The sequence below is a fragment of the Lactuca sativa genome, chromosome 2 (genome assembly GCF_002870075.4).
Source record: "Lactuca sativa cultivar Salinas chromosome 2, Lsat_Salinas_v11, whole genome shotgun sequence".
Lineage (NCBI taxonomy): Eukaryota > Viridiplantae > Streptophyta > Magnoliopsida > Asterales > Asteraceae > Lactuca > Lactuca sativa.
The window spans coordinates 184,763,650-184,824,597 of record NC_056624.2 but is presented as its reverse complement, the minus strand read 5'-3'; the positions used below and the strand labels follow the sequence as shown (position 1 = coordinate 184,824,597).

The window sequence follows — 60,948 nt, the reverse complement described above, 5'->3', positions numbered from 1 at the left end:
ACCCCAATATAGTTTCCAATTTCATTTCTTTAGACTCGTGCATTTTTAGGTATTTTATACTTTTAGACACTATAATATCAAATTTTAAACAAAATGACATGACAATTGATTAAACTCTGATAGAACTTATTTTATTTTGGATGTCCTGAGTTTAATACATTTTAAAGAATGTATTGTGGATGCTCTTATTGCTATAATATGTATATTTTTCAAAGTTCAGTTCGAGTAGAAAATAATTTTAAAGTTGAATTCAATAACTAGTTAAAAAAAATAGAAATACAATGCCATAATAAAAAGAAAATTAAAAAGTACATTTCAGTCTTCACAATTTCCTTAGTAGCCCACTTCAGTTGCCAACAAAATTTCAAACTCTCAGCATTATTAAACACGATATCTTCAACTTCTCAAAAAATTAGCAACATCAAATGTTGTAAATGATCACAACTCAAGTCGCTTATATAAATAAACCTATGTCCACCCACAACCAGATTCTATCTTGCATGTAATACTAATTTGTAAAAGAAAACACATGACAATAATAAGCAAGTAAAAACATGTTCAAATACACATCTAAAGAAACGAAAATATGCAATTTAAGTTGATATTTAAAGTCAAACCACAAATGTCTGCAACACAACATCTGAAAATTATATAGATACTCTCAAGTAAAGAAAGTACTACACCTCCCCTCACATGAAACTGGGGTGAACTGGTCCCTTTGAGAGCCCAACACGAACTTCCATTCCATGATGCATGTCCGGGACCCGCATTGTCTCAGTATCATGAACACCTTTAAAAAAAAATCATCAACAAAAACCTTAATACCATTTTTACAGCAAAATTACTGAAATCAGTAAATCATGTAGTTACCTTGGAGGTAATCTTCAACACCAAAATCTTCCAAAGTTCCTGTAATTGACTCTAATCCAAGCATGGAGGATGGTATAAGTCCAGGAGGCCTTTGAAATCTGGAACCACAAAACATTATATAAGGGAAAACTAATAATAATAATTCATTCATCAAAAACATATATACTTCTTGCAAACACACACTCAATCATTAACAATGACATGACATCTTATTTAACTGATAAAAAACTGTTTTTTCTAATTATATTAAAAATGATAGGCAAAATTACCCACAATCAATACAGACTAGTTTATATTAGGCTGCATACTCCAGATTACACAAAAGTCAGTCCAGCAAACATTAAGGGTTGATCTGAATTCTGAAATCTCAAGTATTTCATTTATAGAAGGAAAGAAAGTATGAAACTTAAATAAAAGAAAATAAATAAAAAAAAAATCAGAAATCTACAGACCACAACCAAAACCAGCATCAAAAAGACGAAAGCTAAACAATATAGAAGTTCAAGGTATTTAAATGACATAAAAATGAAACTCTGAGTGCTAAAACCTCTTAAGAAGAAGTTTCAGGAACCTATGCGGAACAAACCTGAAAACTTTGTTACTTTTTATGAAATTATCCTTTTTATAAAAGATTAAGTTCAATAAATCGAATTCTAAAGGCTTAGACCCTCACCAACTTGCAATTCAAAAGAATGTAATTTCAGAGTTTTTTCCATGTAAATATAAAAGTAAACTTAAAGAACTAAGGCAAGAAATTTAATGAAAAATCACCCACAAGTCGATCATGAAGTTCTGGACAAATTTGTATGAAACCCAGAAAAGAAGTCATCAAATCAAAATTGGACAGAATGATAGGTTAACCCATTGTCTGGTAAAAGATCTAGCTGCAACAAACTTTGGCATGTGCCATAGTTACCTTGAATGACCAAGATCCATCATAACATTATGAAAATCGCTATGCCACAAAATCAAGACACAAATTAACCAACTTTTTTGCTATATTGGCCATCTGAAGTTATCTTCCAGGCTAGGTATGAGCATCAGGTAGATGAAAAAGGGATGGCTAGTTTATTCTCTTCATCGTTAAAGTGCTCAAAGCACTGAGCTAAGCCTCTTATATTTATCTCGATTCATTAATTTAAGGGTCTCTAACGGACTAAAAAAACCCACAGATAAGTATAACCCTAGTTTTCTTCAAATTTCAACTGACGAGAATGCATCAGATATCACGAGCAGCATGTTGGTATAGATCGCTATAGGAAAAGAAATTTGAAAATAAACCAGTGAATACCTAGAAAGGATTTTTCGATCGAACTCCTGCTTTAACGGAAAAGCGGAGCCGTAGGTGTTTGCAAGCATTTTCCTCTTCATATCCTCTTCTCTCACGATTGCCTAAGAAATGGAAAATAAAATAAGCATTAGAGATCTTCTCCTAATAGCATTATGTACAATCTAGCAAGATGAAGACTATGTACCGATTGAAAGGCGGATTCGAGGGGATGGGATCCGACGATGTCACTCTTGACACCTTGAAGTCCAAATCGAAGTGCATCGTTCTTTAGACCTCCAATTTCGTGTTCGATTCTCTTTGATGCGTCCATGATTATTGATGTTTTCCTTTGTTCGTTCTTCGTTTCGAAGGAGAACGATGAACCCTGTAAATACCCAAAAGAAAACTTTGCACTCAAGAAACTGAGGGATGAGTATAAATACATTGGGCCTTTAACGATAAAGCCCATTAACATAATGAAATTTTATTCTTTCGGCTCGGCATAATAAATCCAAGGCCTGTAACCCAATAATGTACTATCACTTTCACACCAATTTACAATTACTTAAGCCATTAACTTATCAAGATATCATAGTTCTTAATACCAACTTTATCACAATTATATAGTTTCTAGCCTTAAAAAATGATGGATTCGTCTTTCATTACAATTAACATAAGATTCATGATTTTTAAGTTATAAGAAAATTAGATAATTAAATAATATCAGATGATAGAGCAACAAAATAATAAAATGGAGCTTCTGCAGTGGCGAATCTAGACCAAAAAATCACGTGGTTCCCAAATTAAGTGAAACTAAAAAAAAAATTTCAACAACACTTGTCTGGGATCAGGTCGTGTACCTTAAAAAACTGGACGAATCAGTTCAACTTGTTAAAACCAATCAGACACCACCAAAAATTTTAACAAAATGATTGAAATATAAATGGAAAAACAGTACGTTTTTAATAAAAAACTAGTTGATTATCAGTCTATTGATAAAGCGGTGAACGGAGAGTGAGAGTCTTTAGCATGTGGGCTTCTTTTTATTATAACAATTTATTTATTTACCGATATTTTGAGAGTGCCGATTAAGAGTGGTTAATTTTTTGTTATCAATCCCATAATTTAAAATAACAAATTGATCCTAATAACTTATTTTTTTCTTCTTTTAAAACATTTTTTTAAAAAAACAAACTCAAGGTAGGTCCCTTATTTTTTCTAAGGTAATTCCTAATTTGTCTACAATATATATTGTAAATGAAATTGAAAATTTAGATAGGTTATAGGACCTACCTTGGGCCATACTAGATCCTAAGCTTTTGCATCAATAGTTTCAAAAGCAATGGTTTGTTATAAACCATTCACCAAAGCAATGGTTTGTTATAAACCATTCACCATAAAGAGCATATTTACTTACGGATAAGTTAGATCTAATTAAGTTAAAGAATAATTAAGTCGGACTCAACCTTTTATTAGACAAGTTAGATCTAATTAAGTTAAAGAATAATTAAGTCGGACTCAACCTTTTATTAGACACGATATGATGCATGTCAAAGGTTTCTAATTGTGGTATCAAACAATATGAATCGGACCGAACGAAACCCTTACTAAACCCATTAAGAGGTGCATCAAACAGCCCCCTGCAGTTTCCAAATTGACTTTTAAAAAAGCCTATATTATGATTTTATAATAAATAAGGACCAATTACTTATAAATAAATAAAATATATATAACTTTTAGCAACCGAATCATTATTTAGTGATCAGGTCCGGCATTTGGTTAATATAGACCTTTAGAATTGATGTCAAAAATCATGAGTTAAACCATATAACTAAATTGAATCACACACACAAACAAACAAACAAAGGACCATCTAAACAATCCTTCTATTATTGATTTGATCATGTCATATGTTAATAAGTGTACAAAACAACACCAATCGTTTTCCTAAATACATTAAAAAAAACAAAAATCAAAGAGATAAAACAAAGAACCAAGCTGCTACAACACTATCATCTCTTCGACCTACAACTTCAACTATGAAACAACCCCGAATGCTTCATTTCTTGGACAATTTAAAATTGTCAAGTAACTGTCACCAAAAAATAATACCCTTGAGGGTACTTTCGTCCTTTTGTCTCGTCTCATCAAAGATCAAAGCCATAATATTATATATTTAAGTGGTAACTAAGAGGTCACTGATGAGGTCGTAAATCAAACTTATAAGCCTGGAGCTCCATGGGCGAGATAACGACCCGCCCATCTGTCGGCTGTTCACCATACCCAAGCATCTCAGTATCATCATGCAAAAGATTCAAAGAAGTACCTTTCACATTCAACACATCAAGACCCTGAAACATGTTCAACAGATTCAAATTCGCAATCTCATCATCCACTCTCGAACAATCCGACCTCCCTTTCCAACAATACGATGAATCCCAATGTCTCCTCTGCAAAATCAAAACAGTTCTAGGTTCTTCTAGAACCTGCTGCTGAGTATACTTTAACGGCCGCGGAACCTTAAAACTCACAACATGCAAATCACATGGGAACTGAGCCGTCAAAGGCGAGAAAGACCTCGGGGGCGGTTGGACCGATATTTCTTCCGCTTTCTTCGCAATGAACGCGTGCAACGGGTAGTTCAAGTGGGCCCCAACGCGATGTGAGAAAAGAGACGGACTTACGGGACCCGCGTTTGGAATAAGATCGGGTGTTACAGATACGTTGGATTCGAAAGTGAGATGGAAAATTATATTCATCGGATGGTTATCGGTGACTCCTTGACCGAGTCCACGCCCATCATCGCGTAACAACCGTCGATCTAACATGATCTCGAACCGTCCATTTTTCGGGCTTGCCACACCCAATGACTGCCTCGTGTGCACGGAGAATCGCTGCCCTTCGGATTGCATGAAAGCAAGCGATGGCATTGGGTAGTAATTTCCTTGTATAGGAATCTTGTCATATGTTTCTCTACGGCTCATTTGAAATCCGTTTAAATCTGAATAAAAGATTCTTTTGTTATCGATTTCTGTTTTGTATCTAACAACCAATTCTTTATCATTAAATTCACCCCCGAGAAGCTCCACATGGTATTCTTTTTCAATCAAATGTTCCTGAACTGACCCCTCACAGTTATAAATCCGGGTACTATGGGACACGGGCGATTTCGTCCATGATGTTTTCGGATGCGAAAAAACTTCTTGAACCAGAAACCCCTCGGAAATTACCAATTCGCCCCCAGACTCTGTAATCGGCGAGGCGTCACCGTTCGGTTTGAAAAGGTAGGCCCCACTCTCGGGGCTCGTGTACATCGCCAACTCTTCGTTAACAACATTCTGTGCGCCTTTCATTTCGGTTACTTTCTGTAACAAGCCAAAATTGGAATTAAACGTAAGAGATCGATGCCGGTTTCGAATCTGGACCGAATCGCCCTCCACCTTTGAGCAAGTATAAGGCGCAAGACAAGGGGTAGTGTCGGAAATTGAAGAAATTTTTAATTTTGCTGGTTTGGCCTTCTCGCATCCAACAAAACCATTCGCGATGTAATACGTTTGTAACCCCATGGCAGGAATCGAAGCTTTCCAAAACACTCTATGTCTTCCAGTAAACATTTTGACTTTATTATGCTGCAATTCAGGAGATATTTGACTTTTCACACAAGTCCAATTCGAGTCCAAAATAGTCACATCGGGTCTCTCAACAACAAACATAACAACCTCGTTTCTCGTTTGTTCAAGTGGATTAAAAAGGACCACGGTTTGCACGGTTCCTTGATTAGCACTAACCGGTCGGTGCACCGGTTGGGCATCAAATTTGGACCGGATCAAAGCGGGCTCGAACCGAGACGGGTTTTGATCGTTTTTATCATGATGGATCCCTAAAAGAACCTCAATAGCTTTGGACATGAAGATTTGAAGATCTTGTAAAGAAGTATGCATACGCATACCATAATCTTGAACCACATGATCTTTAGCAGTTCCAGTGACCCCATCATGATGTTGAAATAAAGCTAAGTTTCTTCTTGCAGCTGTTAACTTATGGGTAAAACCAGTAGGTAATTTTTCACATTGAGCCCTTTGACAATACCCTAGTAGAAACACCATAGTCATTTCAGTGGCACGTAAGGTTTGTTCAAGAACACGATCAACCGCTTTAAAAAAAGGGCGTGAAACATAATACCCAGACCAATAATCTTGTTGTCTATCAGCATAAGTAAAGAAATCACCCGATAAAGAAGGAAACCCGGAAATCTGACCCGACCCGATTTCACCGGTTCGTGAGTAATTTATTCTTTCGGATTCTTCACGTAAAGTCCGGAAGTAATCGTCTAAAGTTCCGAATTTAGCCTCAGTGTTTAACTCCGGGCTTGAATTTATGTAATCGAATAACATTTGATAATTACGAAACTGGGCTTCTGCTTCATCGATGCTGATGTAGCGGAAATCATCTCCAAGAGGGACAAGAAGGGTATTTGTCCGGTAGAGAGTTGACTTTTTCTTGTATTGGTCAAGAAGTGTAAGGGCTCTTTCCTTCATGTTTTCTTGGGTTGTTTCTTCCGGATGTTTCCCCCAGGGGCATCGCTCGTACATGAACCCGTGCATTCTTGCAAAGTCAAACTGGCAACATATTGCGGGCTCGGGCCCGCAAGTGTGTGGGACATCATAGGAGTAAAAGGGCATCATGTGAACAAAAATATCGGTTGTTTCATCTGTGTCCCAATTCTGTCTCCATATGTATTCAAGATTTTTATGTAAAGCCAGTTCTTTTTTGAGTTCATAATGAGTTCTTTGTATAAGCATGTTTTCAAAGCCCATTCGCCGAAGAAGATAAGCCATGGTGGATGAATAGCCGAATGGATCGATTGCCCATGCATTTTTTGGGATTATGCCAACAGTTTCATTTAACCACATGTTTCCCTCCATCATCTGATAAAATTGAAATGAAAAGATATCATGTAACATGAATGGATGCTTTAACCAGGTAACAATCTATATTGAGATGAATCAGTGATAAAAGATACCTGTTCGATGATGGCAAAATAATGTGAATTGGCCTGCAAGAGTCATTCAAAAATGGAGTTCAGTAAGGCTAAAGGCAAAATGAAAGTAGCCATGTCTTTGATGAAGGCAAAATTTAGCTACTTTATGTTTGAAGGCAAAAAACCATAGGAGCAAACTAAATGGAAGCAAGTGATAGAGTGAAGAGTTCTTTAGCTTGTTGAATCGACATTACCTCATCATTCATCACCCAACCTCCTCCAACAATTTCTAACTGCCCATTTTGCAGTAACTTGATCAAAGATTCTCTTTTAGCATCTGATGCATCCCTCCACCATCTCTCTAGGTAGGACATCTCTTCCCAGATAAACTTCCTCCGTTCATCCTAAATTTACCATAGCAAATCCATCCATTCGAAACGTTTCCATCGCATAAATAGATCAAGAATTAGCAGATCGAACATAAAAACAACAAGTTAACAATGAAATTTAGTTCGTACCTTAGAAAGAGTTTCGATAATTGTGTCGAGAATATGCCTAGACTGGCGATCATAGTACTCATCAACAGTAAGCTTCCAACCAGGATCATTATGTGAATGGGGTACAACAAATACTTTCAATTTCTCGTTGTTCCATTCGTCCCCTTTATAAGAAACCCTCCACCCCTGCGTCCAGGGTCCACCATCTTCGTCCTTGAATTCGATCTTATCATACAAATCCTTGGTGGTTAAATCAACAGAAGCAGCTCCTAAAGATAGATTAGAGTGATTCGACGATACATGCCCGGACGAAGAAGATTTAGATTTCCGATAAACTGGCTTACGTACCCTAAAGGCACGCGAATTGCCGATACGAAATTGCGAGGAGATAGGTTTTGGAACGCCGTAAAGGTAAACAACGAAAAAAAAGAAGAAGATAGATACGGCGAGTCCGATGGTAAAGAAATTGGCGAATAAGAAGTCTTTGACGGCAGCGCGTTTGCGAGATTTACGAATGTGTTTACCGGATTTGGTGGTTGATGATGTGAATGGGAGGAGAGAGCGGGTCCAACCGCCGCCAATTCCACGACGGACGTTGGAGTTGCCGGCGTGAGAAGAGGAGAAGGCCATGAGGAGGAGGATGAGATCGGCGGAGTAGCCGAAAGAGACGGTCCACTCAGTCGGGGCTTTGAGTCAATACAAGACCGTCTTAGACATCGGTTTTCGTTTAGCCATCAACTACTGGACGCAAAGGCCATGAAGTCGTCGTTTCTTCGTCAATTGCTCTTACGCAGTTTTATCATCAATTGAATCATAGGTTGTAACAAAATATCGCTACACATAATGTAATTTTGTTGTTCTAAATTGTAATTCTTAAGTACTTGTTCGGCTTCGCTTTTAAAAGCTCTTAAAGTTCTTTTTCAAAAAGTTATAAAAAATCAGGATTTCTTGACTTTTTCAAAAAGTTGTTTTTTCTTGTATTAAATATCATTCGATGCCTTGTTTTATACTAACTACAATATTCCATTTTTCACTCAAATATTCATCATATTTGTGAAAATGGTTTCCCCTCCTAATCCAAAAACTCCAAGAACTAGCAAGAAAAATACTCAAAACACTACTTCAATCTCACCTTTATCACTTACTTTCATCCAAAATCAAAGTGATCGCCCTATTTATTCACCTCCAACTTACCATTTTGCCTTGTTTTGAATCGTTTCCTAAATTGGGGCTGTCACCAAAAGATCAGTTATCATAAGGCTTTGGGCGTTTGGGAAAAGGGGGTGTAGACCCCCTCCCCCCCCCCCCCCCCTTGGATGTGGATAATGTAGATTAGGTTGTCCGAGAGTTCGGTTTGTGTTCTGGAGCCCAGGGGTATAACCATAAAGTGATGGTTCGGGCCTTTTATGAATTTTAGATTTAAGTTTAGGAAGTTTTAAGGCAAAGGAGAGTTGATAGGTTTGTAGAGCTTCTCATTACCATTTTGTGGATATAACAATCATCGTAATCGGACTTAAAACGAAGAAGTTATGGCCTACGGAAGTTTGGTGGTGTTAGGGTTAAGCCTAGTATGTTGGGCGTACAGGGAATACGTGGGGCATACTAGGATGGATGATCATGGATGGCTTTTAGAGTACGTTGGGTGTACCAGGAGTATACAGGGCGTACTCCAGTCAGGTGCAAACCCTAATTTAGGGTCTTGGACCTTATTTAAAGGCCTTAACTTATGTCCAAACCCTTTTATATTCAACCTCCATCAACCTTAACCCTAAAATCGAAACCTTAGCCTTCATTTGAGCATTGTAACACCCTGTTTATTTAAATAAATAAATAAATAAACGAATAAATAAATAATAATGGTCGTAAAACCTCGAGATGTATTTTATATTATTTTAATTTAGCTCTAAGGTGATAATAAGTTGATAGGAGTGGTTGTATCGGGACTCGAATGTATTAAAATCTAGAAATGGGGATTAAAATGTAACTTCCGGACCAATTATGAATTGAATATTAAATGCAGGGGGTTATTTTGTAATTTTTGACCTAACCTGAAATAAATCTAAGAGGGAGGGACTGGAAGTGAAAATCGGCAGAAGTTTGATTAGAAACGGGTTAAGACCCGTCACCCTCTCCATGTTTCTTCATTTAAGCCGCATCCTCTAAACCCTAACCCTAAAATGACCTTGCATCCGCCACCTTTGTTCCTCCACCCCTCTAGCCGTCACTACCACCTGCATTGAATTCGTAACCACCGAGTCAACATCACCATCGTTGTTGCTGACGTAAGCGGAGATCGACGAATCTATGTCGTGGCTGTGAGAAGTCGGTGGAGCAGAATTTGTAGCCGCTTCTTGGCCATTGGGCGTCGTCGCCACTGAGCCACTACCGGAGACGTGAGTGCAGCTTGCAAGACCACTGGAGGCCGACGAACGGAACCAGTTCGCTGCTGGGTGGTCGTAAGCGATCGGGAATCTCTGGGTAAGACTATCTACCACCGTTCTTTCTTCTCATTCGCTCTTCTCGATGAATGGAAGTTGGGAGCGTGGATTTCTACCACCGGTGGCCTTGTGGCGGTTGTTCCTGTTTGTTCCAACCTCCTCAACCACCTAGTCGGTTGTTGGGAGCTGTTGTCTCTTCTGTTGCCACCAGCCACCATGAGGAGGTGGTTGTGTGTGTGAATTGCGGTGTGTATGACTATATGTTGGAAAGTTAATGTTGTGTAAATAATTGCTTAGCCAGGAAACGAAAGAAACCCATCACCGCCACCTGTTGCCGCCGCTCCACCATTGTTAACCACCATTTCGGGTGTTTGTAGGCTTTCGGGTGCGTTTGGATGGATATTTGGAGTGCCTTGTGGGTTGTATTGACCGGAGATCATAACCGCCATCACCGTGAGGTGGTGGCTGCTGCCATTCGCCACTGTCGGCCGCCACTAGGTTGTTATGTATATGTGGTTGTGTTAGTGTGTGTGTGTGTGTGTGATTATTTGGGGTTTTAGCATTGTAAAATGTAACAAAAAGAAGAGTAATGAAAAGAAAATGGAAAACCACCACCTTAGGGTGGTGGGTGCCGCCACCGGCTGCCGTGTCGGGTGGCGGTGTGCTTGCTTTGTGAGTTTGATTCGTTTAGAGTGCTTGTAAACCCTAATAGGCCTTGTAAGCTCAAATGGGCCCAATAAAGCTTAATGGACTCTAATGGGCTTAATGAAAACCCTAATGGGCTTTAATATTATTATAGTGGGCTTGATAGGGCCAATAAAGCCCTAATTGACCTAAAAGCCCAACAAATTAATAAATGGACTAGTATTTGGGTTGGAAACCCTGATGACGATAAAACCTTGATTTTTATAATTAATCGGGACACGCACGGGAATTATTTAATAACTGGAGATATTAAATAATAACCATTGGCAAAAACTAATGTAAGCAATATTGGACTTAATGGATTAAGTCCTTAGTGGATTGAGTCCTTAATGGGTTAAGTAGGAAACTTAACCCTAATCGGCATTTTATGAGAAACCTTAACTTTACTTGGGTTTATTGTTGGGCCTTTCTTTTGGGCCTTGATGATTGGATTATTAATGGGCCATCCAAGAATAATCATGTGGACTGAAATAATTTAATGGGCCTAGGGCAAGGCCCATGTAAAAGGTTGGGCCCAATTTGGAAAATTGGGCCATAGTTAGGCCTTAATGATTATATGATATTGGGCCTTAGAATAAGACCATGTATAGGCCTGGGCCCAATTTGGAATATTGGGCCATATGTTGGGCTTTGATTCCTAGTTGACTTTAGGCCTATGGATTGGGCCTTGGGCTTGATTACGCCAAGCTTGGGGTAATGTAGTAATTATCCAAGTATGTGTTATGGTTATGTAGTGGAACCCAGTTATTAATTGGGTGTTATTTTGGTATTGACAGTTCGGGAATCTGTCATCCAGCAGCTGGGGTTGAGTCTGCGGGACTTCAGCAATGTGGGATTGTGTTTACGAGACTTCAGCAGTGTGAGGTGAGTTACCTTCCAGTAGGGGTGGGTCTAAGGCCACACTGCCTGCCCACCAACAGGGGTAGTTGGTAGATAATTGTCTTTGTGATAATTATCTTGGTATGTTTATGTGATATGCTCACGAGACATGCTTATGTGATGTGCTTATGAGATATGTTTATGTGATATGTGTATGTGATATGCTATGTGTGTTAGTGGTAGTAGCAGGGAATAGTTTTTCCCTGACTCGGTCGATAGGATCGAAGGGTAGGTCAGTACCCCAGAACTGCCTGAATGTATGATTATCTCATGATATTATATGATAGTGGTAGGGGGTTAAATAGTCCCTGGTTACCGGTTGAAAGATACCGATGGCGGATACCGGTTGAAAGATATCGATGACAAATATCAGCTGAAAGATACCAATGACAGTTACCGGTTGAAAGATACCGAAGGGGTATACAAAACCCATGTAATGCTTATCTGTATGCTTATGATATGTTAGTATGTGATCAGTATGTTTATGATATGTTAGTGTGTGATCAACATGCTTATGATGTTAGTACGTGATTAGTATGTTTATGACACATTATTATGTGATAGTGGTAGGGGTGAAATAGTCCCCGGTTACCAGTTGGAAGATACCGATGGTATATGTGGTATGTGGTATGATGGGGGAACTCACTAAGCTTCGTGCTTACGGTTTATAATTTTGGTTTCAGGTACTTTGTTTCAAAGGAAAGGAGCCGGCTTGGTCGCAGCGCATCACACTATGTTTTCCGCACACGAGATCCTTGGGATTATACTCTGATATGGTTTCATAATATTATATTTTGATTATTCACACTTTGGTTTTATGTAATAACCTAATTAAAAATGAAATTTTTGGCCTTGAATTTTGGGATGTTTCAAGCATTCTTAGGACTTTAAGTGATTTGGAGTGCTTTTGGTACACATTGAAGAGGAATGGGCTCACTGGAGAAATGTTGGTTAACTTGGAACTTGTGGATCCAGACTTTGTGCATCTTCATCTATCTTCTGGAGGTATAATGTAACGCCCATAGATCCGAGCTAGTCAATTTAGAGATAATAAGGGTCGAAAACGACTTCTCGACAAAAGATTAATTAGAATAAATAATCTTAACCAAGTTGTAGTACATGTTACAAGGGTTCCGTACATATAAAAGAACGCTGAAATCCGAGTTATAACGAAGAAGTTATGACCCATCAAAGTTTTGTGATGAAACCGGCACGATACCGCGAAGCGTAAATAGTAATTTTACGATAAAGTGAGTTTTAGCCTTAGCGATCTAAACGAAAGTAGTAGAAAACGTTAAACCGAGAGCGTCGATAAAAAGAACGTCCAAATCTGACTTCGTATGAGGATGTTATGATTTTTCAAAGTTTCGGCCTAGCAGTGTACAGCCCGGAGTTTGAATATTAGACCGAGCAGTTTTTAGCCGACACAACCTAAACGAGAATCGAAGATTTCATTATTTCTAGCATAACGATAAAAAGACAGACGAAAACGAACGTCGGACGAAGAAGTTATGAATTTTTAACGGACCGATCACGTCCCAGCCTGTTAAAAATATAACTTTTAAAATAACGTCAAAATTAGTCGACGGAGTCTAAACGAAAGTTGTAGAGTGCGTTCCCGCATACGCGTGGATATAAAGAACGTCGAAAACGAAACTCGTATGCGAAAGTTATGATTTTTAGAAGTCGGGAAAGAAAAATGCGAAACTACGAGGGGGGTGATGACGTGGCTCAATCAGGGTCGTCTCTTGCTGATCACAGTCTGGTCTTCGGATTCGGACACGTTGCCTCGCTTCGCCCTACGCCCCACGTCCAAGGTTGGTATGTCCAGCGTACCTTCGAACCTTATCCTCTTCCGAGTGCGAGCCAGTTGTACGCGAGTTGGAGCCTTATCCGAGCTACACCCAGCGTAGCTGAATCCGACGCCCAACGTAAATCCGAGATCAGACGCCTATAAAAGGCATGCGAAGGGTTCCGAGTTTTTCACACATTTTCACACCAATTCTCTTTCTCTCTCTAAGACCCCAAACCACACCTAAACCCTAGGAAAAACCCCTAGCACCCAAAGGTAGCCCCGAGGCTCCCGGAGTCCCAAGAAAAAGGGTCTTTCGGTTTCGAAACGCTGCTCCAAGCGAAGCCCGGTTTTCTTTAAAACCCGCTGTAAGTGAGCTACGCCTATGCAATTTTCAATATAGCTTTCAAATAATTATAGTAATGTTATTAGGTCCTTAAAATAATTATTTGGGCTATTATTATGAGTTATATAGAGTGTTGTTTAACGCTTATATAATAATAATAATAGCTAGACTATTAATTAGTCGCGGTTAACATTAGACTAAACCCTAGTGGTATTAATACTAGGTTTTGTCGAGGGAAATTGTTTAAAGAGTAAAGAAGTACTGTCCGAGGACCAAGTCACCACCGTATCAGGTGAGTGCATAGTTACTTTCAGCTTACACATAGATATGAAGTATTCTATATAAATTACGTGTTGTGTGTGCATATTATATGTATACTTGCTATCTATGTTGGATGAACAATTTTATACATGTTTTAAATGATTTAAACTGTATATGTACTTTATATCTACGATAATGTTGGGGAAAACATGGGTAGATGAAATATGAGTTGGATGATGAGTTGAGAGGTGTTATAGACCACGAGGTGAGGGTGAGAGGTGGACGATGTGAGAAGCCTTTCCCAAATGATGGCCCCGTCATTCAGCAGAGTATGGATGACAACCACAGACTATTCTAGACAGTCCAGTGGAACACTAGCAGGCTCGCAACCTGTAGGTGTTGTGAACGATGTGTTCACCCGGTGTACTCTAAACCCTGACGTCCATGAAGACTTGGTGCTTAAACCTTGATGATCATGCAGACTTGATGCCTAAACCTTGGTGATCATGCAGACTTTATACCTAAACCTTGGTGATCATGAAGACTTGATGCCTAAACCATGGGTTATTGTTATTTGTATGTTAGTTGTGTGTGTGACTCTTGTATGTGTTGTATGTATGTCGAGCGGGGCCTGATGAGTGTAGTGGGCGGGGCCCATCGCATGTTACTGACAGATTTGTACCGCATGGAGCCCGATGAATATCGGGCGAGGCCCGATGGATGTATGTATGTATGATATGTGGTATTTTGGGGAACTCACTAAGCTTTGTGCTTACGATTTTATGGTTATGGTTTCAGGTACTTCCGGTTCGAAAGGGAAGAGTCTAGCTTGATCGCAGTGCATCCACCCATGTTTCCACAACTTGATGATTTTGGGATTGTACTATGATGACTGTTTTATTATGATATATTTTTGAATGTTTGGAAAAAGATAATTGGTGTTTCTGGTTAAACTAAAAGTGAAATTTTTACCTTATAATTTTTGGGATGTTTCATTTATCCTAGTGCATACTACCCATATCCTATCCATATCCAACCATAATTGCAATCTCAATTTCAATCTCAATCTCAACCTCAATTTCAATTATAATATTAAGTGTAATCCCAACCGGAAAATGAGCATAACCTATTTGACATTGTTCTCGCCTAGCAATTCCAATTCCAATGCCAAACCCAATTCCAAAACTCTCTCTCAACCTGAAGTCGTACCCGAAACGGATTCTATGCTTGAACAGATTCCACGTCAATCGGAAACCAAAAAAAATAAGGAAATGCATTTCCAAGAATTGGACATCGAAGGAAGAAGCGGCGTTGGCTCGTGCGTGGGTAGATGTTTCGGAAGACCCAGAAAAAACCAAGATGCGCCAACTTTTTTCCGGAAAGTTACTAGGCGTTTTCTCTTGGAAATGAAGCTTGGAGACAACAAAAAAAAATCAAATTTACTTGAGTGTGACGTGTCAATTGCAAAGTGGTGCAAACGATTAAACAATCTTGCAAAAAGTTTTACCACTTTACCGCAGTGATAAGGGGGCACCTTTCAAATTTATTCATGTTTGGAATATTGTGAAGGAGTGGAAAAAAGTGGAAAGATATCAAAACTTTGGAATCATTTATGGGTAGTTGTTTTAAAAGAACCAAAACATATGAAACCATTCACAGTCAATTTTCGGATGCGCATGTCAAGATTGACCTCAACAAAGATGAGCCTATTAAGGTTCCAAGAGCTAGTTTTCTCATGGGAAGAGACCAAGCAAAACGAAAGGGCAAAGGGTCCGCAAGTAGTTCGAGTGACATTGAGAAAATGACAAGCAAAATGGACGAGTTGAAAGCTACTTTGGAGCAATACTCAAGTGTCGCGAAAGATAAGGAAAAATCTCATGACATTGCTATTTAACGAAAAATATCAGCCATCTTATCGGATGTGAAAGAGAATCGACATTAAAGGATAAAGACGAGATTGCAAAAAATACATATAATATTTAGGTTTATTTATGTTTCGTGGTTTTAGTTCCTATGTTTCGTATTTTTAATTTCTATGTTGTATTTTTTTAGTGTGTTGTAATTTCCTTTCAAATTAATGAAATTTAAGTTTTATAAAAAGAATTTGTTTAAACTGATTATTTTTTATATAAATTAATTTAAGTTAAAAAAAAATAGCATGACAAAAGTGGCAAGTCACGCCATCTAAATGACAAACTTGTGAAGAAGTGTGGTAAATCCTACGTGGCGCTTATGTGACAACTAAATGGATGTGGCAAAAGTGACACCAATCCTTCTAGCCTAAAAACTAGGGGTGACAATTTATGACACGACACGACAAAAATACACGACACGAAACGAAATTTGGACGCAATTGAAATTTGAATTCGTGTTCGTGTTCGTGTTAACTGTAAAAAACACGATGTCGTGTTGTGTTCGTGTTCAAAATTTGACACGAAATTGACACGGTTTAGTAGTTATTTATCGTGTTTTTCATGTTTGTTGTGTTATATTTAATAAAATATTCATTAAATAAACTAGTTTTTAGTATATATTATATTTTTCGTGTCGTGTCGTGTTGTCGTTTTTTAATTTGTCCGTTTTCGTATTAGTTAAAAAAACACGACATCGTGTCGTGTCGTGTTCGTGTTATATAAAATTTTGTCGTGTCGTGTCAGACAGAAACACGAAACGATAACACGATTTGTCACCCCTACTAAAAACCAAATTCGTAGGGTCTTTGACTCTTAGTGACCGACAAAATGCTCAAAACTACATTTTTTTAGAATAATTTTGCAGTGTGGTTTGTATGAGTCAGTACAATTCGATGTAGCTATTGGCCAAAACCATATTGCAAACCACAAATGCGTTTATTTCGTTTTCAAAACTGATTGGTAGAGGTATTTTTGCAGTGCGGTTATGCAATTATTTTTACGATGCGGTTTTTTATTTGTGGTTTGGTTATTAATCGCATGGATTTTGTACGGGTTTTTTTGTGTGGTTAATTTGTAGTGCTTTTAACCACAGTTAAATATTTCAGATTTTTCATAACTCGTTTGGATAATTGAGACTTTTTTAGCAGTTTTAAAAGTTCAAATCATTGTTTGTGATAACTAAAAAAACATAAGGTATAAGATAAATAAAAAAACACACCTATTTAATTTTCTTACAAATAACACATTAGTAATTATTTAAATAAATAATTAAATACTATATATAATAGTTGCGGTTGGGTTTAGTTTCGGTTTTCGGCGTGGTTCGGTTTTTTTTGGTTTATGAAAAACTAAAAACAACACTGCATCTAAAAAATTTAGTTTTTGAAAAACTTAAAACTGCACTATCGGTTTTCGTTGTAGTTTCGATTTATCGATTTCTATATTTGCAGCTCGGTTTTTACTAAATCTAATTTGTGAAATGCTCCCATCTTCTGTGAAATTTTTTATATTCGGAAGAATCTGCCCTCAGTGTTGAAAAATCCAACATAAATTCTACTTTTATACTATGAATGTACCAACTAGAATATTGTCTTGAACTATATAACATGGTATAAAATGTTATATAGTTAAATTTTATTAGTTGTAACAAAAAGAACGTTCTCAGAAAAATGAATTTCTTATTGCTACTTTAGAGTAGCCTAATTTGTAACAAAACATCATATCAAAAAAGAGAGTTATGGCTTTTACAAATGTATTGGTACATGGACCACAAAAAGGTAGACAAAGGCAACCAAAGCAAAGCCTCAAGGTTTTCATTGTTGTTTGCATTAAGGGTTTTCAGGTACAATAAATGATGAACCTCAATATATCCGGGAAAATACAAAGTAATGTGTTGTATATTTGACCACAAATATAAACATTGTTGGGTGCTACATTTGGTGTCAATACAGATAGGTTTGAAAGATAGTTCTATTAAGTTTTTTTTCTCCAACATCTTGATTTTGTACTATGTTATAAAGAGAGTTGATGATGGTGATTTGAAACACCTTATGAATGTTGTCTCTAATACCACAAATGTTGTTATGTATTTGGTTCACGGTGTGGGTGTCATGTATATAGATCTACTATAGTTAATCAATAAGTTGTGGAAACCCGTTTAATGGAAGAAGGTCCTATGTAAATGACATAGTTGAAGAGGGTTCGATGAAAATCTATCGATTATGGTGAGAAACAATCAAGCACACATTTTTTTTTTAATTTTGAACATATTGTAAATGAAAGGGGAATAGGAGGTGGGTGGGATATGGGTCCTTTGACTTTCCATTTAATAAAACATAAAAGAAAATATTAAAAATGATGTAAAAAGTAAATAAAAAAGATAAAATACTCTTTTTAATTTTGGCTGGGACCAAATTTAGGACTAAACTAAACCTAAACGACTAAAATGCGTAATTTTGAAACTCGTTAGATTTGGAATTGGAGTTGGAAAAGGAAAATGACTATGTCGGGAATTTGTATCCAATTACTGAATTACATATCATATATCATGTTTGGTTGACAGAAAATAGAATTATAATTAAATCTAGATTCTATTTGGTTCACAAGGAAAATAGAATTGGAATCCATATAAAATAACAAAATTATATTTTTGTCAGTTTTGGTTAATTTTATTTTATTTTCTAACTTATATGTAGGGCTGTAAACGAACCAAACAAACACGAACAAGGTCTTGTTCATGTTCGTTCGTTTAAGTTAGTCGAACAACAAATGAACACGAACGGATAAACGAATGAGATTTTCTTGTTCATGTTCGTTTGTTTAACAAATTACTTTTTTCATGTTCATTCGTTTATGTCCGTGAACATGCTAAACGAACATAAACAACAAACATAAACGAACAAAGGTAAAAAAAAAAACACAATTGAACATATATAAACATAAACAAACATATAATATAGCAATATAATAATAAAAAATTGAATATAAATGAATATAAATAAACTTAAATGAACGAACATAAGCGAACGTAAACGAACATTCACAAACATAAATGAACGAACGAGATCATTGTTCATGTGCGTTTATTTAACTAAACGAACTTCCCGCCGAACAGTTCACAAACGGTTCGCCGAACGTTCAGTTCGTTTACAACCCTACTTATATGTAAAGATACATTATAAAAATTATAAAAATAATAAAATCTCGGCAGTGGCAGTGGTTGCGGTGGTTGAGGCGGTGGTAGTTGTGTTGTGTGACGGTGGTGGTGGTGGTGGCAACGACAGTAGTGGTGGTGGTGGTGGTGGCGACGACAGTAGTGGTGGTGGTGGCGGTGGTAGTGGTGTTTGAGTGGTGGTGGTGACGGTATTGGTGACAGCAATGGCGGTGGCGGTGGTGGCAGTGATTGTAGTGGTGGTGGATGATGGTAATGGTGGTGGCGGCGATGGTAGTAGTGGTTGTAACAGTGATGGTGGTGGCGGCGATGGTGGTGTTTGTGGCGGTGGCGATGGACTTGGTGGAGGCGTTGGTAGTGGTGGTGGGTGATGTTAGTAGTGGTGGAGATGGTGGTGGTGGTTGGTGATGGTGATGGTGGTAGCGACAGTGGGTATTGATGGCGGGTGATGGTGGCGGTGGTGACGGTGGTAGTGGTGGCGACGGTAGTGATGGTCCTGGTGGTAGTAGGTGGCGGTTGGCAGTCGGTAGCAGTAGTGGTGTGTGTTGGTTTTCTTATAAGTAAGAGGATATTTTTGTAATCTATCATTTTTCTTTATGAAAATGAATGTTTTACATCCAACGTTGGAAGGAATATACTTTCATCCATATGGTGGAAATTTTATTTCATTTTGGAATCATTTTTCCCCCTTTAAGTCCCAAACGCTTGAATTCAAGAGAATTGAAATCATTTTTCTCGAATTTCATTCATTTTCTGTCAACCAAACAAGTCCTAATGGTAAAGAAATCAACAAATCATGGCAATTGGCAACCATTGTTTGCAGTTTTCTTTATTTTCGAACTATGAAATAAAAGAGATATTATTTCTTCGGAAAGAAAGCCATCATTTCAAGTCATATAAGTGGCATGTGTGAGTTTGTTTCGTTGTATAAAACCAATTCTATATAAACACACAAAATATATATTTGGTAGTTTTTCATGTACTTACAAATATATTAATTGTTTGTTTATACTTCATGATTGTATTAATTGCATTATTTTTTTAGTTTTCAGTTAAATCAATCAACATGCATTATCAATTTAAAGCAAGTACATGAAAAAAAAGATAGCAAATTAACATAGATAAGAATGTAATCCCAAACTTAAACTTTAAGTAATTTGATTGAATATACGAAAATTATATAGTTGTAACTTTGTATCCACCATACTCTGATAATATCTTGAGTTTAAAATGGTCATAGTTTGAACTTTGACCAAACCATGTTTGGTCAATATAATGATAACTTTAATATGAACATCTTCGCCATAAATCAAATAATTTAGTTTGGATTAATAAATATTTATCTATATGGAATTTTTTTAACTCGATATTATTATAACCTAAAGAAAAAGAATTAAAAAAATAAAAAAGAGAGAACATGACATTTTTATTCACACTTTGCCGTCTTTAACTTCTATTTATTTTAAAATTTTGGTATCACGGAATTTCTTGATGTCTTAAAGATCATGTAAGTTCAATTTTCGTATTGATATTTCTCAAATATGCTCAAGTTTCAAAACTTTATATGTACGATAATCCTCGAAGTACTTTTAGATTTAGACATAAAAATAAAAACAACTCTTCTAAAGAATATATGGAATGTTCAGATTCTAAGATAACAACAGAAGTGACAATTTCCAAGTAGATGTATTCATACATCAGAAATATGGATAAGATTGAAAAAAAAATAATGGTTTCTACGGTTTGAAAATAGTTTCCACAAAAACAACTGCCAAAATTGATTGGACAAATACAGACAATGTGAGATGTCCCTGGCCACTTGACCATACGCAAATCCTTCATCTTTCCCTTATTCCTCTACCCTAAATCTCTAATCATGTTTTTCCATTGTACTTCTACATGAAATTTTAAAGAGGTTTTTAGGAAGTTGTCATCAACCTTACTCATATGAGTCAGTTGGACCACTCTCAAGCCCTCTGCCCCTTGGACCCCGCAAGAGGGAATAAACCACCTTGACCCACACATTTCGTCGTGTTCATAATCAAACTTGTCTTGTATACAATTATATAGTATGAGCCTCATACCTTTTTTAGCCAACACTTTAACCATTTTGGTACTCATGTTAATTTCAATTGCACACCAAATGGCCATCATCCAAATTACCAACATTTCACCTCTTTCCCAAAACAACCATATGTTATGCTGGCTTGTGTATGATCTTACAATTAACTCGATCCTTTCTAACCCTAACACACATTATAACATTATGGTTTATGCATCGATAGTCATGTGAATTTGAATAGTTGGCTGTTGTTTATAAAGTTTACTTAAAACATTTAACAAAAAGAAAACAGTTTCTCTTGTTTGTTTATTTTGAGTAAAGAAAATAGCACCATTATTGATTTTAACCGCGGCATAACAATTGACTCATAAAAGTTAGAGAAGACCATACACGCTCACCATGACTAGCATAATATAGGCACCATTTTCACCCCTTTTAAGTCATAATTAGATAAATGGCTCAACAAATATGTCTCCACAAAATGTTAAATACATAAAGGTGTTTCCTTTCTAGTTTCTAGATTGAACAAGTCAATCTGAATGAAACAAAATGACCACTCTACCCTTAGGCTTCCACAAAACAAATTTCAAAATATTCATGAAACATAACATGAAAGCAGCTGAAATTTTTTTGTTAAAAAAAAAGGAAAAATAGGTCATATGTTGATATCTTGATACATTAAGCCATGTTTTTTATTGGCTTAATCCACTAGGTCATTCATTCCGAGTTAAGTCAAAAGAAATAGTCATGTTTCAAGCATTTAGACAGAGTTTGTATTATTTAGAGAAAAATAAATCATATCACCAATTCCATTAAGGTTCAAAACATTTTCCCTGATTATAAATCATAACAATGAATCCAAAATCAAAGACTTGCAATGCCACACACAACATTAAGTTTGCTTCATTTTGGATCTGTGAAGAAAGAATTGACAGATGGCATGATCTCAGGAGACTTGTTGCGAACAAACTTCCTCAATCTATGCTCTGCATATTTTTCACCTTCCACAAAGTTATCCAATATACCAGCAGCTCTGTTTTCCTTAGTCACTCTGTATATCCCAATAAAAAAATAATTTATATAACGAATTTATACTCAACATCCATATTTACATATACACATACAACCAAAATTTAAATTCACAAGGTCTAATAAGCAAAATAGAGTCGTGTTAATTCCCTACACAAGTAATATAAATTTTACCTTCCAACCATATTATATTGTGATTATGGATGTGTGTATTAAGTGATTATTACGACTTTAGGCCAGAAATATCAAAATTTAATTCTTTGAAAAAAAACATGATTATAGTTCTCTGGCATGAAGTCGAAATAATCATATTTGAAAAAAAATTAAAATATAAAAGTAGCGGCTATAGAAACTGATTCACCGGATAGTAAACATAAAATTTTCAAAACAATCAAACAAAGTTTACATTTTAAGTGTTTAAACCACTTAAAAGCGTTTGAGGGGCCTAGGTGGAACAAGTGTGAAACTTGGTTACTAAAATGTCAAAAACTCCAAAACAATGGAACAAAATTGTAACTTTGAGTGTTTGAAACTGTTATATAAAGTCTTCTTGACCTATATGGAACAATTATGAACTTGGTTAGTATTTAGTGACATTGTCCCTAATTAAATTATAGAAGTGGTGTATATTTTCAGAATTTGGTTTCAAAGTTTAGACCATCAAAAATAGAATTTTTTGTTTTTGGCACATACTTTGAAACTTTGGCATTCAAGATATGAATTTTAATATTTGAGTGCAACTATAGGCAATATAATTTGGATCCTTGAAGTACCGAATTAAGTGCGTTGTTTAGTAAATAAACTTTCAAGTATATATATAGCGCTTTAACATTAATGTAAGGATCATAACTATTGTTCTGCAATATTAATTTATACAAATAGATACTTTATCCACACTATGTTTCAGAACCACCTTATTTGAATTATTCAAATTTGTGAGCTTCGGATTATGAAATGGTAGATATTTTAGAGCTAATGATAAGTTGTACTGAAAATTACGATGTTATGATTAAATTATGCACAAATAAATTACTGGTATGAAGAGATTCAACTTCAATAATATCAAACCTTTCACTGTAGATATTTCAGCTTGAAAAGGGTGCAAACTTGTTCAAAAATGCTTTAAAATGCGATTATAGTTCATCAGTTGTTCAGTCACGATTAAACAGGTTTCTAGGTTATAATCCCTTAACTATCCATATTTCCTAATCAGATGAAGCTATGATTTGATTTTAGACATGGAAGCAAAAACTAGTAAACAAATCAAACATCATCTACAAACCCTTAAACGACAAAAAAAAAAAAAAAAAAAAAAAAAAAAAAAAAAAAAAAAAAAACTCACAATTGATTCGCGATTTGTTGATGTTCGTAACTTAGTATATAGATATTTGTGAGGGTAGAGAGAGAAACAAACCTGACTTCAGGGTTGCCGCTAATATTGCGAATCAATTGCATTCCGCAGATTCCGAGAGCGACTGCCATGGCTGCTGCCAGAGGATAAACCTATCAAACCCGTCAGATCTATCAGATCAGATTCACAAGTCATCGTTCACGATGAAATAGCTTATCCCTTGGATCGGCATCATATTCAAAACAAAAAAAAAATACAAAAAAGAAAAAGGAAATCCGAAAAAATAGAGAAGGGTAAAGAAATATTTAATTCTACGAACCTCGGGCCTAACCCAACGCTTGAGCGATGAAGAAGCCATTGTTGACACTCTAGCGGAGGAGAAAAAAGTGCAAAAGATGAGAAAGAGATGGTCACTGCGAATGAAATGGGGGAGAAGAGACGCTGACCTTATTCACACTTTATATAAAAGACGCTACCCTGGCTACCCAATCAAGGCAGGATTCTGTGAATACCCCCTGATGTTTGAAGTGTTGGTAAATTACACCCCTCAACGTAAAATTTAGAAGCCGTTACTGGCCGTCAAAGCTCCAAATAGGTGCACACCAACTTGTTCAACTTGGGTCATGGGTGATCATCACTCATCCCGCGGAATATTCCGTTCATGGGCTTGAGATTTGATTTGTTTTTACTTTTTTAGAAGATCGCACAATGTTTAATCCGTTTTAAAAAAATTATTTATACAATCAAGTCACTTCTCAAATAGTGGCCTGAAAATTTTCTCAAAGGTTAATGAAAAATTTTTACTAATTAAATCAAGGACTAATATTGCATAAAAAAATTGCAAGAATGGTCTCTCCGGCATGTCAAAACTAGCAACTTTGATCCAAAATGGATTTGGCTTGCAAGCATGGTCTAATAGTTTCGTTTTGTTGCGAGTTTAGTCCAATTTCCTATGAATTTCTTTATAATGATGGATTTGCCCCTTATTATTTTATTTTTCATTTTTCTTTTATTACAATAATTAAAAAAACAATTAAAAGTAAAACAAAAATAATATATATATATATATATATATCACACACACACACACACAAAGCAGTCGAACCCATATCCATCAACCTTCACCTGCAAATAGAAAGTGATTTCTTCTTGAACACCATCTGTGTCTCTATCACTTTCACACCTCCAACTCAAACACCATCAATTTTCTTCTTGTTTCAAACCTACAAATCGAGAGTTTTCTTCTTGCTTTAGACTTGCAGATGTAGAATCAAACAAAAGCCCATCACCACACGTTTATCGTTTTTCTCTATCCCCTGTTCTGTTCATGATGTTTTCCAAAACATTCCACATCGAACTCTTTCTACACAATTCATACATCTTAATCTTGTAAGACTTGACATTTGGAACAATATCTCTATTTGGAATTTGATTGAACAAGTCTTGATTTAACATTGTGTTTAGAACAAAAGGCAAGAAGAAGAACAGCCAAGGAGGCCACCGGAGCAGCCCCCTCGCTGTAACAGTCGCCCGACAGTGAATATGAAGAGTAAACCCACAGAGGGTTGTCGATCTCGACAGACCCCCTTGCACCTCATCGCGATTTCCCTGCCTCACCGGAGCTCACGTCGATCTGCCTTTCATTGAATCACAAAACAGCCACCTCAAAATCAATACAAGAAACATAGCAGGCAGTTGCAATTCAAATTGTTTCAAGAAAAAAACTAACACTAGCCAGCCTTATAACACCCAAACTGAACATCAGAAATCTAGGAGGTGAAGTAAGAAATTCATTTTAGTTTAAGAAACTTTGGGGAAGTGGAATTGCACCTGCTTCTTTTAATAATCATACTATTTTTGATGATGTTGGCCCCCTAACAATGGAATCGTCCACCACCACCACCAGTTTACCCTCCAAAAACGTTCTTACTGGTGAAAGCTTCAATTTCACCCCAAAATCACGAATCCTTTGAGAGGGTTCATTGAATGTCCGACTATCGCCGCCACCACGCCGAAATCTGGGACTACAATCACCACGTCACAATCGACCAGCAACTTTGTGGCCATGATTTCCCCAAATTGACGGCGGGATTCATAGACGGAATTCCCGAACACGGCAGAGTTGGGTAGAAAGAAATATATGTGTTCGAAGATACATGATTTGGGTTCTGGGTGTTTCATTAAACATAGGGATCGGATGATGCCTTTATCGATGATTAAAAATTCACCTAAGTTCACTTCTTTTTCGTATTTAGCTTTGATGGTTTGTCCACAAATTTAAAGGAAGACGGGATGGAATTGCTTGGTGTATTTTGGAGAGAGAGAGAGAGAGAGAGAGAGAGAGAGAGAGATTTTTGTAATAAAAAATGAAAAGGGGAAAATACCAAGAGCAAATCTGTCATTATAAAAAGTTTTAAAATTTTTCGACTAAACTCGCAACAAAACGAAACTATTGGACCATTCTTGCGAGCCAAACCCATTTTGAACCAAAGTTGCTAGTTTTGACATACCACAGGGACCATTCTTGCAATTTTTTCTTTTTCTTATTATTGTTATGGTTACAATTTTCGCGCAAAATTATCACACTACTCCACCTAACATGTTTCATAGTTAACTTTGTTACTTTTTTTGCAAAATCAGTCCTAAAATTGGGTTTAAAATTCAAATTTGGTCCTTATAGTTTGCAAAAAATTTACAACACATGATTTTTTAACTTTATTTTTTTTCATACTTTATTTATTTCGGTTATATATATATATATATATATATATATATATATATATATATATATATATATATATATATATATATATATATATATATATATATATATATATATATACACACACACACACTTTATTTATTTTTGTTTTTTTATTTACTCTAATATATTCATACATTTTACACTCTTTGTATTTTTTAAAGTTTTTTTTTCATATTTCTTTTTCGTATTATATTTTAAAATTTTCTTTGTATCTTTTTGTGTTTTTTCGTATTTGTTTTCGTTATATATATATATATATATATATATATATATATATATATATATATATATATATATATATATATATATATATAACGAAAATAAATAAAGTATACAAAAAAATAAAAAATAAAAAATAAAGTTAAAAAACCATGTGGTGTAATTTTTTTGCAAACTATAGGGACCAAATTTGAACTTTAAACCAAATTTTTGGGTTGATTTTGCAAAAACGTTAACAAAGTTAACCATGAAACTTGTTAAATGGGCTAGAGTGATAATTCTGCGAGAAAATTATGGTCATAGCAATAATAAAAAAAATGTTAGGGTATTTTCCAATTACGTGTTAAATACTTAGGACTTTTATGATATTAACCATTAAATCAATAAAAACTAGTGAAGTTTGCATAAATTGAGATGCTAAAGAATAAATATGGGTCCAATATTCAGCCTAAAAATGAAAAATAAAAAAAAAGAAATAAAATAAGATTCTCCAGTGACAGTTTGTAATTATGGTTATTTTGGGTACTAGCTAAAATTATTGGTGATTTTGGTGTTATTAGCATATTTTATATAATTATTATTACTATTAAGACATGTTGAGTTTAGTTTACTATTCGAGAATAGAGGTGCAATGTGCACACTCAGAGTGATGAATATGGATTCGGAAATACAAGTGTAGCACCTAATGTCAGGTATTTTCATTTCAGCCTTTAATATTTTAAATTGTTGCAAATAAGGCCCTTACGCTGGGCGTACAAGGTTTGGACCTTCTTATGACCCGCTTCCATTCCTCTAGGCCCTAAAATCGAAACCCTATCCCTTAAGAGTGAAACTTGAAGCTTTTGGAGTGATTTTAAGTGTTCTTGGTAGAGAAGAAAGATCATTCAAGAAGTGGTGGTGTATTCAAGCTCTTGGATCCAAAATCTACATCCCTTTGTTCATATTTTGAAGGTATAAAGTTCATACCTTGGAGCTTGTTTTGCTAGATCTTGTTTAATCTTAGATTTATGTTCATTTTGTCCCATAACTTTGATCTTTGTGAGTATGGAATACTCAAGAGCATATGAGTTGTCCTTTCGTACATTTTATGGTGCATAGTGTCATAAAAATGCAAGTTTGATCATTTCTTTTCCTCTATGCATGATTTATGGGGTTTTTGGTGATGTTAGAAGTTAGCGTTTTGGGATTTAGCTCTCTTTAGCCATGCAAAGCCATAAAGTCGGAGACTTTATGGATTAGGATACCTTTTAGAGTCAGATATAAGGATTAGGTAAAGTGACTTAATGATTTAAACCTTAAGAATTGAGTTTTGAGATAAGCCGTGTATGTTGAGCGTAATTCTGGTTACGCCTGACATAGCCAGTGTGAATTTGTTCCCTTCCTGCCTTGCGCTCTACGCCCAGAATAGAGCTGAGTACGCAACGAGTAACAGCTAGAGAGCTGACCTTCGACTTTCGTTGACTTTTTGACCAATTGTGCCTTGGATGGATATGTGACTTGGAAGGGGCAAAATGGTTTTTTTCTCTAACATGGATTAGAATTGGTTGGTACTAGTGGAGTAAGGAAAATTGCCTTTATTATTAATTAGGGCTAATTGGTGTAGTTAATAGGTAGAGTCTAGTTCCGGCAGTTCGGGTGTGAGTTCTATCAGTCATCTATGTATGTGCAAGGTGAGTCTCCTCACCATACTTACCTGTGTGGTAGAATATATATGTTGACCAACTGGGTCTATTTGTTGTTACTGTGATATGTGTGTTATTTTATATACTGCGACTTTGTGTAGTTATATAATTAACTCTAATTTAAATTATAAAATAATGACCGGTTTATTTGGGACAATGACAATAGACATAAATATTTGATGATATAGTTTTAAGAATCTCAACAATAAAGTTGTTTTTAATAAACTTGATGAAAATTATGTAATTAATGTGATCATGAAAATATAACTCAATTTTGGTGAATTTTGGGACAAGAATCTAAAACTTTTTTCGAGTGAAAATTTTCAATGTGATTATGAAATAATGTAACTAATGTGATTCATTTAGGACAAGAACTTAAGAACTGTTTTCCCACTTAAATAGATTACTTCCTAGTTTTTATCTTGCTCTAGGTTTAAAAATTAATTTGCACAAAAGCAAAGTTTATGATGTTGATGTTAATAACTTGGGAATTGATAGATTTGCTAGCATTTTAAAATGCTACCCTACCTCTTTTCCTTTCATTTATCTCGGCCTACTAGTGGGGGCCAATATGAAACTTGTGAAGCATTAGAGTATGGTGGTTGACAAATTTAATGTTAGGGTGCTAGGATTTCAAAGTGAAAAGCAAAGTCTTTATCTTTTAGGGGTTGTCTCACTCTTTTGAAGTTCGTTCTTAATAGCCTCCCTCTTTACTATTTCTCCTTGTTCCCTACTCCTAGAAAGGCTATTAGTCTTCTTGATAGTATTAGAAGGATGTTCTTATGGGGTGGTGACGATGTTTAAAAAAAATTGGGTTGCTTGGAATGTGGTTAATGTACATTAATCTTTCAACATTCCTTAATTTTCGCAAAGGGAAAGTTCCTTAATAATTCTCATTAATGTTTACTCATTAAAACATATTTTCAATTAAATATCCATTAAACCCCTAAATGGAAATTTTAACACCTTAAAGGTTAAAATGTATAACCCTAAATCGCGGACGTTACAAATATCTTCATCAGCCCCATCAAAAATAATCAAGGTAGAAGGCATACAATATTCCAAAGTTATAATAACAAAAAGATTTTATTAATATTATTTTTTTTGTGTTTTCTTCTTCACAAGTGCCTTAGACATCGTATATGTATACATTTTATGGTGTTTGATTGAAAATTTTACAATATGCGCATATGCACATTTACATGCACATGTATACAATCCAAAAAAGAACATTTTTTTTTAAATTTTTTAAGATTCGTTTAAACACTAGCATATGTAAATGCTTGTGGTGCTTTTTTTGAGATAATATTAGAAGAAAAGTTTTAAGGTTCTCAGTCATATTCGAGTTCTCATTTAAACTTGACATATGTATGTACACACCATAAAGTCGGTTCAACTATCTCTACTTAATAATCACTGCTATATGTTCAAATCAAGTGAAGCACCACAATCCTAAGGCCGCATATAACCTCAACATACAACCTCTAAATATATTATGATCATGCAATAATAAACTCAAGGAACGACTCGAAGATATAATACTATATGGTTGTCAGGATTTCTTACTCTATATCACATCTTACTTGTAAACTCATAGACAAAAACTTCATACTAGTGATACTTGTCTTCCATAAAAACCCCTTGACGCTTTAGTAGCAACCTCCATCACTCGCAAATATCATCTTATGGTGGTAACCATCGCCCTTTCATACTCTAGATTCGCTAACCCACATTAAATACAATTCAACAACTCATATGGACATATATCTAACCCGTCCATAAATATTATGTACAATACTCGATCATCAACCTCAAATAATAGTCAAAAGTCATATCCTCATAAGCTTACAATCATCATATACTTGTTCTTCAATACATCACATTATCAAGTGCCCCATTTCCCAACCACAGTGTTTTGGGTTTGGCCATTTAACCTAATTCAAAGAGTATCTGATCATTGTTCGAAATTGAAGAATTTTATGGAAATGTAGATAATAAAGATTCAAAATATTTGAAAAAAATCGAATTTTACAAATTTGAGAAGTGAAAAGCCATTGTATGAGAATGTTGACCGATTTTACATTATAGTTGTAGCATTGCATAATGCAAAAAAGTGCTATCACAATCTACCATGAGTCATCCAACATAATGTCACAATCAGCTCTAGCTCTGATTAACATAATATATTGAATATTTATTATTATTATTACATTTTTATATTTACAAAACATTATTTATTTCAATTTTTTTTCAAATGGCTAAACCTTCTTAGTCAACTTATTCTTATAAACAGAAATATTATTTTCAGTAGTGTAGTTTCATATCATATTTGAAGACATTAGTTATTGACAAGATTCAAAAATAACAAAAACTTCTGATGGGCCATGATCAAATTGTCCTTTTAAATGTAAAACAACTTTACAGATTTATAATTCTTAAGATAACTTAAAATAAAATATGTTGTGATTTTAAAATATTTTATTAATAACAATAAGAGTAATCCAAAGTTTTGACCCCTATGATAGTATGATATACAGTTTTTTTTTTGTGATGTTTGGTCTAAGACTCGGATGATTACTTTTTTTTTTTTAAGAAAAAAAAAAGGTGAGTAGTGAGATTTAGATCAAAATCAAAATAAAACCTTACAATAAGAGCCAAAACCTGCAGTGTGTCTGGCATTTGTGAGGTGAATGAAATCTAATTCCAATGTATGCTGGTTTTCATCAACAGCCTCACAACCATCAAAGCAATCTTCATTATCGTTGTCTTCATGACAACAACTACAGATTACTCTTGGAAACCAACTCTTTTGGGATCAATTTTGAGCTCTCATGAGATTTTTTTTTTTTTTTTTGACATTGTTGGTTACCATATAAGATGGATTGGAAGAGGCGAATCTTTCTATTTGCTCCACTTCATTTCATTGTTATTTGAAACAAAGTTGCTCACAATCACACATTTGAATATTTGATATCTCAATCAATACTTATCTAAACAACTTGACCTTTTTCACCGTTTCCAAATACTAAATTTTCATTAAGAAATTAGACATATTTGTACTCACATTTTCTGTCCTGTTTTGAGTTTTGTATCCTTTAAATTTTGCAGCTCATATTCTGTTCAAAAGGTTGTCTTATAATATTTCAGATTCGGGTGACGGATGAACGTGTAAATACTGTAGAAACAAGATACAACTGGCAACACGTAGCGATTTTTCAACAGATGTAACAGAAGCTACGAATCTCACATTTTATCCTAAATCGTACATATTGAAAATGAAGAGCATATCCCATGCTTCATAACTAAAATAATACAATAATAAAACCACATAAAGGATGTAAAACGTTTTTATATATAACAAAGAATATACGACCTTAATAATTGTCTTATCTATTTTGCATCTTTATAGAATAAAATATCTTTTTTTTTTCAGTTTTGTTCGATTAATAATAAGTCTAAATCATAACCAATTTTAGTTTTTTGCTTTATTTTCACTAATAATCAAACTCTCGTCAAATTTTCTTTAAAATCAATGCAACAAATCTCATTCACCTTCTATCATATTTGGCATCCTACAAAAGTAGTCTTTAAAGGTAACAATATTGTAAAGCAAGTGTAAATGGAGAGAGAAAACCATATATGTAAATCAATTGTTGAGGCCAAAGCCAAATAAATGTAAGATTACATAAATATGTATTCGAACATCAACAGTTGGTAGTAAGTAAGCTCTGTACAAAAGACCAGAAGAGCTTCCTAATTCTCAGGGAAAAAAAAACAAAAACCCTTCTTTTAATCTCTGCCTCCAAATAATAATTTTTGCATTACATAGGGGAAAAAAAGAACTACAATAAAATCCTTCTATTGGGGACATAAATGTTACAAAAAAAAAAAAGCTTACTTTGTGTAGGAAGCAAGCAGCACAACAAAAATAGAGAAGCAATTAGATGATGATGATGATGACAGAGAGACAGACCTCATGAAATCTCCAAGCCTATTTACACAAACTCATGGCTCATAACTTTAAGTCATATCCAATTGTTTGTACTTGTACTTTGTAATTGTATCAACTTCACAAGCCACTTGTTAAGTTACCTTACTTACCCCAACCCATTTCAGCTTTTACTTTTTTACCATCAAGATTCTACAACAAAGAAAAGAGAGGCAGATACGCTGGTGTTTTAAAATTGGTTGGTGGATGAAGGGTATTTTTGACATTTGGTTAATACAAATTAAGATATGTACCTGGAGTTGCTAATGCTAAGAATCTGTGAAAGCGTTGTAGTCTTGTGTGGGCAATGGCATGACGAGAAGTTGATGGGACATTTCTTCTTTTTCTTCTTTCTCGGAAGAAGAAATCTTCTGTATCGAGGACATAGGAGATCTGCCAGCACTCAACTGATTAGAAATCAGATAAACTTCATCAAATAATTATTTTTAATTGTTTTACTCAAACGCTCATCCGCATTTAATGTTTGAAACCAAAATCTGGCTAACGGACACCAATTATTTAAGGAAAAATCCTGGACTAGCAGAGGAAAATAATTACTGTCAAGATTTAAAAAAAAAAAAAATCATATGATTCACAACGAATCACATACTACAGTCCAACGAATCACCATACATTTATGAACTGAATCATACTGAACCTGAAGAATTCCATAAAATCTGTTCATGATTTGCTACCTTACTTTTTTGTGAAGGGATATTTAAAGTTCATTAATCCAAACTTATTGGAAGCCACACAAATAGAAAGGTATTTCTGTTTTGATGGTATTTATTTAAGTTGTAACAAATGAAACCAACATAAATGTGGCAAGCCGGATTAATTTGGTAGAATCTTAAGTACCTTGTCGTTTTCTTTCGTTAATTATGTTATTATTGAACAACAAATATATAACATGTAGCCAGATTTTGCGTTATTAAATGCAAAACCTAAGAGTTCATACGTGTGATACACGCACACGACACTATATTCCCATAATTACTCGGTACTCACACAGGCCACGTGGGTTCCCCTATTGATGTTCACTTCTATTTCACACTATTTTAGTATTCTACAATTTTTATTTAGGGTAGTGATCTGTACACAGCAATTTGTGCTTTATGGAGTTGTACAGTACTAACATATAAAACAAAAATTGTTGCATATGGCTAAAAACTGTTGCGAATGTCCCAACTAGGTTGAGAGAAAACACTATAGTAGTTGTGGTTGTATCTAAATTATTTACAAGAATTTGAAATGAATTAATGTTTTTTTCTTTGTTAAAGTCCCAAATTGTTGTCTTATGAGTATTTGATTGACAATTTATATCATCATTGCCACATTAAAACTTTTACATAATTTTGACACCACAGGTTAATATTTTTTTAGATAAGTTGTTTCTAATTATTTGGGATCACCGTTATGATTTAACTTTTAAAATATCGATATTCGTAGGATATGATGGTCCATTCTTTAGTTCTATTAATATCAAAAGATTACATGGCCTTAGCATGAAAGTGGATTAAGATTAAGGACTTAAAAGCAAGACACGTAACTACAAAAGCGAAAAAAGGGAATGCAATCTTATTCTCCTATTGAAACTTGGTATCAGACTATTAGTAGCAATTTTGACCAACTTAGGTAAAAAAAAAAAAAGGTCATTTTAGATTATGTATCATCTCCATTAGGTAAAACGGATAAAAGAAGACGCTTACCCAAAAATGCAACTAGTCAAATGTCACTCAAAATGTATTCAAATGATTACAAACCTCCTAAATTGTTTTACTATAAACAAAGCTTATTAGTATTATTATAATAGTATAGTTTGTGTAATCACATTAGATACAAAACTAATTATAAAATTCCAAAAATTAGAAAAGAAAGTGTCGATGGTCCAACGAAGACAATGAACCACCACTTGTGACATAGCACCACATTCACATGGCTAGAACCATGTAACCTTTAAAAGGAAAATCTAATTAACACGCATCCATCATAAGATTGATCCGGATGTGTCTTGAGATGGAAATTTGAGGCATTCTCTTTATTAGGTGAAGATTAGCACGGAAAATAGAATAGCCTACTAAATCGTCTACAAATTTAGAGCTAAAGCATTGATAGCGAGTCATCAAAAGCAACCTTACTACTATTCCACTTTCCTTTCATAGTGTAAACGTATATTCGATTTTTCAATGACCATAAAGAAGATGTGGCAAACCATTCCACACCATGAGGCAAGGGAAAATGAGAGGCTAAGCTTCAAGATCACTTTTGGGGACAAATGATAATGAAGCATATGTTGTACGTATTTAGTTCTCCTTTTTCGTAATAAATTTGAATGATAATCAAGAACAATACCATAGACGCCAAATTACTTTGAGCTTAATTAACTTATGAGTCGTCTTGTCTTTTGTTTGTGTTTCCGGTATCTAAAATACTTTTTAGGGCAATATACATAAAATGATAAAAGTCACTATATATTTGTCATTTTTGAAGTTTAACCACTATTAATCAAAACTTTCCATAAACACAACCCAAGATTGACGATTTTTTCTATGTCAACCACTATGACCTTCTTTAGTAAGTTAAAGGGGTCAAAATAGAAAGAAAGAATAAAATTAAGTGGCTTAAGTGGAAAGAGTTGTCAAAATTGAGTGGTCAAAACATCCCAATAAAGCCACCCAACTTTGACAAAACTTTCTAAGATCGATCATTTGACCGCCTATAGCATGTTAAAGCGATCACAATAGAAAATGTTGTCAAACTTGGTCGGCCTTATCGAAAAGTTTGATTCAAAATTGTTAAACCTCAAAATGACCAAAATATAATGGCTTTTAGGGTTTATGGTTTATTAATTATTTCACTAATGTTGTAAAGTTTCCAATTAGGAACTAAGTGGCGTACTAGTTGGCACCTAAGCGCTTAATCCCCACTTAGGAAATTAGTGAAGTTATAGGAGCCGTTGAATTCTAAGACCTCATATAGAAACATTTTGAGGAAGAACTTGAGACCGATAGTGGAGAGAAAGTGGATGAAGTTGAATATGAATAAGATGAAGTCCATATCATGGAAGAATATGGAGAAGGTCACTTTAAAAATGGTTTATAGAATTTGTAGTTTCCAAAGGGAAGAAGAGTTTTTTTCTTTTCTTCATCATTCTCGTTCTAATTTGCACATTCTATCTTTTGCTAGATAATTGTGTTTTTATCTACCGACATGAACGACAAGGACTTGCATTTGGTAAGTATCTTCCGAAATTGGAAATGTAGCATGAAGAAACTTTCTATTAGAAAGGCATTTTTTCCTTCATAGACTGAGAGAACCATTAGCAAGTAGGTACCTCGCTAGTGTCAAACTGTTCTATGAGGACCCTTCAACGACAAAAGTTTCTAGGGCAACCTACTATTTGAACATGTTGAAAACTTATTATGGTGATAAAGACTTGAAGCGGTTGTTCTAACACTTGAACATATTTTATTTTGAGCTTGTTATTTACTTTTTCTGCTACGATATTGGTCATATTTGACTTCCCTAAAACTAATTGCTTTACAACTTAGGTAATCTAACTAGCCCCCACTGAACGCCTAGACCGACTAGTTGCTAGTCTACAAAATAGCGATTTTTGCAATACTTTATTTCACTAATAGTATATATTTTGTTTTTGGTCATGATTAAAATCACAACTATACACAAGTTGCTATAGCATAGGAAGACCAAGTTACATATCTTCTCGATAGCACAAAACAAGAGAGAAATCCTCATTTTCATCTTATTTCAAGCACTTATCTTAAAGTTTTCCGTTCATTGCTTAAAGTAACTTACTACTTCTTGTAGTTAAGTAATCAATTCAAGACTAATCTCTTGATAACGTGTCATTCCTTGTAGAGACAAACCTTATCGTTGCTAAAAGGTGAAATATTTATTCTATAGAATTCCACTCTTGACATGGGATTCGACACATAATCAATAACTACGACAATCATCAAGTCAAAAGGCATTATTATGATCTTTCTAGACAAGAGGTTTTGAAGCAACAATGAAAGGAAATATGGTTTTCAGATCGCCAAAGATCTAATTTTCAAATTATCCCAAAAGACAAACTGGGTTTAAGAACAAGGTAACAATGGAACTAAATAGAAATGGTTCATTTCACCACCGAAAGAGCAGTGGCTTTATTAGATCCTATAATAATTTTGGAACCACACTAGAGAAAAATTCTCGTTTTTGTGTCCAGAATAAGTATCATTTATTTGAGGTGTTCAAGATGGGATTGGTGACACATTCTCAACTCTGCAACAACAAATAGATAGAAGACGTTTTTATAGAGGTGCACATGTGCAGTTTAATCATATGCAAAATAAATCGCATACGACAATAACACGGAAGATAATAATTACCTTTGATGAGCTGCAAGACATCTTATACTCCAAACCATTCACCACATGCACGCCTTCCATGGCAGCTGATATAGCAGAAGATTCATCCATGCCTGAGAATTGGCGTTTATTTCTGCAAGTAATTAGGAAACAAATTAAATATTAACATAAATATATACTCATTTACTCAATGTCATAAGAGGTATTAATATTTATTAGTTATTACCTCTGCAACATAATACCAGATTCCTTTTTTCCAGGCACAACAGAAAGAAAATCATTGTGAAGATAAGCTGAAAAATTAGGATCCACAGAAACTGCAACCACTTCAGTCTTTTCATTCCCAACATCCATCAGCTGAATGGTTAGACAAGATGGGCCAGATGACTGCAAAAACATAAGGAAAAAAATAAATAAACCAGAGTTCTTACATATATATATGCCAAAAAAATGGGGGAAATGCAAACTTACACATTGAAATCTGTATATGTTCTCCTCATGAAGGAGGACATGTGCATTTTCAAAGTATACAGAATCAAGAAATTTCTCAGGCTTCCGAGATCTTTCATACTCGTATAACTGAAGAAGTTTCATGTCCACCTCATCACCTGCAACATTTTGAAGCTGAATCCAAAAAGGAGTGATTACCAATTAGAAACTTAGTGCGATAGCAATGATTAATGTGTGTAAGACAAAAAGTGGGTGCATGCCTGTTTAACAAGCTTGTAAATTAGCTTCTCCAATGTAAATAACACATAAGATTGATTTCCAATAATCGCCCGACAATCATCTTCAAATTTTGCATTGTCAGATGTTCCATCGAGCAGACTGTATAGAGCACTCATGAATCTGAAAAAGTACAGTGACAGAATAGTGAGGATATATACTTGTCATGAGATTAAGGGTAGGGTATTGTACACAATGGAATGGAATCACAAAGGAATGGAATGAGCTCCACTCCATTCCCTCTTCAATTACAGCATATCAAACACAACCTAAGATGAAGAACTGAATTACCTGGAGTACAAATCAGGTGGGGGTGTGTCCTTAGTAGCTCTCCACTTTGTTTCAGCAGATATCGAATTAAGTTTAGCTGACAATAATCTATCATATAAAACCTGAAAATATCAAACACAGAAAACAGATCACTTGACATATTCAGAAGATCAAAGGCAAGGGTAAAATGGTAAATAAGAAAACTGTATCTGTATGCTTACTTGATGGAGCCTGAAAAGTACATAAAAGTTCTCATTGCCATAAAAGACATTACAATCTTTTTTCCCACCATTATGCAATGGAGATGCCACTCGTTTTGCCAATGGTTTTGCAGTGACCAAATAATGTTCTGAAGATTGCAATATTGAAGTCCCGTTTTCATCCTCTATCCCTTCAGCCTCTCCTTCACTTTCTGCTTTCCCATCAACATCATCATGATCTCCATCTTCTTCATTCTCTTCCCTTGAACAATCATCAGCAGCTGACTCACTGCCTGACACATCACCACCTTCCGGAACATTCTCACTGTCCTCATCATATACAGCAAAGTCAGCATCATCAAACTCACCATTCGGTGATAACTCTCCCTCTTCTTTCTCAAATTTAGAAGGTTCATCATATTTCAGAACATTTGGTGCTTTAGTAAAGCTTCCATTTGCCACTGTTTCATCGATGTTTGACTTTGTTTGACCAACTTCATGAACGTTATTTGGTTTTGGAAGAGTTGGATCACGTCCTTGGATATCTTTTTCACCAACATTCTTCACCTCTTTCTCTACTCTCAATCCATCTTCTTTGGTCAAAGCACCTCCATTGACCAACGTGTTCTTACTTGGATCTACTCTTTTTGGCAAAATTACATCGTCGCCATTGGAAGTTTGTTTTCCTTGCTTGATGTTAAGGTTACCTGTGCCACTATCAGCACCTGGACTTCCATCACTCTCGCCAGCTGTACCTTCATTTTTGGCAGATGTCTCAACATCTTCAACATTGTCAGGGCGAGAAGGAACACCAAGCATTGGCTCCAAGAATGTGGTCCAAAGTTTCAATACTTTGTTTAATTGTTCCTTGCTTGTGCAAATCTCTTCGCATGAATATTTAATAAGTTTAAATAAATCTTCATGAATATCCTTGTCATTAAACTCAAATTCAAGATTCGGGACAACAGAGTGTCGATTTCCAGCTGCAATACTAAGAAGGACATCATCGTCTTTCTGGCTCTTTTCCTTTGTTTCTTTAATCTCAGCCACTAAGCCTGGTCATCAAGAAAATAAATAGGCTTTTAGTTTGTATTATTAAAAAGGGTAAATTGCATTTTTGGTCCCTAAGTATAGCTGATTTTTGCAATTTTTGTCCGAAAAATAGTCATTTACTTGGAACAGGGACCAAAAATGTTACAGAAACCTTACATTAGAACCATTAAATGCAAGTAAAAGTCTTTTACGACCAAAATTGAAAAAATCAGCTACACACAGGGACCAAATATGTAAATTTCTCTATTATAAAAGAAGCAGCAGCAATCAAGATTGACTTACATTTGGGGTTCAAATTCTTTGAATCTTGTTGCTTGAAATAGAAGCTGCGGTGGTCAAGTGATTTGTAATGGTTCTTTGAATAAATATCAGCCCAAACTTTGTTAAAATCTGAACGACACTTTGTCCACTCCTCTTGTTTCTGCTTCATTCGAATCAATACAACAGGCAATGCAACAGGAAGGTTTTTACGCAGTGTGTCCATCACATCAAGACCATGATCCCCATACAGACGTTCAATGCATCGTAAATTCAGAACTACAAAAGAAGAAATAACAAATAATCCGAGAATTAAGACCAAAATACAAACCAAAATGCATGTTGCTTATGTATAATATGTCAAATAATCACCTGAAAAGTGGTCTTCCATACGAATGGGTGCATCTGTACCAATCGAACGGTCGTTAATTCCATTTAGTAATTCTTCAGCACGTTTAATAGTTGAACTCACAGACTCCAACAACATGTCCAGCTCAAACCTATAAGCATCATTGAAAACAAGTTACTTCATCATTTGATGTGTGTATATATATATTTGTTTTAGGGAAAATATTGTATTGTATTTGTACCTATCGTCTTCACATCTAAACAGGCTTTCTTCATATTGGTTTCTACGCATATGTTTAAAAGAGTAATCCTCACTACCAGAAGTCACAGACACCCATAGATCATTCAGTACTTGAGTACCAAGCTCTGATCTTTGGCTTACTGATGGAATCGGATACTATAAAACACCAAATACCAAATATAAACTGTCAAACCATGAAAAAGAAAAAAGAAAAATATTTATCAGACTTACATCATCAGGAAGAAGTCTGTAGCTAGGAGTGCAACGCTGACAATTAGAAAGGTCAAGCTCTTGAATAGATTTCCCCCAATATTTCTCTTTGTACCTGTCTTTCTCTTTATTAGCATCAATGTCACGCCTATGTTCCCTTTCTTTCTCATCTGTCCTTGTTGACTTAGAAACATTCCATAAAGCTTCTGTTAAATTACAAGGCAAACAAGAACAAAGCTCAGAGGCATGATTTAACAACCTAACAGCATGTGAAATGATAACAGAATTGCACACCAAGTGCACAATCAATTAACTTTTGGGCAAATTGTGGGAAATAGCAACATACTTTACAATTGCTACAAATATTGACACTGTACTTTATTTTTTATCCATAATAGCAATATTTTTTATCCATAATAGCAATGTATTTACATTTCGTTACAGATAACAGCAATATATAACTTGAAATTTATAAAATGTTAACAAGTTTCATGTTGCATGTTGTTATTATTGACATCGTATGGAATTGTATTTACATAATCATGTTATTATTGACATGGTATCGGAAAAGAGTGTATGTATGTTTCTATTATGGGTAAAATATGTAAGCAAATTGTTATTATGGAAAAAAAATGAAGTACAATGTCTATATTGGTAAAAAAGAGTAAAGTATGTTGCTATTTCCTGCAATTTTCCCTTAAACTTGTGTGTTAAAAAAGGTGTATACAAACAGAACAAAAATAAGTAGTCACACATACTTTTGTCCATAACACCAGCAAGAAACTCATCTGCAAACAAGATACATTAGTAACAATACAAAAGGAGTTCTCAAAAGAGAAACAAAAAATATGTAATCTAAACGCCACCTATGTTTTCACAACGTTCCAAAAATGCACCAAATCCTTCCATAAGATCTGTATGCTTCCCAAGTAAATCGGAAACCTGAAAAAGAAAATTCAAAGACATCAAATTTAACAGCATACACTGTCTGATTCAAAGAACAAAAAAACAAAAAAAAAAAAAAAAAACTTCTTCTGCAGCATTGTATTTTTTTCAAGTAATGCCAAAGAAAAAGACAACTGGGTATAAAATATATACCAAGCTCTGTAATTCCTTCCTGGTAATTATTTCTGTACTGTATATATGAAGGCATTTCAAGAATGCTTGATAATCATCCGGATTGCGTAATCTACTCTTCACATTCTCACAGAAAGTAAATTCTTGGCTATACATACCTATAATTAACAAATACCAAACTGTTAAAAAAACTTTGAAAAAAAAAAACTGAATCAATATGAAAAAAGCATCTACTACTCACTTTTGAGGGCATCTTTATCATCATATGGAGCTGAACCTGAATGTACTCCAAAATCTTCCACTTTACGTGCAGATTTCCGTTTGATGTCCTTATCCCTGTTGTTATCAAGATCAGGATCATCACTATTTCTCCTCTCCCTACTGTCCTTCTTCCTCTGATCTTTGTGAAGTTTCATCATTGATTTATCATCCATATCAGGACAATCAACACTCGTGTCCCTTTCAGCATGTGGACCATTGACCCTATCTCTCCTCCCTCGTTGCTAATCAATAATAACAAAATCAACCCCTTTGAAAATCAAGAAAAATATATATATGAAAATGTTGAAAAGTTACTACCTTATCCATCTGTGCCAGTCTGAGTGGGGCCCCACCTGAGCTCCGATCATATGCATGCCGCCCTAACGAAGCTTGATGTGCAGATGCAGCAGCAGAAGCATCCGGTAAAAATCTTGTGAATTCATCAAGAAGATCCGGATGATCATCAAAAAGTGAGGCTACCTGCATAAATTACAAACTCTCACCAAAGGGTAGGATGATTAATGATTTTATTTAAAAAAGTGAAAATAGAGAAGTTTACCTCATGATAGACTTCGTTGATACCCTTGTGCTCTTTTCTATACATGTTCAAGATGTCCAAAAATGATTTGTAAACATGATCATCATTTTGAAAACGTTTCTGCACACAAAGGGTAGGATTGTCATATTCAAAAAACTCAAAATATGGCAATGCTGATGATGGTCTACCTTTATTTTGTTTACAAAGCTTATAGCTTCTTCAAACTCCACTGTTCTCTTTGGTGGCACCTCATCCTCCTCAATAACAGTAATTTCATAACCCTTGGGCAAGAAGGTGTTAAATCCAAAAATTAAATTATTGTGACCTCTAAATAAATCTTTCACCCTTGCTATGACACCAGTAGTATCAATTCTGCATCAGAGAAACAATTCTCAATTAGGCCGAGTCAATGTTGTATAATGATATACTTTCAATAGAAAATTATGTACCTTTGAGCTTTAAAATCTTTCATCACATCAAGAAACATGTCATATTTCTCTCTCTGATCTTGAAACATGTCTTTGACCTCCTTTAAATAAGTCAATGCATCATTGGTTGTGAGTTTTTGGGCACTGCTAGCACCTCCCCCACTCCCACCCCCAGCACCTCCCCCTCCTCCTCCTCCTCCTCCTACACCAGCACCTGCCCCTCCTCCTGCTCCTTCACTTCCTCCTCCTCCTCCCGGGACTTGTGGTTGGCCATATCTTCAATATAAAAAGAGAAGTATAAAAAATAAAATTTTAAATTTGCTATTAACAGTATGATAAATAACAAAGATAAGTTTAAATGGCATGTGCAAACAATTCTAAGATCGTCTAATAAATCTTGTGTAATTTCCCACAGTTTGTTTCATGTCATGTGATGTAACACCCTGTGGAACTTTTTGGTTTTAATTCCACTCACTTAAAAAGATTTCATTTCATGCACCCATTGAAAGAGTCAACTGAAGAATAAATAGTACTAAATTTATTGATATTTTCAATTGACTTTTTCCTTTTTCTCATTTTGGTGTTCTGATAGCCACATTTTTGCCACAACGATATCATACCACCAAACCCTAAAAAGGCTAGAAACAAAAATCTACACGGTCTGACAGAGTTGAGAATTAGAGACTTCGCTCATAAATTAAATTAAAAACAAAAAAAAAAAGAGAAATGAAGAACACAGCCTAATAAAAAGGTCAAGAGTAGATGCGATTTTGAACACCAATTCATTTAAATCGTACAATTCCTTTTTCAAAAAAGCATGTTACATCGACTAAATCCAGCAGTTTCAAAACTAAACCCTATAAAAGTTTAAGCAAATCCTACGTCACAAAAAATTATGAAAAAAGAAAATTGCTTGAGACAGACACAAAAAAAAAAGATTATCCCTACATCAAATCACCGCAACACATAAAAAGGACTCGTAATCAGAGCATGAATGAGCACCAAAACCACGAAATTAAAGCAATTGAAAACAAGAACTTACGATTCCCCTCGGGAAGAACCAAATGGCCTCTTAAATTGAGAGCTACCATATCCATCATCTCGTAATCGTTTCATCCCTGCAGATAATGACCGCATAACAAGCTTTGTTAAGGATAAACGTAAATCAGAGACAAATTGCAGTAAATCTACTTGATAAATTATGAATGAGAGAAAAAGGCAAACCTGTGAAGTAACCCTCAGGGAAAAATTGGGGCAGATCTAAGCACCCAACAAAATGAAACAACTTCAATCACCTTTGGATCGAAGTTTTGAAAACAATGATTACTTGTTTGTAGCAAAACCAAACGAGGTTGGAGAAGAGGAAATAAGCGGTGAAACAGAAAAGAGGTGAAGAAATTTTTGTATTGTGCGGAGTGATAGATAATCTAAATTCCGTGACACTATTTATATTAAAGTAAAATCGGAAATGCAGGGAGATTGTCTTCAAAAAAAAAGTAAACTTTTGGGATTTGGGAGGGCAACACTTGGGCTTTCTTTCTATTTCTAAACCAGCCAAACACTTCCTTTCTACACTTGGGCTTTTACCAGTTGATTAATAACTGGTAACTGGATCATAAATGTGTGCTCTTTTATTTTGTGAAAATGACTTTATGCGCATTCGAAACCATGACCTTCAAAGTCCATTTTACAAAATGATTAGTTGTTCCGAGATAAATCTTCAAATGATTAAGGTTTTCACTGCTTGTGTAAATCTGGATTTTCTAATTATGCAATTTGCATTTGACTATTTGGTTTAGATTTTCGGATTTTTTTTGATGAGTTTTCAGCAAAATCGAATTATAATTTTGGATTTCGGATTAGTTATCGTTTATAAAATTATAACGGAATAATAAAAAAATCAAATAAAAGTTTATTATTTATTTATTTATATATATATTTCTTATAATTACTTATTAATCTATTAAATTGTATTTTTATATAGATTATAACATAGAGTAAATTACACGAATAGGAATGGTCCTTATGGTTTGAGGTAATTTGTACGTTTGGTCCCTAACTTTTTTTTTATTAGAAAGTCTCTACTGTTTGTTTTTGTTACGCCTTTGCTCTCTATCTTACCTAAAAAAATTATTATTTAAATAGGGAAAATTGTGGGATAGGTAAGGTAAGACGAGAGGGATGAGGTTGGTTCTGTGTTTATTTAAATAAATTAAAAAATCAAGGGCAACATATTTTTTTAACTAATATAGGGACCAAGCGCGTAACAAAAACAAACAGTAAAGACCTTCCGAGTTAAAAAAATAAGTTAAGGATCAAACATACAAATCACCCTAAACCATAGGGACCATTCGTGTAATTTACTCTAGAATGTATTATCCAATAAAATACATTAATGTATACTTCTCATCAAAAGAGTTTTATCTATAAAATATTAAATTATAATATATTTCTCAAATTCTTGTTCATAAATTTTAATTCTCAACCAAACAATGGAAGGAAACAAATTATAACATTTTTAGATGATAGATTTTTAGCGAAAAAAAAAATGTTATTATTTTCTTTCATTTCCTTCCATTGTATTATTTTCTTTCATTTCCTTCCATTGTTTTCATTCTCCTCCTTATATAAAACTCGAAAAACACATTTTATTATCATTCTTTTCTTTTTGCACATTAAAAAAAAAACATAACTTTTCTCTCATTTCCATCCCCTTTTTTCCTTAAAAAACTTGAAAATAGAGTGTAAGATTAGGTAGTAAAACACTCATTTATGCATATTTTTGTAGGATGTGTCTTCGAAAATGGTTTTCTTTTACATTTTTTATCGTCTAAATGTAATATATATTTTTTCCAGCCATGTTGCTCAAAGCGTATCTATAACAACCCAAAAACAATACTAAAATTTTTCATTTAAAAACTATTGTTTTCATTCATTGATTGTATCAAAAGCCATTATCCATTACAAAATTCCAAAACATTAGAGTACAGATACATCAAGTGCGAAAATCATGTGGGGAAGATGATGTGTCATAACATGGGGCTCTTTCCTTTTGAGCTGAAAGTACTTGAAACCATAAACATAAACTATAAGCATAAAGCTTAGTGAGCTTCCCAAATTACTACATACATCATACATATCATATAACAGCATGTGGCTATGTCAGGTATGTATCAACCCCCGGGTTCGTATCAACCCCAAGTCCTTTCTACACTTGGGCTTTTACCAGTTGATTCATTTCTCAAATAACCGGTAACTGGATCATAAATGAATGTGTGCTCTTTTATTTTGTGAAAATGTCTTTATGCGCATTCGAAACCATGACCTTCAAAGTCCATTTTACAAAATGATTAGTTGTTCCGAGATAAATGTTCAAATGATTAAGGTTTTCGTAAATCTAGATTGTCTAATTATTATGCAATTTGCATTTGACTATTTGGTTTAGATTTTCGGATTTTTTTGATGAGTTTTCAGCAAAATCGAATTATAATTTTGGATTTCGGATTAGTTATCGCTTATAAAATTATAACGGAATAATAAAAAAAATCAAATAAAAGTTTATTATTTATTTATTTATATATATTTGTTTTCAATACATGTTATAATTACTTATTAATCTATTAAATTGTATTTTTATATAGATTAGAACATAGAGTAAATTACATGAATAGGAATGTTCCTTATGGTTTGAGGTAATTTGTACGTTTGGTTCCTAACTTCTTTTTATTAGAAAGTCTCTACTGTTTGTTTTTGTTACGTCTTTGGTCCCTATCTTACCTAAAAAGATTATTATTTAAATAGGGAAAAATTGTGTGGTAGGTAAGGTAAGCCGAGAGGGATGAGGTTGGTGGTGTGTTTATTTAAATAAATTATAAAATCAAGGGCAACATAGGCTTTTTAACTAATATAAGGACCAAGCGCGTAACAAAAACAAAGAGTAGGGACCTTCCGAGTTAAAAAAGATAAATTAAGGATCAAACGTGCAAATCACCTTAAACCATAGGGACCATTCATGTAATTTACTCTAGAATGTATTATCCAATAAAATACATTAATGTATACTTCTCATCAAAAAAGTTTTATCTATAAAATATTAAATTATAATATATATCTCAAATTCTTATTCAACCAAACAATGGAAGGAAACAAATTATAACATTTTTAGGGGATATATTTTTAGCAAAAAAAAAAATTTATTATTTTCTTTCATTTCCTTCCATTGTTTTCATTTTCCTCCTTATATAAAACTCAAAAAACACATTTTATTATCATTCTTTTATTTTTGCACATTAAGAAAAAAAAAACATAACTTTTCTCTCGTTTCCATCCCTTTTTTCCTTAAAAAACTTGAAAATAGAGTGTAAGATTAGGTAGTAAACACTCATTTATGCATATTTTTGTAGGATGTGTCTTCGAAAATGGTTTTCTTTTACATTTTTTATCGTCTAAATGTAATATATATTTATATATATATATATATATATATATATATATATATATATATATATATATACTCATTAGATTCATCCATTATATATTTTTTTCAGCCATGTTGCTCAAAGCGTATCTATAACGACCCAAAAACAATACTAAAATTTTTCATTTAAAAACTATTAGTTTTCATTCATTGATTGTATCAAAAGCCATTATCCATTACAAAATTCCAAAACATTAGAGTACAGATACATCAAGTGCGAAAATCATGTGGGGAAGATGTTGTGTCATAACGTCGGGCTCTTCCCTTTTGACCTGGAAGTACTTGAAACCATAAATATAAACTATAAGCATAAAGCTTAGTGAGCTTCCCAAATTACTACAGACATCATACATATCATATAACAGCATGTGGCTATGTCAGGTATGCATCAACCCCCGGGTTCGTATCAACCCCAAGTTCATAATGACTCTGAGCCCATATAGCTTAATACATAAATTATATAAGCACACAAAAAAAATCATACGATAACATACAGTTCTACTCATACAATACAATGGGTCGGCCTTGGTGCCTTCGGCCCACTTAAGGTGGTAAGAAGACTCACCTCACAGACAGATGAAAAGCTGAACAGACACGTTGCTCTGTAATCCTCACTACTTGTCACCTTTACGAACAATAGTAACCAAAACTCAAACTACCATTCAAATACCTAAAATACCCCTAGGTCAAATCCTAGTAAAAATCCATGTTAAATCAACCGAGTCAATCGAGTTGACTTGGTACGTGGTGTATACTCCTCGTGTATGCAGGACGTACCTCACAGTTGACTGAGATCGGGGAGCTAACCTCGTACGCTTAGCGTGCCCTTCAGTATGCCCTGCGTACGAGGTTGCTTGCCAACCTCCTAAATAAGTGTGTAATCCCTTAAGCATTTACGTCCAAAGTTCAAATCTAGATCACAAAAAGATGCTCTAAACCATAAAGTTGATGGGTTTTGGTCATAAGAACATCCTATGTGCTCATACAAACCCTAATGCTTGGATCTAGGTTTATCTATTATACATGCAAGCTATCCAAGACTATAAACCCTAATTCTAGCATTCAAGTAATCATATTAACATGAGAATAGGTTTAAGATATTACCTTGATTGTTATGTAGCAATAACAATCCCAATTCCTTCTTGTATTGACTTTAGAAAGCTTAGAGTCACAAATGTCACTCCTTTAATGGTTCACAAACACCAAGAGCAAGAGGATGAAGAGGAGAGAGGATGGAGGCTGCCCTAAAACGTGTGAAACCCTAGAAGGATGCTTAGCCACGTTTTTGGGTCATAAGGGATCTATATATAAAGGAGGCTATTAGAGTTATCTAACAAGGAAACCCTAAATTGGATGCTTAATCCCTAAGCAACTCATAGATTCCTTTCCTTAAGGCCTTGGACGATTTCCTCATGGGCTTTCCCATAGAATTCGTCCACTCCTTAATATAAGGCAATTCATAGCCCAAATTGCAATTATCTTATAATTACAATTCCAGTCCTTAAGTTTAATTAATCTCTTTTAGTCACAAAACTAATTACCAATTAATTCTTGACTAATATTAATTTAAACAATATGATTTCTCCTTTAATATATTATTCTCATAATATATTAATAAATCATATTTAATCCTTTCTCTCCATAATTCATCCTATCAAGTGATTTGGTGAAGGCAACCCAAAAGGACCATGCACCAGCGGGTCAAGTACATACCAAAATAGTTATGGACTTAGACACCAATCCAACAGTCTCCCACTTGGATAAGTCTAATAACTATTATGCGTATGTCTTCAGATCCTGATCTGCAATCGTAGCTTTCTAAAGCCGCTGTCAACTCTGATCCTATCATATACGTGTGTCCTTTAGATAAGGGATCATATATTCCTCCATTCTAGATATCGTATGAGATATGATTTTAAATCATTCTCTTTGTACTATTTCTCGACTTCTGATTTATGACGACTGACTAATTGAACAAATCAAATTAGTCTTAGCCCGGCCGAGCATTTACGTTTGCCATCACTAAATCATCGAGGGGCCCAAAGATATCACTTTTATCCTACTTCGGATAAAAGGAACGGATAAACTTTGATTCAATGATCGCTTGTACTCACTCACCGAATCACACACAACAATATGTTTTATGACACCAAGTTACTAGTGCGTTTTCATATTATCAATGTGCAACCGATTAGCAAGATACAACTCACACATCTCGGTTTCAAGAGTATAAGATGTTATCGTCTCGCCAATCACTCGTGATACAATCTATGGAGTGATCCAAGTGAGCGTGGGTTTGATCCAATGCTCAAATTCATATTCATAAGCACTCATGAACGTTGCAGCAAACATTTGCTTATGTCTAATACTCTTTTAGACAATCCACACATCAATTCACTACAATCTTCATTCATACCTACTTCCAACATTTGAACGACTGTGGCCCATTCGAATAATTTGACTGTTCTTAATCAATTAAATTATTCAGGAAGTCAAAACATGCAAAGTGAAACACAAGAATAATACTAATCTCATATGGCCTCAACCCTTTGAGCATAAATAAAACACCTTTTATTTATCACCATATCGATTACTCATTATTTGTCGTTTCGGGTAATCAACTTCTTACTTGAATTATTACACTTGTCTCATGCTCTTAGCATGCACACAATGTTTACCTATGGTTCTTACTTTGTGAAATAGATCAAATGAACACATTTCCAATCATACTCATTTCACAACTCCAAATCCTTCTTCATAAGTGAAAGAATATCAAATTCTTGCCACTTATAGAATATGCTAGATTCTAACATTTTATGCAATGATCCTTTCGTAATGTCATAGCACAAAAGTCACAAAGACTATTGCCAACGATATTACAAAGTCCTATATCGGAGATTGTTACAATATAATTCCTTAGATATGATGTAACATCCCCCTCTGGCACGTATCACAATATTGTCCGCTTTGGGCCACTCGGCACGAGGACTTCCCAGGGGGTCACCCATCCTGGTACTACTCCCGCCCGAGCATGCTTAACTGCAGAGTTCTTATGGGATCTGCTGCCCTCACGGCTTTAAAACGCGTTGTTATAGGGAAGGTATCCACACCCCTTATAAGGAATGTTTAGTTCTCCTTCCTAGCCGATGTGGGATCAGATCTAACCCACTTTCACCCCCCATTATAGGGTTCGACGTCCCCGTCGAACACATCGACCCGTGTCCTAGCTCTGATACCATTTGTAACATCCCCCTCTGCCACGTATCACAATATTGTCCGCTTTATGCCACTCGGCACGAGGACTTCCCAGGGGGTCACCCATCCTGGTACTACTCCCGCCCGAGCACGCTTAACTGCAGAGTTCTTATGGGATCTGCTGCCCTCACGGTTTTAAAACGCGTTGTTATAGGGAAGGTATCCACACCCCTTATAAGGAATGCTTAGTTCTCCTTCCTAGCCGATGTGGGATCAGATCTAACCCACTTAATTGTAACGTCTGTGTTTCCGGGCTTGCCATTTTTAGCAATGTAATAGTCTAGGTTAACCTTTGTAACCCGTTTTGAAATAATAAGAGTGTATTATTTGAGTATTATGTGTTTTGTGCTTAATTGCTTAATTATGTGGTTTGATTAATTAAGAATAAAAATAAGCGTCAAAATTTAAGTGTAAAATGAACTTAATATCTTTGGTTAATGTTGTAGTAGTTGAAACGAGGTTTCCGAATATATAAAGAACGCCTAAATCTGACTTCGTATGAGGAAGTTATGATTTATCGAAGTTTCGGCTTAGCGGTATGCAACCTGAAATACTCGATTTGAGATCGAGCGGTTTTTAGCCGAAGCAATCTAAACGAGGATCGAATGTCTCGTTGTTGGTATCGAAGCGATAAAAAGTTAGGCGAGAACGGACGTCAAACGAAGAAGTTATGAATTTATAACGAAGTTTTTCTGTCGCGGCCTATTAAAAATAAATAATAAAAATAAAGTCAAAATTAGCCGACGGAGTCTAAACGAAAGTTGTAGAGCGTAGTCTCACCTTCGCATGGATATAAAGAACGTCGAAAACGGAATTCGTATGAAGAAGATATGAATTTCCAAAGTTTATTAAATAATTTGTATTTAATTTTAATTGGAAAATCCGGCATTATCCGAAGGGGAGTCAGCGATCCGATCCGAAGTACGACCCGTGTAACGACCCGTCTCCGGTATGAAGATTCCATAGTATTTAATTAGAAGTTTGCAAGAGGGACTCGGCGAGTTCATGGCCTGACTCGCCGAGTAGGGACGGGATTTTATGCACGTGTTAGTCGGCGACTCGGCGAGTCCATATTCGGGACTCGGCGAGTCTGCCTGCCTGGAAGAAACCCTAAATCCCCGGGTTGCTCACTATTTAAACCACCTTATAGCCCCCAATCTCGCCTCCTTCACCCTCAGAGAGCTGTGAGAAAACCCTAATCCATCCTTGAGTGATTTAAGTGTTCTTGTGTGAAATTTTGAAGGCTTGAAGAAGAAGAAAAAGAAAGGAGCAAGGGGAAGAGGTGTAGAGCAAAGATCCAAGGGCAAACCAGAGTTCATTGAGGTATTCTTCGGATTTCCTCTCGTTTTATGCTTTAAACCTCCATTAGAACCCTTCTAGACATAGTTTGATGCTTTTCTCAAGCCTTATGATTGTATGGATGCCCTAATAGGTCGAGATATCCTTAGATCTGTTCATTTAGGAGTTGTATAACCCGGATCTATTGCCTTTTTGAAGATACTTTGCATGAAAACCCTAGATCTAGCCTTTATTATGCTTTTTGAGCCATTTTAGCTTCATGGATGCATATGGGCACGTAAAGATAGAATCTTTACGTGCTAATCGAGTTAAGGGAGCCCAGATCTATAAGTTTTATACACTGGATTCAAGCAGAATTGAGTTTAGAGTTGCTGCATGCAAGCGACTCGGCGAGTCGAAAGAACGACTCGGCGAGTCGAGTCGCGAGTCCCCGATTTTCCCGTTTTTGAGTGATGTCGAGTGGGACCAGTGAGTGGTAGAGTGGACTCAGCGAGTTTGAGGTCAGACTCAGTGATGGAGGGACTCGGCGAGTTGTTCATACAATTCGGCGAGTCCAAGGCAATCTTCTTAGCTCGAAGAACAACTCGTCGAGTTGTTCATACGACTCGGCGAGTCGGATGCAGATTGCCTGAGTGTTTGATTCGAAAGGGAACTCGTTGAGTTGATGCCATACTCGACGAGTAGCAGCGAGTAGGGTTGAGAAGTGAGAATAGGGACTTGGCGAGTTGGCGGCCCAACTCGGCGAGTCAGGTCAATTGTGGGTTGACTTTGACCAGGAGAGTTGACTTTGATCAGGAGAGTTGACTTTGACCAAGGGTAAAAGAGTCATTTTACCCCAGTGCAGTGATTAGCATTTGATTGAGTGTGTTATGGATTTGTAGCCGGGGAGATACCGGAGCAGCAGCAGTTAGCTTCTAGAGCCATACACACAACAGCCAGTTCACGAGGTGAGTTTCCTTCTAGTAGGAACGGGTCTACGACCACAATGCCAGCCCGTTTAGTTAGTAGCAATTCCGGACTTCAGTCCGAAGCAGTAGTTCAATATGCTTGATGTCTACGTGATTCAAACACGTTGTGTGTTATATGTTCCGGACTACGGGCCGATGCAATATGCAGTATATGTGTTTATGTTAGTTGATATGTGTTATGCCATGCTATGATGAGTAGTTCCGGACTTCGGTCCGATGCAGTCAGTTCCGGACTTCGGTCCAATGCAGTTAGTTCCGGACTTCGGTCCGATGCAGTGAGTTCCGGACTTCAGTCCGATGCAGTCAGTTCCGGACTTCAGTCCGATGCAGCTAGTTTCGGACTTCGGTCCGATGCAGTGGGCAAGGCCCAGTATGTGTTTTATATGTATTGTATGGTATGTGGTAGTTTGGGGGAGCTCACTAAGCTTCGTGCTTACAGTTTCAGTTTTGGTTTCAGGTACTTCCGCAAGCAAAGGGAAGAGCTCGGGATGATGACATCGCACACACCACAATTTAGTTTTGTCCTGGGAGTTGATTCAGCTTTTGATATGTTTGGATACAGTTGTGATACATCTTTTTCACAGTATTTTATCATGGTTGTTATTATGTGACACTCAGATTTATGGTTTTTGGTTATATTAAAAACTAAATTTTTGGGTAGTATTTTTGGGTCGTTTCAAGTTGGTATCAGAGCCTTGGTTTTAGGGATTCGGATACACTTCCGGGTGTATCTGAACTCAAACTAAGGGGAAATAAAAAGATTTTTAAAAAGGAAAATGTTTCCTAAAGAATTTTGAAAGCACCTAGAAAGAAAGAAATTTTTAAACGAGATAAGGGTGTGGTGCATGCGATCAGCCGAGCTCAAGTAAGTACTCCCAAATTACCCATACAAGTTAATTGTTCAGTTCCAGTTTCAGTAGAACAACATGCTAGTATAGGACTAAGGATCTAGGAGGATGCCTTATGTGCCTGCTATATGTGTTTCAGCTTTATGATTATTGCATGCTAGTATTGAGTAGACAGCAGTAGGATAGCCTGTTTAGGTTATGCCTGATAGTATGAGCTTAGCATTGTATGCTACTATAGTTTCCTCGTTATGGGGATAGAATTGCTTGAGTAGTTCTTGTGTCCGAATGCTGCTTGCTTTGTGCTTTGTGGGACTCTGAGTGATGGGAATTAGCCATTAGGTGAATACGTCACACCACATGTGATCAGGGTTGAATAATCTCAGAGTGTTGGATTTGGCCCTACTGCGCAGCTCTTGTCTGAGTCCAACCGTTGTAGGGACGAGTCTTTTACTTGAAGGATTATCTGAGCCTCGTCGCATGTGATGGTATTCAGGTGGTGGCTAATTAGCATTATAAGGAGGCCTTCAGCAGCTGAGGACTGGTTGAGTGGAGTCAGAGATTTCCCTAGGGCAAGCCTAGGATGAGAGTAGCAGAGATCAGTAGTAGTAAAAGCGACTTGGTGGAGTCAAGGCAGTTCTTGAGGAAAGTATGGATAGATATGGAAGGTAGTATGGGCCCGTACTACTGAAAGCAGAGGATCCGTACTCGAATCAAGGAAGGCCGAGACAAGACCAGGAAGCTAGTTGTAGCATCAATGATCCCTCGAGATATTTCAGTTTTCTGATGTCATTGTGATGTGTTTCAGAATGGTGGTTTTGCGTTCGAGACCAGCAGCCGGCAGTGGAGGTGCCGAGGAGGGATCAGGTTCAGGCTCGGGGGACGAGCGCATGGATGAGCAGACCCGAGAGTTTCTTTCTTCAGAGATTACTCGTATCATTATAGAGCAGACTCCTGTGATCTTCGGTTCGATCAAGGAGGGTATCCAAGAGCTGATGGATGAGAGGTTGGGCACTTTCCGTGCCGAGGTGGCGGCCATGATGGGTTCGCGCACACTTACTTTCAGGGAGTTCCGGGCATGTGGGGCTCCAGACTATCATGGGGCGCGGGACCCCGTAGCGAGTACGAGATGGTTGGCGGATGTGGCCAACGCTTTCCGCACGAGCAGGTGTCCCGAGGGGGACAAGGTTAGATTGGCGTCCTGTCTTCTGAAGGACAGGGCACGGGATTGGTGGGAGGAGGTCGGACATACCATCGGAGATGATGCAGCATTGGATGCCATGACCTGGGTTGACTTCTCTACCAGGTTCAGGGCGGAGTTTGCACCGGTTATTAAGGTGCAGCAGTTAGCTAGAGAGTTTCAGGACCTCACCCAGACTACAGAGACAGTGGCGGAGATCACCGCCAAGTTCAGGGAGAGGGCTCTTCTCGTTCCTCAGTATGCAGCCAATGAGGAGATGAAGAAGGCCCATTATCATGAGATGTTGCGGAGCGATATCCGCCAGTTTGTGAGCCGGTCCAGCTGTAAAACGTTGGATGACATGATTGCTAGGGCTCAGGAGAGGGATATTGATCTCGAGATGGAGAATAAGAGGAAATTGGAGGCGGTTTCGGGTACAGGAGTCAGCAGAGCCACGGTCGATGTGGCAAGTGTGGGAGATTGCACGAGGGGGCGTGCAAGGCAGTGAGTTCCGACTGCTACAAGTGCGGTCGGATTGGGCATTTGAGCAGGGATTATACGGCCCCTGCTACTGCCGTTGCAACATCAGATCTGATTTGCTTTCAGTGCAATCAGAGGGGACATAAAAAGTCTCAGTGTCCGAGTTTAGCTGCAGCAGGGAAGGTGGCTGCACCTGCCCCTGCTACTTTGAGGATTACAGATGGCCGGCAAGGCCGAGCTGAGGCGCCAGTGGCGAAGAGTCCTAATGTGGTGACGGGTATGTATCTTCCCTTCATCTCTATTTTACTGATTGATTGTTGCTTATGATTATATGTTTTGTATAGGGTCGTTCTCTGTGAACGACATTTCTGCTATGGTATTATTCGATTCGGGGGCTACCCGATCATTCGTATCACTTGCGCTTAGCAAGAGATTTAGTAGAGCTCCAAGGGAGCTGGATTGTCCACTAGAGGTTGAGATAGCAGATGACAGGACCGTGAGGGTCGACAGAGTATATAGAGAGTGTTCGCTTCAGTTTTTTGACGAGTAGTTTTCGGTGGACCTGGTTCCTATTCCCTTGCGAGGGAATAAGGTTATAGTAGGCATGGATTGATTGAGCCCCAATGGGGCGGTGATTGATTGTGAGCAGCAGTTAGTGAGGGTTCGCACTCCCAGAGGGGGAGAGTTAGTGATTCAGGGCGAGAGGCCACAACGCGGACCGACCTTTTGTTCTGCTGCGAGAGCGAGACGTTATTTCCAGCAGGGTTGCACTGGATATATAGCTTATGTAGTAGATGCCCGGGAGATGGGTAAGGTAGCAGTAGATGATGTTCCGGTAGTGCGAGACTACCCGGATGTATTTCCCGAGGATTTACCAGGAATACCTCCTGAGAGGCAGGTTGAGTTCAGGATCGACCTGATTCCTGGTGCAGCTCCGATAGCCAAGGCACCGTATCGCCTAGCTCCCCCGGAGATGCAGGAGTTGTCTACGCAGCTGCAAGAGCTGCTAGACAAGGGTTTCATTCGGCCAAGTAGTTCGCCTTGGGGAGCGCTGATCCTGTTTGTGAGGAAGAAGGATGGGTCGCATCGTATGTGTATAGATTACCGGGAGTTGAATAAGGTAACGGTGAAGAACCGTTACCCACTTCCGAGGATAGATGATTTGTTTGATCAGCTTCAGGGAGCATCTTGGTTCTCCAAGATCGATCTACGCTCCGGTTATCATCAGATGTGGGTTAGGGATTAGGACGTGCAGAATACTGCTTTCAGGACCAGGTATGGTCATTATGAGTTTGTGGTGATGCCACTTGGGCTCACCAATGCTCCCGCCGCATTCATGGATCTCATGAATCGCGTGTGCAGGCCGATGCTGGATCGGTCAGTGATAGTATTCATAGATGATATCTTGGTGTATTCCAAGACGCAGGAGCAGCACGAGGAGCACCTGCGGGAGGTGCTGGAGGTTTTGAGGAGGGAGAGACTTTTCACAAAGTTCTCCAAGTGTGAGTTCTGGTTACGCGAGGTGCAGTTCCTTGGTCACCTCGTCAACCAGAAGGGTATTTTGGTAGATCCGGCCAAGATAGAGGTCGTGATGCAGTGGGAGGTCCCGAAGTCTCCATCCGAGATTCGGAGCTTCCTAGGGTTGGCAGGGTATTATTGGAGATTCATTCAGGATTTCTCCAAGATAGCAGTGCCGCTCACCCGACAGACCAAGAAGTCGGTGGTATTTCGTTGGGGGCCTGAGCAGCAGGCAGCGTTCGAGACCCTCAGGCAGAGATTGTGCGAGGCTTCGATTCTTACCTTGCCAGAGGGAGTAGAGGATTTCGTAGTCTACTGTGATGCCTCGATCACAGGTATGGGAGCAGTGTTGATGCAGCGAGGCCATGTGATAGCTTACGCCTCGAGACAGTTGAAGCCTCACGAGGCTAATTATCCTACCCATGATTTAGAGCTGGGGGCGGTTGTGTTTTCCCTCAAGATTTGGAGGCATTACCTTTATGGGGTCCGTTGTACTATCTACACGGATCACAAGAGTTTGAGGTACCTTATGGATCAGCCGAGTCTGAACATGAGGCAGAGGAGATGGTTGGATGTGCTGAAGGATTATGACTGTGAGATCCTTTACCATCCAGGGAAGGCCAACGTGGTGGCCGACGCCCTAAGCCGCAAAGTGTCGGCAACCCCTATCAGAGATTTGTGTTTGAGGATGACAGTGATCACTCCATTGTTGGAGCGGATCAAGGAGGCTCAGGTTGAGGGCCTCAAGGAGGAGAGGCAAAAGTGCGAAAGGATAGTGGGCAGAGTAGCCTCGTTTGATTATGACAGTCGGGGGTTGCTGACGCTTCACGGGAGGGTGTGGGTACCGTACTGGGGAGGAGTACGACAGGTGTTGATGGACGAGGCTCATAAGTCTCGATTTTCCATCCACCCAGGGGCGACGAAGATGTATCGAGATCTTCGACCCGATTATTGGTGGCCCTGCATGAAGCGGGACGTCGCTTGGTACGTGGAGAGATGCCTGACCTACAGGAAGGTCAAGGCGGAGCACCAGAGGCCTGATGGCAAGATGCAGCCGTTAGACATTCCCGTGTGGAAATGGGAGGACATCACCATGGACTTTATCACCAAGCTTCCCGGGACCGCACGAGGAGTAGACTCGATATGGGTAGTAGTGGATCGGTTGACGAAGAGTGCTCATTTTATTCCGATCTAGGAGAGTATATCGGCAGAGAAGTTAGCCGATATCTATGTGCGTGAGATCGTGGCACGTCATGGAGTGCCGGTATCGGTGGTGTCAGATCGAGATGTCCATTTTACCTCCAGATTTTGGAAGTGGTTCCACGACGAGATGGGTACTCGTATCCATTTCAGCACCGCTTTCCACCCTCAAACGGACGGGCAGAGCGAGAGGACGATTCAGACTCTCGAGGACATACTCAGGGCATGTGTTTTGGATTTCGGTGGCAGTTGGGATATGTATCTTCCGTTAGCGGAATTTTCGTATAACAACAGTTATCATGCGAGCATTGATCGACCTCCCTTTGAGATGCTTTATGGGAGGAAGTGTAGGACCCCGATTTGTTGGGGCGAGGTCGGCCAGCGAGTCATCGGGAGCACAGAGGTGGTGCTCAAGACGACCGAGTTGATCCAGCAGGTCCGTAGTAGACTGCAGACTGCGCAGAGTCGGCAGAAGAGTTACGCCGATAGGAGGCGTTCAGACTTGGAGTTCCGGGTGGGTGACATGGTCCTTTTGAAGGTCTCACCTTGGAAGGGTGTCATCAGGTTCTGGAAGAGGGGCAAGTTGGGTCCCAGGTTTATCGGTCCTTTCAGGGTTTTGGCCCGGGTGGGTCGGGTTGCTTATTGGTTGGATCTTCCTGAGGAGCTTAGTCAGATACACAACACTTTCCATGTGTCTCAGTTGAGGAAGTGTTTGGTGGACGAGTCAGCAGTTGTTCCCCTAGAGGATATTCAGGTTGATAGCAGCCTGAATTATATTGAGAGGCCGGTCGCGGTTCTGGACCGGAAGACAAAGACCCTAAGGAACAAGGAGATTCAGTTAGTGAAGGTGCAGTGGCAACACCGGAAGGGGTCTGAGTGGACGTGGGAGGCTGAGGAGGAGATGAGGGAGCACTACCCGGAGTTATTTGCAGATTCAGCCGTAGCAGACTTCGAGGACGAACTCTGATACAAGTGGGGGAGAATTGTAACGACCCGTCTCCGGTATGAAGATTCCATAGTATTTAATTAGAAGTTTGCAAGAGGGACTCGACGAGTTCATGGCCTGACTCGCCGAGTAGGGACGGGATTTTATGCACGTGTTAGTCGGCGACTCGGCGAGTCCATATTCGGGACTCGGCGAGTCTGCCTGCCTGGAAGAAACCCTAAATCCCTGGGTTGCTCACTATTTAAACCACCTTATAGCCCCAATCTCGCCTCCTTCACCCTCAGAGAGCTGTGAGAAAACCCTAATCCATCCTTGAGTGATTTAAGTGTTCTTGTGTGAAATTTTGAAGGCTTGAAGAAGAAGAAGAAGAAAGGAACAAGGGGAAGAGGTGTAGAGCAAAGATCCAAGGGCAAACCAGAGTTCATTGAGGTATTCTTCGGATTTCCTCTCGTTTTATTCTTTAAACCTTCATTAGAACCCTTCTAGAAATAGTTTGATGCTTTTCTCAAGCCTTATGATTGTATGGATGCCCTAATAGGTCAAGATATCCTTAGATCTGTTCATTTAGGAGTTGTATAGCCCGGATCTATTGCCTTTTTGAAGATACTTTGCATGAAAACCTTAGATCTAACCTTTATTATGCTTTTTGAGCCATTTTAGCTTCATGGATGCATATGGGCACGTAAAGATAGAATCTTTACGTGCTAATCGAGTTAAGGGAGCCCAGATCTATAAGTTTTATACACTGGATTCAAGCAGAATTGAGTTTAGAGTTGCTGCATGCAAGCGACACGGCGAGTCGGAAGAACGACTCGGCGAGTCGAGTCGCAAGTCCCCGATTTTCCCGTTTTTGAGTGATGCCGAGTGGGACCAGTGAGTGGTAGAGTGGACTCATCGAGTTTGAGGTCAGACTCAGTGATGGAGGGACTCGGCGAGTTGTTCATACAACTCGGCGAGTCCAAGGCAATCTTCTTAGCTCGAAAAACAACTCGTCGAGTTGTTCATACGACTCGGCGAGTCGGATGCAGATCGCCTGAGTGTTTGATTCGAAAGGGAACTCGTCGAGTTGATGCCATACTCGACGAGTAGCAGCGAGTAGGGTTGAGAAGTGAGAATAGGGACTCGGCAAGTTGGCGGCCCAACTCGGCGAGTCAGGTCAACTGTGGGTTGACTTTGACCAGGAGAGTTGACTTTGATCAGGAGAGTTGACTTTGACCAAGGGTAAAAGAGTCATTTTACCCCAGTGCAGTGATTAGCATTTGATTGAGTGTGTTATGGATTTGTAGCCGGGGAGATACCGGAGCAACAACAGTTAGCTTCCAGAGCCATACACACAGCAGCCAGTTCACGAGGTGAGTTTCCTTCTAGTAGGAACGGGTCTACGGCCACAATGCCGGCCCGTTTAGTTAGTAGCAGTTTCGGACTTCAGTCCGAAGCAGTAGTTCAGTATGCTTGATGTCTACGTGATTCAAGCACATTGTGTGTTATATGTTTCGGACTACGGTCCGATGCAGTATGCAGTATATGTGTTTATGTTAGTTGATATGTGTTATGCCATGCTATGATGAGTAGTTCTGGACTTCGGTCCGATGCAGTCAGTTCCGGACTTCGGTCCGATGCAGTCAGTTCCGGACTTCGGTCCGATGCAGCTAGTTCCGGACTTCGGTCCGATGCAGTGGGCAAGGCCCAGTATGTGCTTTATATGTATTGTATGGTATGTGGTAGTTTGGGGGAGCTCACTAAGCTTCGTGCTTACAGTTTCAGTTTTGGTTTTAGGTACTTCCGCAAGCAAAGGGAAGAGCTCGGGATGATGGCATCGCACACACCACAATTTAGTTTTGTCCTAGGAGTTGATTCAGCTTTTGATATGTTTGGATACAGTTATGATACATCTTTTTCACAGTATTTTATCATGGCTTCGGATGACGCATGCCATGACGTTTTGGACCTGTACGCCCCTAGCCTCCTATAAATAGGATGCGAGGGCAGCCGACTCTTTTGTTCTTTTTCTCTCTTCTCTCTCCCGTTTTGCATCGTTTTGCGTGCCAGAAATACCCGAAGCCCGAGTATTATTCTTGAGCCCCGAAGCAAGTCCCGAGATCCCGAAGATCCCGAGAAGTGCGGTTCCCGAGCCGAAGCTCTGCCCGCGAGAAGTTCGATTTTTGTAGAGATCTTCCAGATCTGCTGAGGATTACTACTTCTGCAAGTCGTAATGCTGTCCGATCATCTTCTGATCAAGTGAGTGTATACTACCTTTCATAAACACGATAATAATACAAGTACGGTTTGAGTGTATTAAGTAAATTGTGGTTTATATGTGTGAGGGTGTAGTTACTTTCTTCTAACGCGTAACTATGAAGTATTTTATACGATATACTTGTTATGTGTATATTTTGTGGTTATATGCGTGAATGGATATTCACTTTATTCTATCTCATAGATCTGATTTGTTTTCTATGAAATACGTGTTATGTGGTATGCATCATCTGTTATGTGGAATATATATTGAATGAAAATGATATACATGTTTTAAACTATGTATGAAAATATATATTCTTATCTACTAATATGTTGGGTAGAA

General features: G+C 37.1%; 4 protein-coding genes and 1 pseudogene across 4 annotated transcripts; all 5 read right to left on the bottom strand.

The window, feature by feature from the left end:
• Positions 1-512: 512 nt before the first annotated feature.
• Positions 513-2,551, bottom strand: LOC111891926 (cyclin-B1-2). The gene is made up of 4 exons (XM_023887991.3): positions 2,346-2,551; positions 2,162-2,262; positions 871-968; positions 513-790 (listed from the first exon to the last, which is right to left on the bottom strand). The coding sequence occupies exons 1-4, from the start codon at positions 2,469-2,471 to the stop codon at positions 690-692; spliced, it is 426 nt and encodes a 141-aa protein (XP_023743759.1). The 5' UTR covers positions 2,472-2,551; the 3' UTR covers positions 513-689.
• A 1,456-nt stretch (positions 2,552-4,007) lies between these two features.
• LOC111891915 (alpha-mannosidase 2) lies at positions 4,008-8,457 on the bottom strand. The gene is made up of 4 exons (XM_023887975.3): positions 7,640-8,457; positions 7,376-7,525; positions 7,164-7,196; positions 4,008-7,068 (listed from the first exon to the last, which is right to left on the bottom strand). Exons 1-4 carry the CDS (start codon positions 8,246-8,248, stop codon positions 4,336-4,338), a joined length of 3,525 nt encoding a protein of 1,174 aa, XP_023743743.1. The 5' UTR covers positions 8,249-8,457; the 3' UTR covers positions 4,008-4,335.
• Positions 8,458-21,934: 13,477 nt separating this feature from the next.
• Positions 21,935-24,042, bottom strand: LOC111891929 (uncharacterized). Its single transcript, XM_023887993.2, has 3 exons — positions 23,886-24,042; positions 23,630-23,718; positions 21,935-22,237 (listed from the first exon to the last, which is right to left on the bottom strand). The coding sequence occupies exons 1-3, from the start codon at positions 23,922-23,924 to the stop codon at positions 22,090-22,092; spliced, it is 276 nt and encodes a 91-aa protein (XP_023743761.1). The 5' UTR covers positions 23,925-24,042; the 3' UTR covers positions 21,935-22,089.
• Positions 24,043-31,851: 7,809 nt separating this feature from the next.
• LOC111891916 (paired amphipathic helix protein Sin3-like 2) lies at positions 31,852-43,630 on the bottom strand. The gene is made up of 22 exons (XM_023887976.3): positions 43,424-43,630; positions 43,242-43,317; positions 42,221-42,475; positions 41,960-42,143; positions 41,793-41,891; positions 41,552-41,713; positions 41,214-41,475; positions 40,994-41,130; positions 40,762-40,837; positions 40,654-40,683; positions 39,917-40,101; positions 39,687-39,841; positions 39,469-39,596; positions 39,121-39,375; positions 37,807-38,840; positions 37,607-37,707; positions 37,300-37,438; positions 37,061-37,213; positions 36,816-36,976; positions 36,611-36,722; positions 32,474-32,612; positions 31,852-32,372 (listed from the first exon to the last, which is right to left on the bottom strand). Exons 2-22 carry the CDS (start codon positions 43,313-43,315, stop codon positions 32,365-32,367), a joined length of 3,849 nt encoding a protein of 1,282 aa, XP_023743744.2. The 5' UTR covers positions 43,316-43,317; positions 43,424-43,630; the 3' UTR covers positions 31,852-32,364.
• Positions 43,631-49,647: 6,017 nt separating this feature from the next.
• Positions 49,648-49,765, bottom strand: LOC128132522 (5S ribosomal RNA; annotated as a pseudogene).
• Positions 49,766-60,948: the final 11,183 nt, after the last annotated feature.

Excerpts from the sequence above, each read along its gene's own strand:
- LOC111891915 (XM_023887975.3), bottom strand. The coding sequence starts at position 8,248 with ATGGCCTTCTCCTCTTCTCACGCCGGCAACTCCAACGTCCGTCGTGGA. Across the intron at positions 7,526-7,639 it reads TTATCGAAACTCTTTCTAAG|GATGAACGGAGGAAGTTTAT; the intron begins GTACGAACTAAA and ends TGGTAAATTTAG. Across the intron at positions 7,197-7,375 it reads GTTGGGTGATGAATGATGAG|GCCAATTCACATTATTTTGC; the intron begins GTAATGTCGATT and ends TGACTCTTGCAG.
- LOC111891926 (XM_023887991.3), bottom strand. The coding sequence starts at position 2,471 with ATGGACGCATCAAAGAGAATCGAACACGAAATTGGAGGTCTAAAGAAC. Across the intron at positions 2,263-2,345 it reads TCGAATCCGCCTTTCAATCG|GCAATCGTGAGAGAAGAGGA; the intron begins GTACATAGTCTT and ends TCCATTTCTTAG. Across the intron at positions 791-870 it reads TGTTGAAGATTACCTCCAAG|GTGTTCATGATACTGAGACA; the intron begins GTAACTACATGA and ends TTTTTTTTAAAG.
- LOC111891929 (XM_023887993.2), bottom strand. The coding sequence starts at position 23,924 with ATGGCTTCTTCATCGCTCAAGCGTTGGGTTAGGCCCGAG. Across the intron at positions 23,719-23,885 it reads AGCGTTGGGTTAGGCCCGAG|GTTTATCCTCTGGCAGCAGC; the intron begins GTTCGTAGAATT and ends CGGGTTTGATAG. Across the intron at positions 22,238-23,629 it reads AGCGGCAACCCTGAAGTCAG|AGTGACTAAGGAAAACAGAG; the intron begins GTTTGTTTCTCT and ends TGGGATATACAG.
- LOC111891916 (XM_023887976.3), bottom strand. The coding sequence starts at position 43,315 with ATGAAACGATTACGAGATGATGGATATGGTAGCTCTCAATTTAAGAGG. Across the intron at positions 40,684-40,761 it reads GGAACGTTGTGAAAACATAG|ATGAGTTTCTTGCTGGTGTT; the intron begins GTGGCGTTTAGA and ends TCTTGTTTGCAG. Across the intron at positions 32,613-36,610 it reads TGTCTTGCAGCTCATCAAAG|ATCTCCTATGTCCTCGATAC; the intron begins GTAATTATTATC and ends GAGTGCTGGCAG.